At 56.2% G+C, this 69390-nt stretch overlaps 2 protein-coding genes across 4 annotated transcripts in view; both read left to right on the top strand.

The window, feature by feature from the left end:
- CTNNBL1 (catenin beta like 1) overlaps positions 1 to 1081 on the top strand; it is a 161999-nt gene extending 160918 nt beyond the window's left edge. The window contains exon 16 of the mRNA XM_040447091.1: positions 883 to 1081. Coding sequence (XP_040303025.1) covers positions 883 to 971 — 89 coding nt within the window. The 3' untranslated portion in view covers positions 972 to 1081. The remainder of the gene's footprint in view (positions 1 to 882) is intronic.
- A 24428-nt stretch (positions 1082 to 25509) lies between these two features.
- On the top strand, positions 25510 to 63214 carry VSTM2L (V-set and transmembrane domain containing 2 like). Of its 3 annotated transcripts, none has more exons than XM_040447089.1 (5): positions 25510 to 25889; positions 34778 to 34876; positions 50154 to 50323; positions 51649 to 51699; positions 61346 to 61796. In XM_040447089.1, the coding sequence occupies exons 1-5, from the start codon at positions 25769 to 25771 to the stop codon at positions 61484 to 61486; spliced, it is 582 nt and encodes a 193-aa protein (XP_040303023.1). In that variant the 5' UTR covers positions 25510 to 25768; the 3' UTR covers positions 61487 to 61796. The 3 variants fall into 3 exon arrangements, with proteins under 3 accessions (XP_040303023.1, XP_040303021.1, XP_040303022.1); XM_040447087.1 differs by lacking the exon at positions 61346 to 61796 and adding an exon at positions 61803 to 63214 and having other exon boundaries at positions 25521 to 25889; XM_040447088.1 differs by lacking the exons at positions 34778 to 34876; positions 61346 to 61796 and adding an exon at positions 61803 to 63214 and having other exon boundaries at positions 25527 to 25889.
- Positions 63215 to 69390: the final 6176 nt, after the last annotated feature.

Genomic DNA, 69390 nt, shown 5'->3' with positions numbered 1-69390 from the left:
CAGCCACCATCAAATCACATCTCCCCTTCTGCCCTTGTGCCCTTCAGGGCATCTCCCACACAGCAGCTGGAGTGAGCCGTCACTCCTTTGCTTACAGCCCTCCCACAGCCCTGGTCACGGGGGGGGAAGGCCGGAGTCCTTGCAGCGGCCCCCAAGGCCCTGTGGCCTGTGCCTGCCCCTTCCTGTCCCCGCTGCCGAGCTCCGGCCACAGGGACCGCCACACTCACTCCCCACCGGGCCGGGTGAGCTCCCCGCTCGGAGCCTCTTTGCCGCTCGCTCCCAGACGTGCCCACGTGAATTTGTTTCAGGTCTCCGATCAAATCTCCGTGAGGCCTTCTGACAGCCACCCTGTGTCGCTTACTTGTGGGCTGTTTCCCCCACTAGAGAGCAGAGATCTTCGTGTATTTTGATCATTACTTTATCCCCATTGCCTCAAATCGTGGTTCTGAGACTTGTGTGCGTTATCATTACCTGGACGGCTTGTTCAGACGGACTCTGCTGGGGCTACCAAGTAGGTCTCGGTTGGCCCCCAGATCTGCGTTTCTGACAAGTTCCTCCGTGGTGCTGCCGCTGGTCAGGGCCCACGCTCTGACAAACGCTGGCCACGCAGGCATCTGCTGCCTGTGCACTGAGTGACCACGTGAGTGAGTAAAGGGTGTGGCCGGGGAGGACTGGGAGTCGGCAAAGGTGACTTGGGTTCACTCATCACCTCGAACGCAAGACCGATGAGTTTGCCCAAGGTGCCCCTGTGGCGGCCGTTAGAGGCATTAGAACAGCACGTGCCTCGGCAGGAGCCGGGATCTAGGGAGGGGTGCGGAGGGGCCCAGCCACGACGGAGCGCACCCCTCGGATCCGTGCCTAACGCCGCCTTTGTCTCCCCAGAGTACGCGGAGAACATCGGGGACGGCCGGAGCCCGGAGTTCCGGGAGAACGAGCAAAAGCGCATCCTGGGCTTGCTGGAGAACTTCTAGAGACCCCTCGGCCCCATGGGGGGCAGCATGGACTCTCTCTGGGCCTCCCTCCCAGAAAGTTTTTACACAGCTCAATGTGACTTTTGGACGAATTAAAGCTAGTTTTGGTAGCCCTGACTGGCATTTTTTGTAGCAGAGCGGTATGCCGGTGCCGTTCACCCGGCACTTTCCAGCAGCCGTCATGGGACACAGCTGAGGAAGGTCAGTGGTTGGCCTCACTCTGCCAGTGAGGGGACTGAGGCTCGGAGAGCAGATCAGGGATAAAGCGGGTCAGCATAAAGCGACTGCGTGGCCGCCGTGAGGCCGCCAGCCTGAAGCTGGGAAGCTGGGGGCGGGGGAGGTGCGTGGACCGGGGACCGCTGTGGGGCTGCCGACCCTGACACGAAGAGTGACGGGTAATGCCAGGCACGTGGCTCATGCAGAAGCGCCCGTGGGGAGGCTTCCGGGGCACAGTGGGGCCAGCCTCGGGGAGCGCAGCCCCTGCAGCAGCATTTGGAAGCCCGGCCGCACGCCAGCACCACCGGTTGGGAGGGGAGCCTGAACAAATGTCCTCGTCCCGCCCCGCCCCCCCCCCCAGCCCAAAACGAGGGAATCGGAATCTCGGGTGTGGCCCAAATGCCGGTGTGGTTTTAAGCTCCCGGGCCGTTCGGCGCATCGGACTGAGCACCGCTTCCGGAGAGCAAACAGGCCTCGGGTCCGCCGGCGGCTGTGGCAGCTCGGATGCCCGACTCCGCCTGCCTCCGTCCGCTCAGTAGGGGCGGCTCTGCCCATCTGGCGCCGGGAGGATGAACGAAGCCGTCTAAGCGATGCTGGCTCCTTTTGTTCTTCCTCACACGGCTGGGGCTTCAGAATCGCCATTTCACCCGTTTCTCGGGGGTTGTGAGAAAACCGGCCTCCTCTGCGGAAGTCAGCGGTCCGTCAGCGTGTTTTAGTCTGTCACACAGAGTAGAGTCCTCACGAGGGAGGAGGAGGAGGAGGAGGGGGAACAACCAGCTCAGAAAAGCAGTATTTCGCTAAACCGAAGGGTCCGGCCCAGGGCGGCACACCCTGCCGGGGCCTGTGGCCAGCACTGACGGCCAGGCGGCCCGGCTCTGGCTTCTCACCGAACCCCAAGAGCAGGGCTCCAGGCCGCCACCACCATCTGGCCAGAGCGGGCATATGCCAGGGGAAACGCGGCCGCCCTTGCAGGCGGCCGCCTGAGAGGGCTCCGAACAAGACAGCACCGGGCAGGCGGTAGAGCGTCGACGAGACGACCCCGCCAGCCTGGCAGGGTGACACGCGGCGCGCGTCCGTCCTTACCGTGAGGCGGGTGTCCCACCTGAGAGGTGGCGGGCGGCGACCGCAGGTCCTAGCGCAGAACCGGCCTCGCCCTACAGGCTCCTGTCGGGTTTAGGCGTCTGGGTTCTTTTCATTTCCTTTCTCTCTAACGGTGGCGGCTACCGTGAATCGGACACCTGCTGTGTGCCACTTGCTGCGCATCCCCAGTTTACCGAAGCCGAGACGCGGTCCCAGAGAGGGTGAGGAGCGTGTGCAGGACCCTGTGGCCAGTGAGCAGCAGCACCTACGTTCAGAGCAGGGTCTGCCTGAGCCCACAGTCCATGCCCTCCCCGCCACCAGGCTCTGTCTGGGAGACCACCACGATCACTGACAGACGGCACTCTTCATCCCGCTGGCGGCATGCGGTGGGATGGATTCGGAGAATAGAGCACGTCCGGGTATAAACTACAGAATCATGGGCTTTCTGAGCTAAGGATGGTACTTCAGGGAGCATTAGTCCTTCAGCTTTCCTTTGTTTCTCAAATTGTGTTTGTTCTCAGCCAGGTATTGCTCGTACGTGGTACAGAAGTTCCAAATCTAACGAAAAGCTTTGCAGGGAAGAGTCTCCTCTCCCATCTCACGACCCCTGGGCCTCCCTTTCCCAGGGGGCAGCCGCGGTTACCTGGTCGTCCATCCAGAGCAGTTCTGTCCAGCGGTTTCCAGCCGCCTTCTCCCGAAGCTCCAGGTTTCCCCCAAGCACATCAGCCGCCAGCATAGAAGGGGGTGGAACCTGGGGGGCTCAGTCAGTTAAGCGTCCGACTTCGGCTCGGATCGTGATCTCGTGGTTCGTGGGTTCCAGCCCTGCATCGGTCTCTGTGCCGACAGCTCAGAGCCTGGAGCGTGCCTCGGATTCTTTCTCCCTCTCCCTGCCCCTCCCCCTCTCGCATTCTCTCTCTCTCTCTCTCTCTCTCTCTCCTTCTCTCTCAAAACTAAGCAAACATTAAAAAAATTTTTTTTAAGAAGAAGGGAGGGTGCGTATGGTTCTGGGCCACTCACACTGCTTCACCTACGGTCGCTCCTCTCCCCCTTGCTTCCTATATGGGGGGGTGCCTCCTGAGGTCTTGTTAGACAAGTCCCTCTGCTAACAGCAAGTTTGAACTCCTGCTTTCACCTTACAAATGGGGACATGGTCCCCCTCCATCAGTCTGGTGACAGGAGGGCTTGTGGGGAACAAGAGGTATATAACCCCTTAGGATTCAGAAGCGGTTATAGTTCAGAGGTGCAGGGGTCAAGGAGACGGGATGAGGAACCCTCTTGACCCTCTACTTTCTGATTTTAAGAACCCACCACCCAAGGCTAAGTAAGAAAAGCTTTGAATGAAAACAAGGTGAAGATCCTCATCACTGACCTTGCCAACCCATTGGCTCCTGGGGTGTGGTCCTACCTCTTCCCTCTGCTGAGGCTGAGACCCTGTCTGCCTCACCAAGCAGCCCTACCCCTCCGGAAGGACTTCTCGGGCTTCCAGTAAAGGCCACCCTGGCCCTGCGGTTCTGAACTTGATTCTGTGTCTGCCGGCTGTGGGGGCTTCCAAGCTCTTCCCTTCAGACCAGGCTCCCCATGGCCATCCTTGCACCCATAGCTGAGTGGCACCAGCTCCTCGCGTCCCAGCAGGACAAAACGCCCTTTCCTATCGAAACATGGCAATAAGGTAGCCCTTAAGCAAAATTAGCCAGAATTTCTTCACGACGGAAGTGAGGATTTCACATACCTCTTCCTTCACAGCTTGCTGCTCTCTTTTAGTGGTTAGCACGCCTGAATTCAGTGGCAGCAAGATGGGTCCTGTGTAATTTAAAGAGATTTGCATGCAGGCCGCATTCCTCCTTTATCTGCGGGGGGAAGTGCTTTGTCAGGGAAGCTGGGAGCCACCCTTCAGTCACCCCCACAGCAGCGCCGGTGCCCAGGTGGCATCTTCTGTCATTACCAAGAGCATCAATGTAGTGTCAACAGGGAGACGGGACTCACTTTCCTCAAGGCAAAAACTTCTTGATTAGATTTCCTTACCCAACAGTAGAGGTAAGAGCAGAGCCACATTTTTCAATCTGCCTTCCTCCTTGGTACTCACGCAAAGTGGTTGGTGCCTCAGCGGTGGGCCTTCGGTATAAACTTCAGAAGGTCCGTAAGGGTATCCGGGGTGTGAATCAGCCAGCTGCACCCCCTGGCCCCCAGCGCCCCTCCCCGGAGGCCACCCCCTGCTAAATAGCTAGAATATCCTTTCGGGGACGTGTTTTCAAGTGAGTGAACGTACTTAATACAGAGGGTAGCATAGCCTGTTCTCTGCCCTGCACCTTGCTTTTCGCTCTGCAGCCACCAAAAGCACACAGCACCCCCCCGCCCCCCGCCACCCTCGTGGCCCTGCCGAATTTAACCACGTGCACGGACGTTTAGGTGTCTCCGATCTTTGGCTAAGACAGTGCTGCAGTGGACATCCTTGCAGAGAACGTGGTTCCGCACGTGTGTGCCTTTAAGTTCCCAAGCAGAGGGGCACCTGGGTGGCGCAGTCGGTTGAGCGTCCGACTTCAGCTAGGTCACGATCTCGCGGTCCGTGAGTTCGAGCCCCGCGTCGGGCTCTGGGCTGATGGCTCAGAGCCTGGAGCCTGTTTCCGATTCTGTGTCTCCCTCTCTCTCTGCCCCTCCCCCGTTCATGCTCTGTCTCTCTGTGTCCCAAAAAATAAATAAATGTTGAAAAAAAAATTTTTAAATTCCCAAGCAGAATTGCTAAGTCAGAATGTGCATTTTCCACCGTGATGCGTATCGCCACGCCGCCCGCCCTCCGTGGCCCGCGTGTGCGCGTGCCGCCCCGCACCCTCCCCCACACAGCGTCAGCCCTCGTGTCTCTGCCCCTCCGACGGCAACGGTGTTTGTTGTCTTCATCTGCCTTTCTCTTCCGAGTGAAGTCATTTAGTGTTTCAGAAGAATGGATTTATCGCGTGTGTGCCGTGTATCGGCTAATACTCATCCGGCTCTTTCTATGAGCTCAGTACTTCGCTCGAATTAGCTCATCCAACCCTCAGTTCCTCAGGGGCGGGGTACTTTTATCATCAGCCTCATTTCACAGACCCGGAATGACAGGGTCAGTGGCTCACAAAGTGACAGAGCTGGGCCGGGAACGTAAGCAAGCTGGTTCCGAGGCCCACGCTCCTGACCCCAGAGCTGCACGGTGTCCCAACCGACTGGCAGAGAAGGGGCTCAAGCGGGGCTGGGGAGGTGGCTGCGGGTGGCTGGGAAGCCGCCCTGTCCACGCAGAATGCACCGGAAGCAGAAGCCTTCAGCGCGGCTGTGCAGGAAGCCCCAGAGAAGCCGCCCATTGACAGTCTCCTGACTGAAGACCCATCTCGCTCTCCCTCTCGCTCTCCCTCTCTCTCTCTCTCTCTTCCTCTCCATAGAGAGGGTGCTCGCCCTGCTCCCTGAGCCCCTCACGCCCACATCGGAACAGGTGCTGCAGTGCTCGCCTGCGTGGGGGCCCCGGCGCAGGTCTGCTGGCTGGGGATGGGCAGCCGTGTGAACGTGGCCCTGGCTGCTCTACCGTGGGAAGAGGGAAGTCCAAGAAACTTCTGGAAGGTTAGGCTTTCTCTCTGCAGTAATGGGGAGGAGGAGCCGCCTTTAAGCAGCTTGTATAGTGAGGGTCCTTGCTCACCTTCCCCATCTACCCGCCTCCACCTGTCCACTGAGCTTGAACCCCTCCCTCTCCACCCCCCCAACCCGTGTTAGGTGTCACTGCCTCCTTCCAGTTATCTCCCAGGGCATGTCTGCTGCGCACCTGCTCTGTGCCGGGCCCCGTGCGGGGCGTGGGGGGCACACACCCCAGGCTGAAAGTCAGTGTTAACTCCCCACGGTCGCCCAACAGGGCGTCACAAAGGAAGCAGTGGTGAGCTTCAAAAGACATGAGGGACAGAGCGGGGCCCCAAACATGGCAGGAGGGATCAGGAAAGACCAGACACTGCACCATTATCTGTACCTTGAGTGGCATCCACCGGGGTCTGAGGATGGCCGTGAGTCTCAAAACACAAGAGGTAGAAAGTCATTCGAGGCAGAGGGAAGTGCACAGGCAAAGGGGCGGGGGCCAGATAAAACACGGGAACTTTGGGGATGCCCCGACGACCCTGGGGTCAGCAGGGCACAGGTTCAGTGAGCTCCTGGCTGTGGCAGAACCCAGCTGAGCCACATGCGTGTTGCTTCCTTGTGCTTTCTGGGAGCTTGGGCTCCTGTCCGGTCACACAGCTTGTTCCTCGACTTCCTCCAGGCTCTCCCAGTCCTCAGATGCTGGGGAAACCGGCCCTGACTCCTGCAGCAAGATCCGGCCTCGCAAGTTTGTTCCAGGGGGTACCCAGGCCCCAGATACGGTGGTAGTAGCTGCTCAATAAGACAGGCCACCGGGTCTAAGGCAGCGGGAAGGCCGTGGGAGGCCTCCGGAGACGCTTTGCCGACAAGCGGCTTTGCTCTGAAGCTCCAGGGAACAGATGGGAAAAGCCACCAGAGGTGGGTCTGCGGAAGCCAGGGCCAAGGTCTGGCCACAGCCGAGGAAGGCTCTAGCCTGGCTCCGGCTCCTGGAAATGCTCGGGAACAGAAGGGCAGGACGTTGAGCCCCCTGGTGCAGCCTCCATGAGACAAGAGCCTGGCCCCTCCCCCTCTTGGAGTCTCGGCTCTCCTTCATTCCAGGACTGAATGAGAGGGTCTCTGAGACGTCAGCCTGTGGAAATCCACAGCGGCAGCCAGCTCAGGGTACCCAGGTGATCATTCGCCACTCCCCCCCCACCCCATCATTGACTAAACACCCACCATAATCTATGTAGGGAACAAGACAGACATAGTCCCCGGCCTCAAGGAGCTTCCATCCTCGTGGGACAGACCAGAAGACACTAAACACGTAAACAAATGCACAGGCTGAGTACTGGGTGTTATGAAAGAGCAAACACCACGCACAGACTAGCAATGGGGACCACTGGGTGGTCTGAGAAGTCCTCTTTGATGAAGTGCTTTTGAGCTAAGCTCTGAACGCCATCAAGGAGCCCGGTGGCCCGAGCGAGCTGGAAAGAGGGTCTAAGCAGAGGCACGGATGCAAAGGTTTTGAGGCAGAGGGAGCACCATCATTCTCCAGAGAATAGCCAGAAGAGGCCATGGTGGCTGGACCCAGGGGTGAGGCAGGGGCTGCCGGGGGAGAGGGCCAGAGAGGTGGGCAGGGGCCCGATCTTGCAGGGCCCTGAGGACCGCGGAGCAGTTTTGGCAAAGAAGGAATGTGATCTGATTTTGAAAAGATCCCTTTGCTTGGTGGAGGGCTCGCGGACAACAACAGCGTGTCAGCAGGGACCCCAGGAGGAGGCTGGTGCAGGCACCCAGGGAGGCGGTGCCGGTGCCGTGGACCAGGAGGAAGTGGTCTGTTAGAGACGAGATCTGGGACACACTGAGGTAGAGCAATGGGTCACCGTGCAGAGAGGGGCCCCTGCCCCAGGAGCCTTTGCCCAGCACCGAGAGCTGGGACCAACTTCACGCCCCAACCAGAGTCGGGTGGGGCCGGCAGAGAGAGCTGCTCAGTATATAAATATCTTTAATGAATAAATAGAAGTGCTTTTAGGGCTGGCGGAGTCGTATCATTTCCACCTGCCGTAAAATTTCATTAGAAAGCAGGCGCTGCAGGGGGAGAGGAATGGCTGCAATAAACCTGCCCGCCCACCCCCGGGCCCTGCCTCCACTCGGGGCCCGCTCAGCCCCACTCCCTGGAGAACCCAGACCCAGGCCTTGCTGGGGCCCCGGAGAAGTCTGGTCCCTTCCTGCCCCAGCCCCACAGCGAGAACAGCCAAGCAGCAGCCGTGGGCTGGACCATGTGGCCACTGGAAACCGGGGGCCTCGCTCCCCTTGGGAATCAGACACACAATTCCCGCCCCTGCCTTCAGCCCCTCCCCCAGGCTACCGGGGCTTCGCCCCCTGCCCACTGATACAAATCAGATGGGCTTCAGAGGAGGCGGGAATCAACAGTTGCTGACATCCAGGAACAGCAGAGCCGGGGGCGGGGGCGAGGAGGCAGGGAGCGGACCTTGGGTCAGATAGTTTTACAAATGAGAAAACAGAGGCCCTGAGAATGTAGGTGACTGTCCTAAGGTCACGCGGGATCAGCAGATCCAGCCCTCCCGAACCACCGTAGTGTCGGCAACATTATTTAGCACCAACTGAATGCCTGGCTCTGTACCGATCGCTTGGTGGGCACCATTTCACGGACTCCCCGCTACATTCCTGTGATGTGGAGACCAGCACCGTACCATTTTGCAGATGAGAAGACTGAGGCCCAGAGAGCCGTGGGATCAAGGTCACCCCCTCAGTTAGTGCCAGCCAGATGAGAGTCTGTCTCCACCCTACCACGGCAGCCTTTTTCTGCTTTATTCAAGGGTCCTGGGTCTGGGATTGTTTTTCTTGAGACCTTCCAAAGAGGGAGGAGGTGGAAATTTGCCTGAGTGCCTACTATGCCCCAGGGAGTCTCTGAACTGAAGGCCGCTGCCCCCAGCATCTTGCTGCGTCCCTGTAGCATCTTCCAACGTTGCCATGCTCACCTCTAGTTTACAAACAAGAAAAGGACGCACAGAGAGGTCAAAGAAGTTGTCCAAGGTCACACAGCTGTGTCATGATTGCCTGCTATTCTCTCAAACAACTGGGGATCCTCAGGGCCCTCCCTTGGCCCCACTGCCACCCTCCCCCAGCAGATGGTTCGAGGCCAGGAAGCCTGGCCAAATGGACAGGCATAGCTGGCACCCTGCCTGAGCCCGCGGTTATCAGTTAAGCTCATTAAGTGGCCGTGACAGGACACGGCCTGGGCCAGCTGCCTTCCCTCCTCACCTCACTCCAGCCCTCTTGGAAGCAAGGCCCGAGGACAGCTTCCTGCTTTTACCAGCTGCAAGCAGACGTCTCTCTGTCACTGAGCAAGATTGAAAGATGCGCAAGCAAAGCTTCACCAGGCTGGCCCGTGGACCAGTGAGCAGCGGGCATGGGTGCTGGAGACAGGCTTCCCGGGTTCAAACCCAGCCCTGCTCCTCCCCAGCTGTGTGAACCGGGTGAGTCACTACACCTCTCTGAGCCTCGTTTTCCTCATCTATAAAATGGGGAGATGGTGCTCTACGACACTACTCGCCGTCTAGACCTGCGACAAGCTGATTCGTAGAAAGTACTTGGCCAACCATTAAGTGCCGACCAGTGGTCAAACCATCATCGCTGACATCCTTATGTTTCCGTACTTCTCATCCTTTTCTTACTAGACCGTAGGCCGATTTGTCTTTATTTATACCTTCCAGAATGAATGAGCAAACCCAGGACGGCGTCAGTCCTTCCGTCAGCACACGCCCGCACCAAGGTCCTTTAAGAGCAAAGAGTGAGCAGTGTGCCCGCATACAACAGGTGCTCGCTAAGGGACTGGGGTGTGGAACCAAAGTGCCCCGGGGTGGACCTGATCAACTGTGCAGCCACTGCTTACGGCCTCGCTGATGCTCCCTCGCCCCAGGCCTCTGTCCGTGTGTTCCTGCCCTGTGACCTGCCTCACTCTCCGCTCTGAGGATTCTAGCCCGGGCCCAGACGCCTCCCTCCCCGGGGGCAGGAGCACAGGTCCTGTTCTCAGGGGCTCCCAGCCTCCTGGGAGAGGCAGAGGCAGATACACCCCTCGTCGACCAGAGCATGACAAGAGAGGTCCTGAGAGCCCCACGCACCCTGCCCTCAGCCGTGAGCCCCCCCTTCCTCGCGCAGCCCCTCTCTGCACTCTCTAGGCCCCCCGTGAGGCTTCCTCTCCAGACCTGCCCTGTGAGCGGCCTGACGGTAGGGGGCTGCTTTTCCCCCATTTCTGCACTGAGTGCCTAGCACGGGGGCCGACACCCAGTGGGGAGCCCCTGCAACATTTCCTCAGCAAATCTCTTCTGAGCACCTGCCACGTGCCCGGGCCCCACGCGCGGCTGTGGGGATAGAGAACGAGCAAGGCTCCTTGTCCTGCAAACCAGCAGGGCGGCTCCAGACGGCACTGGGAGCCATGCAGAAAATAAAAGAGAGGGACTGGAAGGAAGGGTAGCTACTCTGGTCTGGATGGCCAGGGAAGACCTTTCTGAGGAGGTAATGCTGGAGTTGAGACAGGATGGACAAGCAGAGCAGCTGCCGATGGAATGGGAATAGGATTCTAGGCAGAAGGAATAGCGAGTGCAAAGGCCCTGGGGCAGGAGTGTGATTTACATATTTAAGGAACAGCCAGGTGCCTTGTGAGTGGGGAGAAGGAGGAGATGAGTTGGCTGAGGTGGGCAGGGGGCAGGCTGTTCTAGGCCTTGTTAGCCACAGTGAGGAATTTGGACTTTCTTCCACACACAGTGGGAAGCCATTGGAGGGTTTTAAGCAGAGGAGGGAACCGATCACAGGGAGTGTGCATGGAATATAATGACTGAGTCAAGGAGGGAGGGAAGGGATGGGGGGAGACGCCACCACGGATGCAGCACGATGTGCTGTCCTTATTCTCAAGTCCCTTCTGGACCACTGGAGGGGCCGACACCTAGCCCGGGCCCATGGTGGTCAGAGCAACAGACACAAAAGTGAGTCAGGGTGGGGAGCGGTGGTTCTGGGAGCATCTGAACTGAGTTATGTCTTGGGAGTCCCTGCGGCTTCCGGGAGGAGGCGGCCACGGCCCAGGGATGAACAGACAAGCGGAACTTCACCAGGTAAGAAGATGGGAGGGACTCCCAGGAGAGGCGACCAGAGGGGCAGAGGCAGGAAAGAGCCCGGCTCTGAGCTGGGGACCGTACAGACCCAAATCCAATCGTCACTACAACCCTGTGAAGGCCAGGCTGCCATCCCCATTTTATAGATGAGAAAACCAAGGCTTGGAAACCGGAAGAGGCTGGATGGTCACACAACTATCCTGGGTAAGAGCAGAGTCTTGACCTCGAAGCCCAAGAGTGGTCAGCAAAACGTATCCCAACATTCTTGTGGGTGCTGGGAGTCCACATGGCAGACAGGAGAGAGGATACTGTCAAAGACACACACACAGACACACGTACACACACACACACACACAGGGCATTGCTGAGCAGTTCCTTCTTCCTGGGGTATCACGGAGGACATCATGGAGGAGGTGGCATTTAACTCAACCATGAAGGGTGGTGAGCTTTTGAGGGGCGGAGAGTTGGTCAGGGGAGGAGGTTGCAGAGGGAGGAGGCTGGCAAAGGCCCGGAGGGAGGAAGCACACTGAGCAAGTGCTGGGTGAGTAGGCAGGGGAGGAAGGAGAGAAGGCAGTAGAAAAAGGGGGCCGGGAGATGGGCAGGAGTCAGAGTGGGAATGCTCAAATGCCAAGGCCAAGCGTTTGTACTCTGTTTGGAAGGCCCAGAGGGGTCCCGGAAGGACTCTGAACCTTTAAGAGGCAGGTCGCACGGACGAGTCTGAAAGCCCCTCCTGTTTCGTGTGTGAAGGATGGAAGGGGGTAGGTCAGGAGGCTGCAAGGTCAGGAGAGGGGGCTGGTGCTGTGGTCCAGGCAAGCCTTGGTGGTGGCTTCAAGCAGGGCTCTGGCCTCGAGGGCGGGGAGGAGAGGGCATATTTGAATGCTATTATGGAGTCAGAGGGGGTTGGACTCGGTTGGGGAGGGGATTGCCTCCCCGGGAGGGTCAGTTAGCTTGGTCACCTTGCCTGGCCAGAGACCAAAGGCATTCCTTCATCCGTTGGTCCACCTCTGTGAGCACCTGTCCACCCACCCACCACTCATCCCTCCTCCCATCCAGCCCGCATCAGTGTCCTCCTTGGGCCGGTCCCTCTCTGTGTTTGGGTCTAGGGGATGGGAACGCCCGCCCTGGTCCCTGACTCTCTGGAGCACTTAGCGGTCTAACGTCCACTGTGACAAGAGGCCGTCCCAACCCAGCATGCGGCACACGTGTAATCAGGGAGACAAAGCGCAGCGGAGGGGGTGGGGGGACCAGAGGGAGGATGGGGACTCAGCACAGCCCAGCCCCACCTCCGGACGGTGAGTTGGCAATGTCCTCGTCCCAAATAAAGGACGGCACATTATTAGCGCTATTAATTATCATTAATCTAATTAAATGGCAATTACAATTAAGAACACAGTGATAAAAATGCCACCTTGGATTGAAATGCATCCATGAATGATCTTCCACGAGCTCCGCCCACTCCCCACTGCAGGTGACCGGCCGGCCGACCCTCGGGATTCAGAGGGTTCGCAAAGTCCCACTCCCCTTGTTGTACAAATGGGAAAACTGAGGCCCGGGAAGGGGACATGACGGGCGCTGGGTCACCCCCCCCAAGTCTGTGGCAAAGGCAAATTCAAGCCAAGGAGCCCAATGCCAGCCCGCCTCCCAACTCACCCCATCCCTAACAGCCTTTTTTTTTTCCCTAGGAAAAACAGCTGTCAGAGGCAGCCATCCTGTTACCGATTAAACAAGGCAAATTCTATCGGAACAGAATCAGAGACACCCCTGGACACCTAATTACACAGTCTGGAACGAGAAACACGGGCAGGGAAATAGGAATATGAACAAACAGTGCGGCAGGCAGCAGCGTGCCCTCCCCTTCGCCAGACGCTGTCATCTCCCCGAGGCCTCCAGACAGGAGGACAGGACGCATCTCCTGACTCTTGAGGAAGGTCCGTGCTCCTAGGATGGGGCTCCCCAGCTGTAGTGAGCCAGGCAGAGCCCCCCGCCCCCACGCGTGGCGGCCAGCCAGGGCTCCATGACAAAAGGACGTGCGGGCTGGAGCCCGTGGAGAACAGGTGTCATTCCAGGTCACCAGCCTGGCCAGGCGGCAGTTGGGGCAGTGAGATGGGGCAGGGCTGGGCTGGAGCCACACTGGGCTCCGCTTCCCCGCTGGAGGGCTGTCCCAGCAGGTCTTGTCCAGGGGCAGTGCTAGGCGCGGGGCCTGGGCCTGGCCGTCCCCCTACCGTGAGAACCTGCGATTTTAGATTCAGCAGGATGGTGAGCAGGTGAGCACAGGGTACCTCTCTGATTCGATCTCCAGGTCCCCCACGTCGACGGGCACCAGGGGAGACACGAGTGACCGGCTGAATTCAGCATTCGTTCCGCCGTGTTCACTGAGCATCCCCCCACCCGGCGTTAACTCTGGGCTCGCGGAGACAGGCGTGAACAGAACAGAGATCGCTGTTCTCGAGGAACTCGTGCGTGGGGGGCCCCAGACACGGAGCAAGGCAGACCAATTAGAGGAAGAGAACTAAATGGCATCGCTTCAGACGGAAATAAGTGAGGTGACGAAAACAAACAAGGGGATGGAAGAAAGAGCAAATTAGAGAGTGGGGTGGGGGGCTTCTTGACCTAAGATGGTTCTCCCTGGAAGGCCTCTTTCGGGGATGTTCGCGCTGAGACTTGAACAGTGAGCAGGGGCCAGCCAAGGGCAGAGCTGGAGGAACATTCCAGGTGAGTGCAAGCCGGCGGAACCAATGGCTGAGTATGTGGGCGAGGGAGTGGGAGCAGAAGGGGGTGGGCTGTGTGGAGACCAGCCCGGAGCTGGCAGCTGTCCCCTTGCTCTCCGCTGCAGGGGGCTGTGACCTGAGGGCTCACAGGCTCCTCTGAGTCCCTCCATACCACACCATGCACTCAGTGTGGGGCGTCCTTCCCGCCTGCCTGCCGACCCCTCCCCGCCCCCCAGCCCCGCCCACACCACCCCCACGAGGGACCTCTTCTAAGGTGACTTTGCTCATTATTTATTGCTAGTATTATTGGTGTGCCATTAATAATCATCACCCCTCACCTTCCTCCCGGCTTTAGTCTTTCCACCGCTGGTTTCCGCCCTCAGCATTGGCCAAGGAGCCAAAAACAAGTCCCTGGGCTTTCCGAGTTCCAGGTGGTCCATCTCTGAATGGAGAACGTGACACCGACCCCGTGACTCGGGGCTCTGCCTCTTCGAGGCCTTGGAATCTGATTCCGGCCTCCATGCCTTGCGACCTGGAATAAGCACTGCCTGCCCTGAGCCTCCTTTTCCACCCCCGGCGGGGACAGGGACAGTACCTCGTATCCCTCCACCGTGTTGCTTCCCACGCACTGGCCGCTGACTTCACACAGGCAGCCGTGCACAGCGGAGTCAGTGCAATGACCTCGACCACCCGCTTCACAGGCACAGAAACTGGGCCTAGGAGGGGTCATGTGGCTTGGCCAAGGCCACGCGGCCAGTAAGTGGTGCAGCGGGATTTAAACTCAGGGCCCAGCTGAGGTTAGACAGGAGTGGGGTTTCAACCCGAATTTGCTGCTTCCGGTGGCTGTGTTTGTGGTTATGTAAGAACATGTCTTTATTTTAGAAAATGCACCACTGAAACCTTCGCAGGTGCTGGCTTATCACATACTTGCAACTTTCCCGTAAGTTGAAGATGAGTTCAAGTTTTTAAAGATGTAAAACGTCCCAACTGTTGAAAGGAAAACCAAACAAACAAAGCCTGTGATCCTTCCGCTGGCTCAGTGTAACTGATGGGGACGCTTTTTGTATTCACTGCCGCCTGCAGGGAGGGTGATGTTATTTTACCCCTGACTTTGCAAACGGAAACAGAAGCACAGAGTTGTCTAGTCATTCTCGGGGGGGCCACACAGCAAGTGGCAGTGTGCCTGCCCACCTAGTGGGGTGGGAAGACCAGAGACAAGGAAACATGCAGGAGGCTGGGTGGCCTGGCAGAAAGGGGTGCTAGATGGCAGGGCACTGGGCCAAGTGGCACCCCCTCACCCCTGCCCTTTAAAGTCCTCAGCCCTCACTGGAAGGGGAGGGGAGGGGAGGGGAGCCCGGCTCCCACCCCCGGGGTCAAGGGCTGATTGATCTTCCACGGTCCCCGGAGCCAGTGCCCACGTCCGCACCTCGAGCTGCTGCGTGTTTTCTTGTCTCTGATTGTAAACAGATTTGACTAAAGAGGTAAATTAGAAGTTAATTAGAGGGAACATGATTGATGAGGCAGTTTGCCGTGATTGGGAGGCGTGGAAAGGAGGGGGCTCCCTGCACGGAGGTGAGGGAGGAGGGGTGCAGGAGGAAACAGTCACCGGCCCATGGATGTTGGGCGGGGTGGGGCACCCAGCAAGGTGAGGGGCTTGCTCAAGGCTGCCCTTTCTCTTAGGCTCCGGGGTCAAGGCCAGGACGCCCCGGGCACGAGGGTCCGGGTGAGTACCCCACAGCACCCTGCCACTGGGGACCAAGCGCTTGTTGGACTCTGGGGATGAAGCAGCCAACCTGCCCTGTGTTTGGCCAGAACTTCTACCCTGGCTCACAGGCCGGGCTGGGCAAGGTGCTGGTGCTTGTCAGACACGGACGTGGCTCCAGGCCCTGCGCATCCTCTCAAAACCTTGCTCTTCCTCCGTTTGCTAGATTAAGCACCCTGAGAGATTCAGAGAGCTGAAGCAACTTGCCCGAGGTCCCACAGCTAATAAGAACGGAGCTGAGACTGACCTCCGGAGCCTGTGCCTTTCTGAATTCCAGGCTGGGTGCCCAGTCATGGGTCCAGCTGCCCAGGCGGCTCCTCCCGATGGCACCCCTGCTTACACGCCTCCAGCGGTGGGGAGCTCACTTTCTCCCAAGGCAGCCTGCCGGCGGCAGGACAGCTCTGGCTGGGGGAACGTTTGTCCTTGCGTGGACCTAGTCTAACTACTTCCAGGGCTCTGCCCCCTGCCTCCCTCCTTCACATCCCCACACAGAGACCCCCGGAGCAGGGGAGGGGAGCCTTCGAGGCCTCGCGCCATGCCCTCATTCTCCTGGGGAAACTGAGGCCCAGAGGGGGACCGAAACACCAGTGACACAGGGACCTGATGTCACGGCAGGGCCCGCACTCCCCCATGTCTGAAATACAGCCATCAAGCCCCGTCGGTACCCACATCCTCTACTCCCCAGGCCACTACAGATCTTCATCCATCCACCCACTATTTCCCTCCCTTCTTCATTCAGCGAGATTTCTGTGGCCCTACTATGTGCCGGTCTTAGAGGATGTGGAAACGAGGAAGATCCGACTATTCCCCGGGAGGTGCTCACCGCCCAATCACTGTGGCTGCAAAGGAGAGGGCGAGGGGCTGGGAGAGCCCTGAGGGGGAGAGTCGGCCCCTCCAGGAACTGGCACGGAGCAGAGCTCTGGAAGAGATGCCAGCAGGTTCCAGGCGGAGGGAAGTGTGGTGAGAGGGGGCGTGGTGCACTCCAGAAACCACCAGAAGGCCAAATGGCTGGAAGCGAGAGTGAGGGGGAGCTAGTGGGAGGCGAGGTCACATGAGGAAGCTGTTTGGATTTTATTCTAAGCAGTTGAAACCATCTAGGGCTCTGTGTGGGGGAGGATGATGGGATTTGCATTTGGAAAAGCGCTCCTTTCTGGTGGGGTGTGGGTGGGCACAGGGGACACAGGAGGCTGGTGAGAGATGGGCGCCCACCCGCGAGCATGGAGAGCTTGGATGGTGGGAGATGTTCGGTGGGCAGGGCTTAGGGACGGATTCGATCTCTGGGCGCAGGATGGGTGGGGGCTGGGGGGTGGGGCACGCCTGAGACAGGGAAGCCTAGAGCAGGGCAAGACTTGAGGGGACGAGCCGAACTTCGGGGGGAGGCAGGTTGGGTGTGAGGGGCCGCTCAAGAGGAGGTGTGGTGTGGACAGGGCGACGCCTGGGTCAGGGCTGGTGAGGGCCACAACCAGATGTGTCAGTCCTCCCGATGCTGACCGTGTGCAGTCTGCAGGCCCGTCCCATCCCGATGCGCCCTTCCCTGGTCAGCGGGTCAGCGTCCCTCCTAAAAGAGGCGGAGGAGTCTGGGGCAGGGACACGGGACACTGGAGCTGGAGAGAGCAGAACAGGGCAAACCATCCTCCCTTGTTCTAGACTATGTGCCCCTGTTCATGCTACCAGTGGGCACACGGCCTGGCCAATGGCCTCGGCCCTACTGTTGTCAGTGGAGCTGGAAGCCTCAAGGCCCACCCTGACTCTCAGCTTCCCTCACGCCTCCGACTTCTCCAGACCTGAATCGGAGTCCACCTGGGGAACATCCACTGAATCAGACCAGTCACCCAGGAAGTTGAGCCATAGCCAGAGGGTGGCAAATGATTCACTTCTGCCATTCCTGAGCCTGTGCCTGCCATGCGTCAGTGTGTGGTGGGTGTTTAACTCGTACAACAACGCTTTGGGATAAACTCGGTTTTTATTCCCATTTTACAGATGAGGACACAGAGGCTCAGAGTGGGAAGGGCTCCGGGTCACACAACCCAGAGGAGGTAGAGTCGGGATCCAAACCCAGACCACAGCATGCACTCAGGGCAGTCAGCCAGCTGCCTCTTTGACGATCAGCCGGGCCTTCCCACCTCGTGAGGTGGAGTAGGGTTGGGAGAGAGCCCCTGCTCAGAGGCAGTGGGGCCTCGCACACCCCACCCAGTTGGGGGGGGGAACAGGAGCACCGGAGGAAGCAATGACGACTCTAGAAACTACCTGGCTAGCTCCTGGCTTTCAGACTCCAGGGACCAGGGAGGCAGGAGCAGGGAGATGCTGAGGCCAAGGCTGAGCTGGGGCCCAAAGGTCACACACCTGACCTTTGGCCAGAGGTGGCCTCCTTGGGGGCATAAGCCTTCCAGCTCCACCCCCGTCAACGCTGGGGCTTCTGGTTCCTCTGGATGAGAGGGCCCAGTGGGACACAGGGTGAAGGGCTATGATGGAAGGGGTGCGGCCCCATGACCCAGGCCTATGGATGCCTGTCCCTGGGATGTGTGGCCTCCGGAGTCTGTCCTTCCCTGGGCCCCAGTTTTCCTACCTGTACCATGAGCTAGTGCAGTAAGATGGGATCCATAGATTATCCTAGAGGGAGTGAAGACAATTGATGGCTAACATTTACTGAGCCTCTCCTGTGCGCCAGGGGCTGAACAAGGATCTCTCACGCATCTCTGACTTAGTTTTGTGAAACCCAGTAAGACAGGGATCGTAATCTCCACGTTAGAGGTGAGGAAACTGAAGCTCGGAATCGTTGAGTAGGTTTCCGAGGACCACACAGCAGGGATGGGGTGGGACCAGGTTCAAGCCCGCCTCCGTCCGGCTTCAAGCGAGGACAGCGATCCCTCTGCGCCGCACGGTCATGTGCGCGTGCGTGAACATGGGTGCCCAGCCAGGGCCAGACCTGCCGGAGTTTGGGGCAGGCCATAGTGGGGGAAAGGCATGGACAGAAGCGTGGGGAGAAAACATGCACGCAGCCCTGGAAACTCTCTTCCCTCCGAAGGGGCCTGCCATTCTTAGTCTGGTTTCTCGTGAGGGGTGGGAGAGCTTCAGCCCCAGGGTCATGGGCTTTGCTCCTGGAAGGCTGCTTTCCTTTGGGGGCTGGGGAGGCTCCGAAAGCCCCCAGATGCTGTGCTGCCTTCAGGATCACAGCTGGAGATGTTGCCGGATTGGAGAGGAATTTATCCCCTCCTTGAGCTGCCGTGGCAGGATGTACTGGCCTCGGCGAGTGTTGAAACACAACTAGCCAGCATCTCCATCCAGATTCTGCCCATAGATCATGAATACAAGAGACCCAGGGTGCCCGCTGGGGCTTCTACTCCAGCAGGGACCCCTGGGAAGACCCCTCTGCTCTGACCCAGGCCCAGCAGTCTGGGTCAAGTTGGTCATGTCTTGTGCTCACCTCCGTCCTTGCGTGAAATTTCACCATTCGAGTGTCATTCCTTTGGTGTAATGTTACAGTTCTGGTTTTAAAAAGAATCTGCTTCCGTGAGAACATTAGCCGGGGTCTCTGAAGATCTGTGTTGGAAACCTCGTCACCCAAATTGAGAGGTGCCGTGTACAAAATACACACCAGATTCTGATGCCTTGGTACGAAACAGGAATGGAAAATATCACACGAACCATGTTTTATGTTGATTACGTGTTGAAGTGACGGTATTTTTAGTATGTACGTGTTATTGAACTGATTTCACCTGTTTCTCTTTACCTGTGTGTGTGTGTGTGGCTACTAGAAAATTTAAAAATACACATGCAGCTTGCACTTGATTTCTATTGGAGAGGGTTGGTCTAGCTAATTAGTCACAGCCACGGAATATTTAGACGGGAGTTAACCATGCCATTAAAGTCATTTCAGGATTTTCAGAAACACTGCTACAAGCAGAGTCTTGAATTGGCAGAGTCTTGAATTGACTCTGCTGTCCTGTTGTGTTTAATAAGCACCCAGTTTGCAGGGTGAAGGGCCCGAGGAACCCCGCCTCTCTGATGCAATTAATTGCCTTTGATGGAGATTATCACTAGGCTCCTTGCTGGGACAACATAGATGCACACCACGTGTACATCTTACGGGCCTTGGTAGAGCACAGTTTACAGGCTTGGGTTAAAATTTGAGGTTAAAATGCAAGGGTTCTTTGGAACTCAGAGAGGTGCCCTTAGGCAATGACGTGAAGGAAAAGACCCCTCCTGGAGTCAGGGAACCTGGGTCCTTGGCCCGGCTCTGCCATTTCCTCCCTGTGAGATCTTAGGCTTGTCACCACCCCTCTCCGGGCCTCAGTCCCCCTGTCCATATAATGGGAGCAATGCCGGTTGATCCTTAGGACCCTTCTCCATTAGAAAACGGTGTTATTTTAAATCTGGGTTTTAGAGGATGTGTTCACGCTACGCGGCTCACCCAGGCTGGAATCCAGAAGAAAAACCTCCGAGGGGCCCCGTGGGTCTTCATGAGGCTGCTCAGCCTGGCAGCGCCCGGGGCTGGCTGGCTGGCTGACCTGCCCCTGAAGGTTCTGGATCTGTGCAGCTGGGAACCTGGGTCTGCATCAGGGGTGGGGCACGTGGACAGAGGCATCAGAACCTGGCGGTTCACACGACAGGGATGTGGCCTGACTGTAGAGGCCACTCCTGGCTCCTGCTTTGCTTGTGGGGGAGTGGATTAAAGCATCGTCTGAAGAGAGGAGCACCCCAGACCTGGGTGGGAGTCGCCATTTGGCTCCCTGTGCGGCCCACCGGCTGAGAGCTGGGACAGGTGGCTTCCTCGGCCCACGAGGCTGGCTGGGCCCAATTCAAGGGACAGGAGAGGAAGAGCCCCTGTCCTTTCACCCTGCCGGAGTCCTCACTGTGGCCCACTGGGTGCCTGCATGAGACATACCGGGGTGCTTTGTGGGGGAGCAGATTCCCAGACACCTGTTCTGGGAACAGGTGGGGTGGGGCCTGGGCCTCTGCAGGCACAACCATACTCCTCAGAGATGTTAGTCCGCTAACGTCTCATAACTTTGTGTCTAGCTGGGCACTGGGATCACCTGGGGAATTTTTCAAAAGCCTAATACCTAGGCCTCACCCCCAGACCGATTGTGTCAGAATCTCTGGGGTGAGGCCTCAGCATTAATATTTTTCAGTGCTCCCCAAGTCATCCCTGCTGTGTATTCAAGGGGTACCCCAGCCCCAAATCAGTTCTAAGAGCCTCAAGATGGATGTTTAGGGAAAGGGGGCGGGGCGGGGCCCCCCAACTTGTGAGGCTCAGAGAGGGGAAGTAACTTGCCCAAGGTCACACAGCAAGGTGATGGAAAAGCCAATCCTGGAACAGGCCTCTTTCCTGAGCCTGGGCCAGGGCCCATTTCTCCCCTGAGGCTCCATCCCCTTTTATAAACCAGAGCCCAGGCAGGCAGTGCTCACAGAATTTCGCTTTGATAATATTGGAACCCGGTACAGTCAGGGCCACCACAGTGAGGGGCGGGAGCTTGTGATGGCGATTAGCAGAGCCGTAAGTCTTTCGCTTTATCCAAATCTTGGGCAGTAATTTAGGAAATTTAATTAAAGGGGGAGAAATGGGGACACCTGAAGCTCCTTGCCTCCTGTTATAATGAGTGAAATACACCCGGCTGTAAAAGGAAATGCTGTCTGAGACGCAGCTCCGATGTTTTATTGCCAAGTTTTATTCGCCGATGTAAACGTAATCGCTGGAAACCGGAGCTCCATTAACGCACATATTTTCACACATCCGGGGCCCCACCTGCACCCCCCTCTTCCTCTAGGTTTGTTCACCCACCTCCTAGGGTCAGCCCTGGGACTTTCTGGGCATGTCTATGCCAAGTCTGGATTTCCCCGCCGGTTTCATACCCTCCCATGGCAGATAAGAGTTTAATAGAATTCCATTGCTCCTCTGAGCTCAGTAATGCATTCTGGAAATTAGGCGACTACATACTGAAACCATTGTTCCCCCTTATAAATGGGCTCCCTCAAAGCCGGTGACCGTGGGGTCTCTGATAAGCTCTCATGAAGCCGTGCTCCACATGTTATTGGTGTGTTAAAAGGCGCAACTCCGGGCTCACCATTGCTCATTGTTAGGGGCTGATACATTTAAGTAGTTTCTCCATGAATCAGGCAGCTTAGGTATTTCCCCCCTCTTGGCATTGATAGATGAGAGAAAGGAAGCCATTTAGACGGCGCTATATAGGGCCCTGGCCCACACGGTGAATGATTTCCAATGCCTGGTTTAATTTATTTTTAAATGAAATTTGTTATTGATTCTGGATTAAAAGGACAAATCTTACGGCTGTTACCACTGACAGAGCCATGGTGCACAAGTGACACCTCTCAAAGGGGAGGGAGGGTGGCCTCCCTGAGTCAAAGGGAGGGTGGGGACTCTCCAGGGAGCTCGGGTCAGAGGCAGGAGGCCGTGCGAGATGTCTCGCTTCGGGGGGGGGGGGGCCCTAAGAAGATCGTCTTGCCCACCTGCAAGACCTGACGTGATGCTCACCTTCCGAGTCTCACTTGGGTGATGGGAATAGCAGTGATATTTGCCTCCTGGCATCCACGTGACCGCTGGATGCTTGTTTAATTGCCTCCAGGGATGGGACGTTTACTCCCTCCTAGAGCATTCCCTGAGTGCTCCCACCCTAGTGAATTCCTAGAGACTATTTTCTGGCATAATCTTCAGTTACCTCCTGCCTCCACCAGGCTTTTAGCGTCCACAGTGCCCGTGCCCACAGCTGACACTGGATCCATGAAGCAGGAAAGACAATATTACACAGGGGAGGAATACGGGCTGGGGATTCTTCCCGTCACATCCAGCTCTGGCCCCGCCTCCCTGTGCAACCTTGTGCCTGTCACTTCACGTCTCTGAGCTTCCGTTTGCTTATCTCCAGAAGAAGGAAGGTGATCATGCTGGCCTCAGGGTTTGTTGCATAAATTGTACGACATCGCGGATGGGAATGTGATTTGTAAAGAGCAATTTAGGTGCTGCAGGAAGTACAAATAGGACAGTATCATGGGAGAGCCCTGAGCTGGGAGACAGAGGACCTGGCTCTGGTTCTGTCATGGTTGGCTGTGTGACCCTGAAGGAGTCACTTACCCTCTCTGGGTCTTAGTTTCCTGAGTTGCAAAGAGGGTGGTTTAACTAGATGTGCCTCGTTATTGTGCCTAAGAGCATGGGCTCTAGAATCAAATATATCATGTCTCTACAACTGCCTTGCTGGGTGACATTGGACAAGACACTTAACCTCTCTGAGCATCTATTTTTTGTCTGTAAATAATATCAATAGATGATAATAATAGTAGCCAACATGTATTACGTATTTACTACGTTCCAGGCACTGTTCTAAGGGCTTTGTAGTGTTTTTCATTTAGCCCTCACAATAATCTTGCGATGGTGGTATTATAATCTTTATTTTACAGATGAGGAAGTTCAGGCACAGAAAGGCTAAGTAACGTGTCTAAGGTCACATAGCAAGTGGCAGGATTCAAAGCTACTATCCGTACTTACAACCACACTATTCGACGCTATGGGGCCTGGTTGTTCTGAAGATTAAGTGGGATGATTAAAGTTCTTAGCACAGTTCTGGGTACACAGTGATGGACCAACAGTGGCTTGGGGACTGACAAAAGTCTTTCCTTCCTGACTTCCTTCCCTTTCCTTCCTGAGTCCTGTGGGGGACTCAGACTGGAACTTGGTCAATGGGGTACTCTGCTAGAAAGAGGGGAAGGCAGGCGGGAGGAGGGGGAAGCACCGGGAAGGGAAAGGACGTAACCAAGTTCAGGCACGTTTAGGGAGAGAACATGGTGGAAATGGTACTTGGACAGAGGGCATGTGCAGGAGGGGAGGCTGGGACCTTGAATGCAAACAAGACAAGTTGGGATTTCTGTAAGAAATAAGGCCATTGGAAGAATTTTGGACAGAACCTTTCACAGCATAAGCCTTTTCAAACTCATACAATCCCCGGAGGTCTGCTCTTGAAGGAGATTTAGAGGTCACTGTGTTTAACCCTTGTTCCAGACTAGGAGGAGAAATGTTTCCTGAAGGTCAGGCAGTGGGTTAGTGGCAGAACAGCAGAGTGCCATTGTCCCACCCTGACCTCCTTCCTTTGCAGCCCCCAAGTGGAATCTCTTGTTTTCTCTCTTCTAATCTGCTCACTCCCTGACCCTTTGCCTGTGACCCGCTGCCTGCAATCTGTGGGTTAAGAGGAGAAAGCCCTGGGTGTGAGCCCCAGTTCTACCACCACATTGTCTTGGAGAGGCCTCAGGCTGGAACTGAAAGAGTCTGGGTTTCAGTCTTGGTGCTGCTGTGCGATCTCAAAGATTCTGTTTCTTCATCTTTATAAGAGGGGCAATGGAGTCCATTTCTTTGGAAGTGAGACTCGAGTTAATGAATGAGAAGACGCTTTTGTAGAGTCCAAGATGCCTGGCCATCCCAGATAGCCTAAGTACCATCTCTGTGTGGGAAGGAAGTGAAAAGAAGTGAGTTAATCAGACAAAACCAACCCCTTCCACTAGTGAATGTGGGCGGAAAGGAATTGGGACGAGGGCGGGGATCTGTCCGCGGTGCTGAAGGCAGCGTCCTGCGGGGGCTGTCAAGCTGGGCTGAAACACAGCATTTGTAATTGGGGGCTTCGGGGGACTGTCCATAATTTTGAATGAACTGGATTCTTGCTAGCGACCACAGGCCCCATCCAGCGTGCTGCCCGCCATAATACTGGAAAGAGGGATGCGAGGGCAGAGTAAAGATGGGTGGGGAGCTGTCACTCGGGCTCTAATCTCATTCTCAAACTTGGGGCTCTGTCCACAATTCTGGACTCATCTGTAGTCTGTGGAAAGGGGAGTGGGCTTTCTGCAGTGCTCACTCCCATTCGGCGGAGCGGGAGAGGAAACCGGAAGGTCCGTCCCCGGTGTTGAATCCTCGAATCTGAGAGCCCGCCCAGCTAGGTCCTTGGGGCCAAAAAAGATGGGGGTCGGGGTTGACGCTGTCCCACTCCGTGGTGCTGAAACTGCGGCGGACAGGACCATGTCGGGAACGAGGCTTGGGGAAGGACAAGGGGTGAGAGCAGGAAGGAACCCTGCCCTGGGATCAGAGACCCTTGCCTCAGACTCTCCGTGGGACCTCGGAGAAGCTATGTCTCTGATTTAATGTGCTTCTTCTTCCTTTAAATGAGGCCACCTGTCTGCCCTCGTGTCTGTACTGAAGGTCTATCCCAACAGCCCCAGTATACCCGTCAGGGACGGAACCGGAGGATCTCCTTGGATTCCTGGTCTTGGGAATGGGAGTGGCTTTGTTACCTGCCCGCCCCTCCAACATTCCATCTAGGCCCATCGGTCCGAGGAAGGGAGACTTACAGTCCAGAAGGGGGCGATCCAATCCACCGCGTAGGGCCCAGCATCTTGGAGCTAGGAGCTCCAGCAACTGGCTCGCATCACTCCCATTAGGCAGGCAGGAAAACTGAGACACAGAGAGTAACAATAGTAACAACTATTCAGATCCTACCATGAGGACGGCATTATGCTAAGAGCTTTTACGTTCACGACTTTTCATGAATCCTCACCACGACCCCTGGAGGTAGCTACTATTCCCATTTCTCGGATGAAACCTTTGAGGCTCAGACAGGGATAGGCATCCGGACATGATCACGCAGGGAGCTAAAAAGCTGCGGCAGGGCTATCACGAGGTCCCCTGTGCCTCAGCCCAGATTCCTGCCCTACCTCACCCTCACCTCCACCCTCACCGCCACCGACCCCCTGACCCTGGCACCGCCCTGCTAGCAAAGTTGGGAGTCCCTCGGAGCGCGCTGAGTCTGGCGGCAGGTGGATGGGTTTTTCTCCTCATCCCGCTGGATAGTATTTCAGGTTTTGAAGCCAGTTGTGTTATGCTTTGCGGGAACTGGGTCCCTGGGGTGGTTGCCTCCACCCCATCCCGCCGCCCGTCTGCACTCTCGGGTGGGGGGACGTTGCGGGTACCGCTTTAAAAATCCCAGCCTGGGCAAAACTTTGATGATAAATCAAGCGGCAGATCCCTCCGCCGCCGCCTCCTCTGGGCGGGCGGGAGGGAGTGGGAGGGAGGGGGTGCGGCGGCGCCGGCGCCGAGCGGAGTGGCCTTCCGCGGAAGGGAAGAGTCCCGCAGTCGGAGGCGGCCGGCTGGGCGTGCGCTCGCTACCCGCACCCGGGGCTGGACCGGAGCCGGGCGAGGGCTGGGGCCGGGGCCCGGCCAGCTTCGGCGAGCGAGAGGCAGCGGCCGGAGCTGGGCAGCCAGGCCGCATCCGGCAGGGAACGGCGGGCGCGGGGTCTGCGGTCTCCTGAGCCCCGATGTGAGGCGGCGGCGCCCCGGCCCGAGCGCGCACCATGGGGGCCCCGCTCGCCGCGGCGCTGGGCGCCCTCCACTACCTGGCACTTTTCCTGCAACTCGGAGGCGCCACGCGGCCCGCCGGCCACGCGCCCTGGGATAACCACGTCTCCGGCCACGGTGAGTTCGGTCCCCGCCCCCGTGGACTTCCCCACCAAACCCCACCCCGGGCTGCGCCGCTCCAACTTGCCCGTCCCCGGGCTGGAACCCGCGTCGGCCCCGGCGGGAGTCCCGTGGCGCCCCCTGCCGGGTCCACGGACCCGCCCTGGCACCCCGGCCGCCCCTGCAGAGGAAGGGGCACCCCGCGTGCAACCCGGATCGATCCCGCTGTAGCCGAGAGCCCCCTCCTCCCCAGCACGCTCGCGCCGATACACACACCTCCAGGACCACACGTATTCACAGCCAGGGGCACACTCACTGTTCCCACACTCACAACTCCTGCCCTCACGCATCTCCAGCCGCCTGCTCGGATCCCCCTCCTCACTCATCACCACTCACACTTATGCCCGCTGCACACACACACCGGCACCACGGTTGGGGGACTCACACCCTGCCAGCTGGCACCCAGGCGCACGCACTCTGCACAACTCTTGCCTGCCCTTCTGCCTGCACACACACACACACACACACACACACACACACGCGCGCGCGCACACACACACACACACTTGTGAACACACTTTGCTCGCCCACTCCTCTCTGCCCATCTGCCTTTCCCTTTTGTAGGTTTAACCCTGTAGCTGCCCTCATCCCCTCTTACTCCTCATCTGCCCCTTGGATCACTGGAAAAGGTCCTGGGGACAGAAGACCCCGCGTCTTGAGAACTGGTAGACCCGAGCTGCAGCTGCCCCTGCAGGGTCGGGGTCGGAGGCTTGCTGGGAGCCCCTCAAACACACTGGAATAGTTGGGATTGCTGCTTCCAGCCACAGGCGTGGACGGGGAAGAGGGATGCTGGGTGCTTCTGTCTTGTCTCTGGGGGTGGGTGGAAAGCCCCCCGCCATCCTTCTGTAGGGTACCCCCCCATCCTCAGCCTCGGCCCTGAGGATTGAAAGGTGGGAAATCAACTCAGCCACCGCGGGAGCTGGGGAGCAAGCAAGCAACCCCACACTGGTTGCCTGAGTCTGGGAAGCTCCTTTTAGCCCCAAAGGCGCCCAAGTTGGCAGTGGAGTTGTAACATCTGAGGCTGGTAGCTGGGGGGGTTCCCCTGCCCCTGTGAGCCAGGCTCCGGAATGGGGACCGGAGCATAAATGAAAATGGAGACGCTTCTTCCATCCATCCCTTCCCAGTCCAGTGGGGGCGGCTGCAGCACCAGTGCTGGGCACTGTATGCCCAGGGCTGGTGGGGAGGTCTGCACAAAGAGCAGAGAACTGTGTGATTTATTCCGAAGGAAGGAGTGAGGCGGGGGGAGTAGGTAATCAGAGGAGGCTTTGCTGGGGCCTGATGCATGAGTGGGATTGTTCCCAGGGGCACGGGCGCTTCCAAAGCCCTTCTCAGGGTCTCTGCTTTTGGGGAACCATGATTCCCTGCACCTTCTGCCTTACCACGTTTGATAGAACTGCTCTGTGTATCATCTGCGCACCCTTCACGTCCTCCATCGAATTTCTACTGACCTGGCCGGAGCGCTGGTAAATAGGGGAAGGATTATGTTGATCCTCAGTTTACAGATGGGGAAACCAAGGCTCAGAGAGGTGAAGGGACTTGCCCAAGGTCACACAGTGAGTGAGCGGTTGAGCTGGGACTGGCCACAGGGTCTGTCGGGCAAAGACAGAGCTTTTTCCAGGACATTCATCTCCCCATCAGATCCCCTCCCATTTAAAGGAAACTGGGAATCCCTCCTTCCGCTCCCCTCCTCGCGATGCTCAGTTCCTTGGCACAGTTAGAACTTATACTAGGAGGTTTTCCAAGGAAGGGTTTTCCTGCATTTGCAGTCCCGAGAGATACGAGGACTGGGGCTCTGAGGTTTATGGTCATCCTGTCCCTGGAGCATCAGACCTCAAGGATTTGGGTGCTACTCTGTCATTCCTGAGGTCCTGAGGGTCTGCCCTTTGTGTGGTAGTCTCTTCCTGCCCCCTGGTGCCGGGCGTGCTCAGGGGCACAACTCTGCCATGCCAGCTGGAATGTCACCTCTGAACCCTGGACAGGTCCCGCTAAGGCCCAGAGGAGGGGCTAGACAGAAAGGACACAGCACTGACTGCTGGGGGCCCTGGCTTCTCTCACTGACCGCCCTGTGCAGTTCTGGGCAAGTGGGTCAGCCCCCTGTGGGGCTCCTTCTGTCCCTCAAGAAACAAGGAAGCCAGGCTGCTCTGCAGGGGCCAGACTGCCTTCTCCCAACATTGCCAGGTTCAAAGTCACCAAGTAGTGGATGCCGAGGAGCCCCCATGGCGGCCCCTCTGCCGGGCCAAGTGCCCGCCACCACAGGAAGGGTTTGGAGCCACTCACTTAATCACAAAAAGAAACTGTTATTAATGATAGTGAGACGCGGCGAATAAGTGGGTCATGTCTAATAAGCCATTTGTGTTCAGGAGGAGAATACCAATTTGATAAAAGCTGTGTGTGCTGAAAAAGCCCAGAAATTGCTGTTTAGCAGATTGGAGCCTGATCGTTTCATTATTCCTGGGCTCCGCATGTCCTCGGCTGATTTAGGAAATGTGGCCGGGTTAGGGAGGGGTCTCGGTGCCTGCAGGTGGGGATGGGAGGCTGGAAGTGGGGGGCTCCTCCGGAGGAGACCACGGACCCCAACCACTTGGCGGTTGCTCCCCTCTCCAGCTCAGTCCGAGCCCAGCCCAGCCACCAGGCTGACGCCTTCCCCCCCCCCCACCACCACCACCCGGGACTTGTCACAGGGAGAGCCCGTGGTCAGGTGGGTCCACAAGGACATCTGTCTCGCTTCCCATCTCCCTGCTACCTGCACTCAGCCCACTTCGCAGAGGGCCTTTTAAAGGCATGAGGATCGAATGGGGAGTGAATGGAGCATGCCTCTTAGGGAGGCACAAGGGACTGAGAGGCTGGGAGGGTGGTGGCCAGTATTCGCCCCTAGTAGGTATTCTGTTAATGGCAACTATTTTGAATTTTCCTTATCAGAAAGGGTTAGCTCATTGCCATAAGCACAGCAGAGGTGGCGGGTGGGGGTGGGGAGCGAGGAGCTAGCATTTATGAGCTGCCTACTATGTGCTGTAGGTGCTACCAAACCCCTTGCCAGTGTTCACTCACCAAGGTTGACACTATTCATGCAAGGCTGGGGTTGGAGAGAGGAGAATACTGAGGTTCAGAGAGGGCCAGTGACTCGCCCAAGGTCACTGAGCCTGTATGGGGAGCGGAAGAGCTGTGCCTGCCTCCTCCGGGACGGCCTTGAGGCAGGCTCGGCCAGTCACGTGACAGGACTTCTTCCTTCTGCACGGCCTTAGCTGAGCCTTCCAGCTCCCCAGAGAACTGGCAAAGCAGTGGGTTCCAGCAAGAGGAACCAGCCGCTTAGACAGGTGACGGGTAGGGTCTTGCTGAGGCCACATGCAAGTTTAGAAAAAGACAGCTGGGCTGGACTCTTTCTCCAGTCCTTGTCCCAGGTCTGGGCCAGGGCAGGGGTCCTGAAGACGGGACCTCTGTGTGCATCCTGCAGAGACCTCCTGCCTTGGAATCACCGGGGCGTTTGTTAAAATGCAGATCCCAGGGTCCCCCAGACCCATTGGCCAAAATGATTGTTGATGAGACCCTGGAATCTGCATTTTAATAAGCTCCCCCGATGATTCCTGCGCAGCTGGAGTTTGGGAGCCACTGCCTAAAGTATTCACCCACGTGGAGGGACAGGATATTGTCTTGTCCAGGGGCTGCTTGGTTGATTTGGTTTTGCAAGAGAGGGAGAGGGCCACGCTGGAGCAGGCATGTGGACCCTGAGAGGAGACCCAGGAAGCCTGATACTGAAGCAAACATCCATTCTGCCACCCCGCCCTGCCACACACACACACACACACACACACACACACACGCACGCACACACACACCTAGGCCAGCACCTTCAATTATTAATACACCCCAATGCAGACACAGATCCTGGCCCGGCGCTTTGTCCATTGAGTGATTCACCCTCCTGAGGTTCTCTCTGTTGCCAGGAGGGAGCAGCGGGGTGCTGAGGGAGGGGCGGGGGCCACCGGGCCGTTTGGCAAACAGCCTGTGCACTGGAAAACGACTCTGGCATTATCTCATTCCTTACTGAACTGTTGGTATCTCCCCATCAATAAGCTGGCTAGTTTGGTGGCTGGGAGACGGAGAAAATTGAGTGCTGTCTTCCGAAGGTTATGATGTTAAAAATGTGTTCGCATTGTCTCGGGTGTTGGTGATTATTCTATCAATTACGCCCGTAAACACTCGGCCTTGGGCTGAGGGTTCCCGGCCTCCTGTGGGGAATCGGCCCTCACAAGCGGTTTTCCCCGAGTCCTTCACACCAATTGGTTTTGACACCTTGCCTATCAGCCGCTCCGGCGGCCTTTTCCCGAAGCAACGGGAGCCGCGGGCGGCCAGCAGGACAGGAATTCGGCTCATCTCCACGGTGACACGGTGACAGCAGAAGTGTTGGGGGAAGTCTCCTTGTGATAAACGAGTGGGCAGGGACAGGGGTGAGGGACAGTGGTCAGCCGCCAGGACCGGAGACGGAGGGGAGGAACAAAGCCGTGGGCAAGGGTGCGTTTGCCCAAACTGCCTGGGAGGTTAGGGTTTGGCTTGGGGGTCACCTTATCCAACGCTGTGCAAATGAAGTGAGAAATATACAGAAGGAAATGTTTACTGAGTGTCATGCCAGCGCCTTGCATGGCATTGTTCCATCTGATCCCCACAAGCACCCTAAGAAGAAGGGACCTTTTCTCTGGCCCAATGTATTTTTGAGGAAACTGAGGCCCAGTGAGGTTAACAGCCTCGCCTGAGGTCACACACCCAGCAAGTGCTGGAGCCTGGATTTGAACCCCGGAGTGTGACTCCAGACCCCCGTGCTCACAATGCTGTTGAGTCCCAGAGGCGAAGAGTTTTTGCAGACGTCCAAGGTCTGAAATCTTAAGACTTTGGTGTATTCCAAGCTGATGTAGTTTTAAACATTCAGTTGATTTTAATTTCGTAAGGAATCCGTGTCTTTAGAAGAAAAGTCACAAAGCCGGAGCCCCTCCTCATCCTTACAGACCACGGCAAGGGCATCCCGGGCTGGGCAAGGCTGATGCTGCCTTGCCGTGGACGGACCCAGGCCCCGCCCCTTGGGTACATAGGAGAGGATGCAACCCTGAGGGTCATGCGGTGCCAGGGTGTGTCCTCCTCTCCCCCGCCCTGGCGAGGTGAGACTCTTCTATCAGAAAAAGGGCCGGTGATCTCACTGGGGGAAGAAATCCACCCCTCCACCAGCTGGTGACCCTGAGGTCCCTCTGGCACCTGCCGCTGGGGGAAGGGAGGCGGAGACGGGGAGCCAGAGGGGCTATCGCCCCTTCAGGTCCCCGTCCCCACCACGGGGCCCCCTCCCCGTCCTGGAAGCCAGCAGAGGAGTCTCTGGGACTCAGCTCCCTCACCCCCAGCTGAAACCTCTCTTCAAGGACCCTCCGCAGCCTTTGGGTCCTACCTGAGAGATGGTTTTAGACAGCACCCGGACACAACCTCTTACATTTTAATCGTTCGCATTTATTTTAATGTGGATTGGAAAAATAAAACCGGCACATCAAAACTGTGATTTCACGGATATGATCGCTTAGGACGAGGCTAACGGGCATATGAAAAAACAGTGGGTTAGTTTATAGGAAACCAGTCAGACAGGCCAGTGAAGGTGGTCCACAGGCAGATCTGTGTGTAGGAATGACTGCACTTGGGGGTTGTTGGCCCGCGGGCTGCCTCCTCCCACCTCCTACTCGGGGCTCTCATTGGGAACCTCTGGCCTGACAGAGGCCGCTGCCGGGTATTGGAGGCTTGACCATTCACTTAGTCCCTCATTCATTCAACAAAGATCAGCCGAGCACCTGCCATGCACCAGGCTCCTTTAGCCACTGGGGACGTAGCAGTGAAGGAGACAGATAAGGTTCTAGCTCAGACAACTAAACCTATAAAACATACATAGAAGTATAAATTGTGATAGGAGTTGAGAAGCAGCGATGATGTTCAGCCCAGAAAAGGCACTCCCTCCCGGGGCAGTGAGGGGACCCCATAGTGAGCTCCCTGTCACAGAAGATATGCAAGCTGGGCCCAACCATTTATTAGCTGGGGGCGTTTTGGAGGGAATCCCTGCTTTATTTCCCAAAGGAGCACAGACTGGTGAAGTCGGCAGAGAAGTCAGAACACAGTGGGTGGTTAATGACGGTCTGTCACACAGGGAGCTAGAGATGGGCCCAGGTGGGCGGGGCTGAGGATGCCCGGGGCCCCACACAGGGGACGCGGCAGGGGTGAGGGCCTTTGCTGGCTCCTGTGTTGAGAGGTGCGGGCAGTGGCTCCTTTGTGACTTCATTAAAGTTAAAGTGCCAGAGTTCGGGGGTGGGAGAAATAGACCCCGAGCTTTTAGCCAACCCTCCCGCTAACTCGGCCTTGCTGGGTAGCTTGGCAGGTCCCTGCCCTTCTCTGGGCCTCGGCACCCCCAACGATGGCAAGTTTACCTAAACTCTAAGCCTCTGGAGTCCTTCCAGGCCCTCTCCTTTGTCCTCCAGGCAGCAGGTGAGGCTGGAGTCCACGGCGGTGAGGAACTCCGTCTAGCACGTGATGCTTCGTCTCAGTGGCCTTTGGGGGTCTGGGAACCAAGACGCCAGGCAGCGTTCATCCAGTTTTTTCCTCTGTGCCGATCATCTCCCTTACCTCCTCCTTTAAGCCTCACACGCCCCATGGGGAGGGTGCTCCCATGTTACGGACTAGGACACAGAGGCCTAGGGGGTGATGTGACCTGCCTGAGGCCACACAGCTGTTGAATGGCAAAGCCAGGCTTGAGCCCAGCTTATGGGGCTGCAGCGCTGGGGTTCTGCCCTGCTCATCTGTCCTGCTCCTGGCTGCCAAGCCCGGTGGGCGTGTGGACACTTGCTTTGTTCCGGAGCGGCACCCTGGCTTCGTCAGATTCTCTCCGGGATGCCAAAATGCTGGAAAGGCCAGGGTCTGGCTGAACAAGCTCGATCTGAGAGCCTAGGCTCCTGGATCTGAGTCCAGCACTGTCAGTGGGGGTGGTGGGACCCTGGGTGCACCTGCCTGGCTGTTCCGCAGGGAGGGGGCTGCTGGCTTTGTCTGAGCGTGTGTCTAGAATGCGTGCATTTGGGTGTTTGATCATGTGCGGTTGAGATGTGGCTGGGCGGGAAGGAGCCGGGTGGTCCCTCTAGCGTCCCAGCCTAGGGGGGCCAGGCTGTGCCCTCTGTGCCATAGCCTTGGCTTCTGAATCAGCCTCCCCGGCCCCTCCAAGCTGATGCCCTTGGGACGTGAGGCATAGAAGCTCTGGGAGCATCTGGAAGGTTAGAGCCGGAGCTGGGGCCGGGGGGGGGGGGCCTTGCTCAGAGCTATCAATTAGGGGGCTGGCAGTGGCCATCTGTGGCAAGTGCTCTGCCTGCCCCTCTCTCTGGATCTCTCTCTCTGGGTTGGACTCTCTCCCTCTGTCCTTCAGTCTCTCTCCATCTTTCTTTGTCCCTTTCCCTGTGTCTGCTGCATCCATCACCCTCCCTCTTCCCATCTCCCCACCTCACCCTGTCTGTCTTCACATGCACACACGTGCATGCACGCACACGCACCCACACGCACACACTCCTCTCTCCAGGTCACATCTAGGATCACACACGCGTGTATTCTGGGTAGCATGATGATACCCACACAGAGCGGGCACCTGAGAAATGTCAGTTGAATGACTGAAGTGAATGAATGAATGGTGATGTTACAAGGGGATGAAATGAAATGGTGATGTTACAAGGGACACTGGAGCTTGTCTAGACTAGTGGTTCCTAATTTTCTTGGAGGTCACAATCCTCTTGAGCATCTGATGAAAAATGGATCACTTCCTTAGAAAAATGCCACACCATTTTTGGTTAGTTCCGGGGGGTTCGTTGAGGCCCCCAAAGCTCACCTGTGGTCCCAGGGGAAGCAGCCTTCATTTCACTGGGGAGGAAACTGAGGCCCAGAAAGGAGCCAGGGCCAGCCCCAGGATGCAGGGCAAGCCCTCAGCAGAGCCGGGAGTGGGTCCTCCTCCTCCCCCGCAGCTCTCCCATGTGACCTGGGGGGGGGGTTGGGGGGGGGGGGGGCTCTGGAACAAGCTTGTCACTTTCCCCAGCAAGTTCTGGGTGAGTGTCTCCAGGGGGTGGGCGCGGGGGAGAGGTAACGGAGGACAGCCAGCCAGAGACGAGAGCCCTGGAAATGGTTCAGGTGGGTGAGCCATCCGGAGGGGCGGCGGGGGGGGGGGGGGGGGGGTCTCTGAAGGTTTCCCACCAGAGTGGTCCCCATGTCCTGGGGCAGTCAGGAAGACTTCCTGGGGGAGGTGGGCTCCTTGAATCCAGGGCTGAGGGCTGGGTTGAGGGGATTCCAGAGGCCAGGGGAGCCTCCCCTGACGGCCTGGGTCTGGCAGGGGCTTCAGTGGGAGAGTTGTGCATGTGTACTGGGCAAAGCAGGCTGCGGAGCTTGGTGTTGACCCCCACCAGCTGGAGGTTTTCGAGTGGGGAGGGTGGGGGTCTGGCGTCGGGGTAGGACCGGCCATGTGCCTGAAGTGGGGGCTCAAACAGGACTTGGAGGCTGGAGGGGGAGAGGCTGTTTCCTGGACTAGGCCCGAACTCGCAGGCTCGTAGGATGCCGGGGCCGCAGCGTCCAGGGGGCGACAGAAACGTGGGCTCGGTGGGAGATGGGAACTGGGTGTGCACGCGTGCGCGTGTGTGCGCGCGTGTGTATGAGTGTGTGCGCGCACACTGGCTTCCTTTCTAATACTTGAGCACCCCAGGCTCCTCAGCACCTTCCCCCCAGTGATTTCATCTGCCTGGCAGGCTGCCCCCCTGCCCCCCCCACCCTCCGGCTCCCTCCACCGTGCTTCGTGTACCTCCTCACAGGGGCGCGTGACCTGTCAGAGCCTCACCGTGGTCATCCCAGCGGGCACCCCAGGCACCCGTCCACACGCCATCTTGCAGAAGAGGAAACGGGCTTAAGAGGTGGGTGGGCTGGGGGCCCACACCTAGTTCAATGCAAGGGAGCAGAGCCCCACCTTTCTCCCCCCCAGCCTGGTGTGATAAGGTTGTAGGGGATGGTACGTGCCCGGGCTTTGGGGTCAGATGCTCTTGGGCTCAAGTCCCGGCCCCCTACTCAAGCTCTCTGAGCCTCACTGGCCAACTTGGGGCTGGGGGTCTTGACTGAAGCCCCTCTTCTCCCAACCCTCAGGTTTGGTTCCTGGCTGAGGGCAGGGAAGGTGAGAGCAGACGGCAGCGTGTCTGTTTTGCTTTGTGAGGTTTTAAAAAAATTATTTCCGGCCTCAGAGGCGGCAGCAATTATGGCCGGCTCACTGGGGAGCCGTTTGCCGCCTGTCATTGGCCCCAGGAAAGGGTCCCTAATGGAGGCCCGGCGGCCGGAGTGCATGGTAGTGAAAATAACGCTCCAAACAACCCTGCACTAATGGTCTCCTGGCAGGCAGACGAGAGGGAGGGGGCGGGCAGGCTGGCTGACAGCTGACGGAAGGCCTCTGGGGCAGGGGGCCCTGAGCCTCACCGGCTGGTCTCCTCATGTCCCCCAAACCCCAGCAGTGGTCCCCGAACTCCAGTTAGGCGCTGGGAGTCCTGAGCCTGGCTCTGCTGCTCTCTGTTGAATCTCCTCCCGGGCAGAGGAAAAACACTCAGTGCAAAAGCCCTGGGGTGGGGCAGAACCCCGTCAGCTAGGGATTCTCTGGTTCTAGAACAGTCCTTGCGTTTCAGAAGGCCAGGCCAGTCTAGTCTTCTAGGGGAGGAAAAGGGAGGTGGGAGTCTTGGGGCAAGAGGAGCCGGAGCAAGGCCACCCTGTGAGAGGCGGTGTGAATAGCGGCCCGATCATCACCAACCTGATAAAGCTCCATGGAGCCCACTAGGTGCCGGATATTTACGGGATGTGTGGATCCTGTTGAGTGCCCATGATACCCATTTTACAGATGAGGAGACTGAAGCTCAGGGCTTTGCCCGCCACAAGGAAGCAGAGTTGGGGTTCACATCTGGGTCAGCCTGACTCCAGAGCTCGCGCGGTTTCTGCTGCTCTGCTAGACTTCCCAAACACAGTTGGGCAGGGGCGGGAGGGGCAGGGGCAAGCACTAGGTCCCAAGGGGGGCCGCGTTGGACCACACCTCCTGGGGAGGCGGCGTGGCCGCCAGAGTCTGCCTCAGTTTCTCCCCTGCTTTCGGTCCCTGCACCTGGCGTTCAAGTGCCCTCTCCCCTTCTCTGTTCTTCACGCTCCCCGCCCCCACCCATCTCTCACTTGTCTTTCTCCCTCTCACTGGACTCGAGGGGCGCTCCTTTCTGGGCTCGGGGGCAGCCGCTCATCCCTGTGGCTGGGGCGGCCTCCCTCTGCTTCCTCCATTCACCCCCTCTCTGCCCCTGGCAGGCAGCAAGGAAAGCACACGCCCGGGCTTTGGGGTCAGACTCTTAGGCAGACTCTTAGGTCAAGTCCTGACTCCCCCCCCCCCTCAAGCTCTGCAAGCCTGAGGAGCCATCTGTGCAACGGGCTCACCCCACTGGCCTTGCAGGCTGTCCAGGCGAGGGGGGTGGGAGGAAATGGCATCTGCACAAACGTCAGGATGTCTGTTTGCCATCTCGTGTCCCTGCCCCCGCATCCTGGTTCCTGTCCTGTCGCTGGCTCCCTGCACATCCCGCCCCCCCCCCCGCCCCCGCTTGCCTCCCTCCCTCCCAAACCCCCGGGGCCCAGATGTGTGGGAAGAGGAGGCGGGAATTCCGCTGGGGAAACCTGCTTGACTCCCACAATCCTGCAAGTGCCAGAATATTTTCACTCTCCTTAAATCTCCCTAGATTTGTAATTCTACTGCTGTCTCCCTCAATCCGCGCCGCTGGCCTTGGGAGGCACCCTGCCCCCCCCCCACCCCCCGCCGCGGGCACCGGCACTGCCCGCCCAGCCGGGTCAGGGCTGCCTGGCGGGGGAGGGGGGGGGGCAAGTCCTCCCTCTGTCCGTGCCTCAGTTTCTTCACCCATAAGAAGAGGAGAGTGACGGTGGCCACTTCCCAGGTTGTCTTGGGGATTCGGTGAGACATTTTACGTTATTAAAGAAGCATCTCTATAAAAAGGAATGAAATCTGATATATGCTGCAATGTAGAGGAACCTCGAAAACATTATGCTGAGTGAAAAAAAGCCGGTCCCCGAAGACTGTATGTGGTGTTATCGCATTGGTATGAAACATCCAGAACAGGGGAGTCCAGAGACAGAACATAGAGCGGTGACCGCCTGGGGTCACGGGGACGGCTCGTGACTGCCTCCTGGGTGCGGGGTTTCCCTTCAGGGGGATGAAAACGTCTGCGGACTAGATGCAGGGGGTGGTTGTGCAACGCCGTGAATGCGCTCAGTACCACCGACTTGTTTATTTTAAAGTGGTTAATTCTGTGACCTGAATTTTGCTCCGATGACAAACTAAACACAAAGGAAACGCCCCTGGAGCCCATACTCTGCCAGATCGTCCACTGACAACAGCCTTACGACATAGGTGTTATCACCCCCATTTTACAGATGAGCAAACCGAGGCCCAGCATCACCAGGCACTTAGCGCATAGTAAGGGCTCAAAATGGTAGCTGGTTGCACTTTTATTTAGGGCAGCCCTCCTTCCCCATCAGCGGGGCTGGGCAGGGACCCCACCTGAGCGAATGGCCTTGTGTGTGTATAAAACTCAGCAGTTGAGTGGCTGCCACCGGGGAACAGCGGGCATTGAGGCCCTACTGTGTCCCCCACACGGACATGTCACCTGCATCAGTCCTCGAAATAAGCCTTGAAGAAGTGACACAAGTGAGGGGTGCCTGGGTGGCTCAGTCGGTTAAGCGTCCGACTTCAGCTCAGGTCACGATCTTGCGGTCCGCGAGTTCGAGCCTCGCGTCGGGCTCTGGGCTGAAGGCTGAGAGCCTGGAGCCTGCTTCCGATTCTGTGTCTCCCTCTCTCTCTGCCCCTCCCCCGTTCATGCTCTGTCTCTGTCTCAAAAATAAATAAAACGTTAAAAAAAATTTTTTTAAATAAATAAATAAATAAATAAAAAAAAATGACACATGTGGGAACAAGCACTCAGGCCAGTGGGGTAACTTAGAGCCACATGGTGTTATCCTCACGCGTAAATCCTGGGCGTCCCTGGGGGCCCCCCGCCCCAGTCCCTCTGCTTCCTCCTGGTCCGCTCCCCGCTTTTGCCAACAGGTCAACAATCCCCTGCGCGGGGCAAGGCCTAAGGCTGCAGAGACAAAGGAGGCCTCTGACTGGATCGGACAGAGGCCCCTTGACTAGGGGATCAGCCCCACGCGGCGGAGTAAACAGCTCCCCACCAGGGCACCGTTTCTTTGATGGTCTATTTCATTCAAAATTCATGGGTTCTGTATTCTGATCCATAATATATTCATGTTTGCTTTCATACAAAAATAATGTTCTTTCCCCATTTGGGGGGAGGGCAGTCAATGCCTCGGGAGGTGGCTTCCCTGGTTGCAGCAGCAGGGACCGTGAGGGCATCCACCGTTCGTTTCTTTGTTCGCTCACTCTGCAAGCGGGCCCTCGGGCCTCCTCGGGCCCGAAGCGGGTGTTAGTCCTCACCGCGTGCAAGACGCAGGGCACCTGGCGCTGAATCACCCAGGAAGCTGCCCCGTCAGCCGGACTGGCGGGCTCGGTAGGGTTGTGACAGGCGAGTGGCAGAGAGGCTCCAGGTCCGGGGGCCTCTGCAAGCCGGGGCCTGGAGGTGGGGCCGAGGGACGAAAGGCGGGAGGTCAGTGGCCGAGGACGCCAGGGCCCCTGACAGTGGTGGGGGTGGCTGCCCGCTGTGTCCGGCCCTCAGCAGGCCCTGCGTCCCGAGCCCTTCTGATCGAGAAGAGTCTCTGCTTGGTGCTGCTCTGAATTTAATGCGTGACCCTCGCTGGTCTCCCCTGTTAATGCAAGAAAATGGAGACTGAGGCCCGGAGCCTTCAGCAAGCCGCTGCCTTCCCTGGCTGGAATTTACAGATGCTGTTTGGTTCTCATAGTGTTTATTTTTACAGTTACCCTCTATTTATGGCAAGTGATGCTGATTTTCCGTTTATGGCGGTAATAAAAGTCTCCTTTTAAGCTGAATTTATTTAAGTAAAAAGGGAAAGATGCTTTGAAAATAAATATTAAGTAAATAATGGTGCAGGTGCGTCAGGGATCCTGCAGAAATGGTGAAGGTAGTCCCCAAGAGGTCAGACTCGTGAGACTCTCCCTCGGGTGCGCCCTTTCCTGTTCGGAGCTCCTCCTAACTGTGCCAACTCCAACCAGCCTTCAAGTCCAAGTGTGCCCCACCACCTAGAAGCCACCCCTGAATCCAGGCAGACGTGGGCCTGCCTTTATCTTCCCTCACACCGTTACCTGCATCCCAAGTTTCTGCATACAGTTGTGCTCTGCGTATCTCTGGGCTGGGGCGGGGAGGGGCCACGATTCATGGCTATGTGAATGGTGCACACCCTGAACAACGGTACATGGCGATGCAGGCTCAGTCCCAGCTGTTGTTCACACAGTAGTCACCTGTCTGTGTGTCTGCCCTTCCTGTGGACTGTGGGCCGCGTCTTGGGAAGCCTGGCACACGTAGGGGTCTATGAAGGTTGATCTCTTTCATCCCGTTTGCGGGGAGGCCTTGAGCTCACCGCATGCCCGGGTCGCCATCTTCCCGCCAAGGCACACTGCGGTTCACTAAGCTTTTGTACAAAATGCTTTCTTCCGCTTCTTGAGAAGGGGAGAGCTTGCCCACTCCAAGATGAAACGACCCGGATCCCTCAGCCTGCCAGAGAACCCTCGAGTTCCTCCCTTGAGCCCATCCCCGAGCAGATGCTCTGCACCCACCCCCAGGGAGGAGAAGACTGGGTGTCGCCTGCTGGGCTCCTTCTACGCAGCCAGCCCTCTCAGACCCTGGGGGCCTTTCCATCCAGTTTATCTGGGTTTTCCTCTTATGGACGTGTCACATCTCCTGGTTTCGGGAGCAAGGTGAGATTCACAGATGAGCTGGGGCTCCGTTAAACACTCCCTCCGCAGCCTTTCCCCTGTTCGGCCTCCCAGCTGGGAGTTAAGGTGGCCATGGGCCTTCCTGACCCCGTGCCACACCCCTTGCAGTCCTGGCCACCAGCTGAGCTGGGCACAGAGCAGGCTGTCTGGAAACGACCCCCAAGGACAGAAGGGGAAAGGAGCCGAGTGACGGACGACCCAGGTTCTGGTTGGCAAATTCTGCAGGCAGCCTTGGGACTGAAGTCTGGCTTTGTTCCCTCATGCGGTGTGACCTCAGGCCCTGACACTCCCTCTCTGAATCTTCATACCTCCCTCTGTGAAACGGGGCTGACAGTAAATAGTAGCAGCTCATCAAGTCCTTGGGAGGATGAAGTAGGCTTCTGTGTACAGGCGGCACCTACAGGGGGTGCCTGATGGCCCCCAGGTTCTCTGAGCTTTGTTTCTTAAGTTGCTGGAAAAGGCTCAGGTATGGAGGGAGGTAAGTGGTGGGGGGAGTTCCAGGGGCCCTCACGTGGACACCCCAACTTCCTATCTTCGTCACTGTCGTACCAGCACCAGCAGAGGACAGGGGGAGAGTTTGGACTTGGCTCCTAAAAGCCTGAGTCTGAATCCCAGCTCCTCAAAGTCCCTGAGCTGCTGGAAAGAGCCGATGATCCCTGACCGGCAGGGCCGCTCCGAGGGATGATGTGGGGTCAGACACATCAGCTTTCTGGTGGGTTGTGGGCCTCCAGTCGGAAAGATGATCCCATGTTTGATCCCAGGCTTGTGGTGCTGGTCCCCGGGGCCGCAAGGGTGCAGAGGGCCCCCCGAGAAGCAGCCACAGCCCTTTCTGGCATTGCCGGCCTTGATTTGTTGTCCCGTCTCATTCTCGGTCGCACTTCCTATCCCAACTTTATGGGCCCTCTCAGGGAGCCTCCAGCCCGCCTGTCGGTTTGGCAGGACCCGCGTGGGCCAAGCCGGGCTTGGGCGGCCGGTGGTCGTGAGGGCCAGAAGGAGGGAGGGTGGGGGGGGGCCTGGCCTACTGGGGCCCGGCTAGGACCTCCCGGGTTGCCGTGTCCACGTTATCCATTTGTCTGTCCCTATCCCTGCTCTTGTGGGCCCGGTCCCCCCCCCCAGAAACTCCATCCTGGCACATAGTAAGTGCCCAGTAAACAAAAGATGTCTGTCTCCTTTGTTTTGTTTTGCTTCTTTCCTTACAGTTTCAAACTTAAGTTCTCTGGGTTTCTGTCTGACCTTTCTACCTTCATTCATTCATTCATTCATTCACTCGCCCTTTCAGCACATGCTTAACAGCACCTCCTCCCTGCTGGGCAGTGCAGGGGCCCTGTGCTGGGGGAGCTCCCAGGCTGGGGGAGACACAGACGCCTTAGTATCTGTCACATGACATGCTCCGGTGGGGGCAAGGACAGGACTCAGAGACCATCAGGGGCCCCGAAGAGGACTTCCGCTCCAGCCTGGGCAGGGAGGGCATCTCCAGGCACAGGGCCACCTGTGAGCTGGGATTCCGGCCCAGGGGGGACACATGGAAGTGACAGGGAAAGGCAGGAGGGGCCACGGCCGGGGTTCAGCAGAGCCACTGCTGCGGACTTCGGATGCCCAGCCCGAGAAGCTGCCTCCGACCCTGAGTGTCCCATTGGGCACCCCGAGTGTGAGGGTTTCCTGGAGCTCCCGGGTGGCCCTGAGCCAGGGGGATGGGATCCTTTCTCTGCCTTCTGGCAGAGCCACCGTATATGTCTTGCGCGACAGCAGCCAGCGTTCCCTGAACACCTACCGTGTGTCTGGTGTCATTGCGGCTGCCAGGATCCCACAGGAAACAAAACAGGCTCCAGTCTCCAGCCTTTGAAGGGCTTACACTCAGGTTGGGAGAGGGGCAGCGAATGAGACGCGGAAGAGACCGGCACGTTAGTGTAATGGTTAGGAGAAAGCGCGAAGTCGCGGAAAGGGGACAGACAGGGTGGGGAAGACGCAGGAGGTGACACGGAAGCAAAGGTTTGAACGAGGTGGGGGGGGGGTCCCGTGCGTGGGGGTGGGGAGCATTCTGGGCACAAGTCCAGGGAAATCCTCGTTGTGTGAAAACCGCTGCGGCAGGCCAGAAGCCACGGGAGGACTTTAAAAAAAACCGTGATAAAATTTATACAACATCGGATTTACCCATTTTGGCCATTTTTTACGTGTACGGTTCAGGGGTGACAAATACGTCCCGATTTTTGGGCAGCAATCCCCGCCATCCATCTCCAGAACATTCTCATCTTCTCCAGCTGAAACTCTGCTCCCGTAAAACGCTAAGCACCGCCTCCCCCCCCCCCATTCTCCTCTCCCCCAGCCCGCCTCCCCTCTGCTTTCTGTCTCTAGTTTGACCGCTCTAGGTGCCTCATATAAGTGGAATCATGCATTGCTCGTTCTTTGGCTCCTGGCTTATTTCGCTCAGCGAAATCATGTCCTCAAGGGTCATCCGTGTTGGAGCCCGTGTCAGAATTTCCTTCTCTTTAAGGCTGAATAATATTCCGTTGTATGGAGAGACGACATTTTGTGTACCCATTCATCACTGGAGGATTTCGAGCAGGCCCTGACACAGCAGGACGTAGCACGAGATGGGCTGAGCGGGGACCCTCGGGGCCACAGTGGTTCTCTCCGTTCTGCTCTCCTTGCCTCCCTCTAGCTCCATTTCTGCCTTGGTTCCCCTGACAAGGAGCAGATCCTTTTACTGGTCCTCAAGGGACTCTCATTCTGGCAGAGACTGATGGGTGGCCTGCGGTCCGGTCCCTGTAGGCTTCCTGGAGGAGGCAGCCTCAAACCAGGGATCTGCAGATTAAAAGGGCAAGGAGGGGGGCGCCTGGGTGGCGCAGTCGGTTAAGCGTCCGACTTCGGCTCAGGTCATGATCTCACAGTTTGGTTCGTGAGTTCGAGCCCCGCGTCGGACTCTGTGCTGACTGCTCAGAGCCTGGAGCCTGTTTCAGATTCTGCGTCTCCCTCTCTCTCGGCCCCTCCCCTGCTCATGCTCTGTCTTTCTCTGTTTCTCAATAATAAATAAATGTGAAAAAAAATTTTTTTTAATTGAAAAAGAGAACCGAGGTTCAGAGAGGTAAAGGGGCTTATCCCGGTCACACAGCTGGGTAGTAGAACGAACAGGATTCAAACCCAGGCCTGCAGGCCAAGCCCTAGATGTGTTGAACCAGGGCCTGGAAGGTTAGGAAGGAGGTCAGGCCCTGGTCTTGAAGGGCAGACAAGACCTTCCAGGTGATCCTCTGCCTTTACCAGAAACCAAACGCACTGATCCAGGCCAGGGCCACAGAGCTGTTTCCTGCAGACGATGCCCTGATAAGCGGGCTGAGGGTTAATGACTGTATTGCTCCCCCAATTAAAAGCAGAAAGGAAGAAGAGGTTGCATTCAATCAAGCCCCTTTCTCCTTCTCCTGCAGAATCCTAATTTGTGGACACCCGTTGTAATTGTCTGCCCAGCAAGCCCAGCCCTGCTCAGGCCCTGGGGCAGGAGAACACCATTGCAGCCTCTCAAAAATCTATAATTATTCCAGCCTCCCTGGGGACTGGCCATGAGGAGTTACCTGAGCAGGGAGGGAGGGCTCAGGACAGGAGGAAGTCAGAGAGGAGAAATGGATTTTCTGTCCCAAACTCAGCAGGCGTGCTAGCTGGCGAGAGGGGGTCTGGGTGCCTGGAGGGAAGGAGGTGGGGGAGAGGACTAGGAAGAGGGGCTGCAGGGGAAAGGTCGAGAAGTTATGGGCTCCGCTCTCGAGTGCTCTAGAACCGGGTTCAAATGTTCACACTTTCTCTGTGGCTTTGGGCAAGTCCTTGACCTCTCCGGGCCGCAGCTTCCCCACCTGCACGATGGGGATGACAAGCATCACACTCCCCCACGGCAGCATGGCAGGAGCACGAGCAAATGTCCGAGATGAGTATGGCACCGTGCCTGGCCCAACGCAAGTGCCCTATGTCTTAGACATTGTTACCGCATTGTTGTCACGCGGTATCCTCTCTCATGGAGTCAGATTAGGAAGCAAGAACCTTATGCCAGTTAGAGCTGCCCACCTGCAGTGGGGGTATGAGGAGCTGGGCTCCCCGTCTCTGGGAGTGTCCAAGTGGGATGCAGAAGTAGGGAACCTGGTGGCTGAACTTTTCCTGATTCATCCAAACCAAACGCTGATGGGGGCGGGTGGGCCCCTGGGTCTTAGTCACAACTGCTGGTCAGACCCAGGTTCAACACCCAGCTGTGTGTGAACCGTGGGCAAGTCCTGGCCCCTTTTTGAGCCTCACTTTCCTCATCTGTCAAATGGGGGTGAGCAGAGGAGAGAGTATTAGAGATAGTGCCTGCCTAGTGCTAGGCATGAGTAGATGCTTAAAAATCATATGGATTCTTTTTAAAAAACAACAAAGCTCCCTGGATTTCTTTCTCTCTTCCTTGCCTTGGCCCACACCATTCCTTTCCCTGCCCTGCCCCCCACCCCCCGGCCTCTGCTTGTCAGGATCCACCCATCTTCCGGCCTGGCTGCCACGTGCCTCCTCCCCCAAGTGGAAGTGACCCCTCCCCTTCCCAATGCCCAGGGCACCTTCTCCCTCAGATTGTCTGAGCTGGTGGGGTTCTCAGACCCCAGGACTGACCCCCGTGGCACAAAGGAGCAAACCGAGGCTCGGAGAAGGGGAGAGATGTTCCCCAGGTCCCACAGCCAGTCTGTTGGCAGAAACAGGCTCAGTTCTCCATCCCTGGTTCCAGTTCTGCATTCCGGGCACCCACCTGCACGTTGCTTCTCCTTCAGGGGCTCCTTGGGGCAGGTCTGGGGACAGACCTTCGTGTTGCTGCCCGTGACCAGGGAGACTCAGATTATGCCCTCAAATGCTCAGAACCTTGGTTTCCCCACTTGTCTTGCAGACACATTGCCCCCTTCACCACTGAGGTTGGAGCCAAACCTGAAGACAGGTCCTGGAAGGGACTGAGGGGTCGGAGAGACCCTGGAACCAGCGTCACTATGGGGGAGGAGGTGGTGGCTACACCCACAGATGACTCACCTGGTTCTAGGAGTTCTGGGAGCCAGATTTCTATCCACCCTTCCACCCAAAGCCCATCCCCACTCCTGGCTCAGGACCACCTGCCCCACCTGTGGATGTGGAGGGTGGGGGGTGGGTAGGGAGCATAACACCTCCTCTGGGAAGATTGCCCTGATTGCCTCAGGCTGGCTGAAATGCCTCCCCAGCCTGTCCCGCAGAACCCATTTTAGACTACTTTTTTTTTTAAGTTTAATTATTTTTTTTTTTTTTTTGAGAGAGAGAGAGAACAAGCAGGGGAGGGGCAGAGAGAGAGGGAGAGAGAGAATCCCAAGCAGGCTCCGCACTGTCAGTTTAAAGCCCAACGTGGGGCTCTGCCTCATGAGTCGTGAGATCATGACCTGAGCCGAAATCAAAAGTCAGATGCTTAATGGACTGAGCCACCCAGGTGCCCCTAGACTGTTACTTTTTAAGAAAGACCTCTGCAACCAAAGAGAATTTCCATACTCTGGGAAGAACATGGCCTTGGAAATCAGGCCTGGGTTCCAATCCAGGTTCCACTGGGTGGCCACCTGCCAGGACATCCCACACATGTGACAGCTGAGCACCGGGAATGTGGCTCGTCTAAATTGAGATGTATTGTAATCGTGTAAAGTACATGCTGGGTTGCCAAGACTTAGCACAAGAAGGAATGTAAAAGATTAATAATTTCTATGACATGTTGAAATAACTTTTTTGCTATCTTGGGTTAAATAAAATACATGATTAAAATTAATTTCATCTGCTCAAAAAAAAAAATTTTTTTTTAACTTTTCAAATGTGGCTCCTAGAAAATTAAAAATTCTGTACCTGTCTCAGCACCAGGGCATGCGCTGTTTCCGCTGGACAGCGCCCTCTAGAGGACCATTACTGGGATGGGGCGGGGACTGGTGGCCGCGCGGCGGGGTCTTCCCCCAAGACTGGGGGTGAGGGGGCCTGGTCAAGGACTCAGGGCCTGACCTTCCTGTTCCCTGGCTGCTGTGTAACCCCACGCCAGACACCACTCTCTCTGAGCCTTGCTTCCTGGATCAGTACAAAGAGCTGGTGGGCTGGGATTGGGCTTTCAGTCAGTCTGGGGCGGGGTGGGCGGGGCCTGCGGGCAGGGGAGGCTGAGCGAGTGTGGATGGAGGTCTGCCCCCGCCCCATGGAGTCCCCGCCCAAGGAGAGCCCATCTCCGCCCTTCCTGCCAATGAGACCCCCACGAACCATCTCTCCTCCGTCGACCAGACATGCTTCCTGCGCTCACTCACGTCTAGGCGGAGGAGAAGCGTGGTGGCGGAGTCCCACAGGCCGGGGTTCAGGGCTGGCTCTGCCCTTCCTAGTCTGTGATCCTAGCAGCTGTGTTTCCCCATGTGCAGGAGGGAAAGGGGCCAGTACATCTGCTTCCTGTGGCTCAGCAGTGGCACCTGCAGGAGGTCACAGCTGTGTCCTCTCACTGTCTCTTAGGCAGCCGGATCCCACTGCTGGCTGCTTTGGATCCACCCCTCCTCCTTCCCAGCTTGCAAAGAATACTGGGTGTGGGTCAAGGCAAACTCCAGCTGTCCCAGGACAAGGGGCCAGGGGCTCCCCGAGGTTACCTCTCAGCCCCTCCTCACAGCTCAGGGCCACGATGGCCCCCTTCAGTCCTGCTTGAACTGGCAGGTTGTCATCAGGGGAGGTGAGGAGGGCTGGGCCTGGCCCAGGATTCTCAGGATGGGGACCGCTTGGCTCTGGACCCTGCTCCGCCATTACCCGGTCTTTCATTCACTCAAGAAGTATGTACTGAGGGGCACCTGAGTGGCTCAGTCAGGCATCTGACTTCAGCTCAGGTCATGATCTCGTGGTTCATGGGTTCGAGCCCTACATCAGGCTCTGTGCAGACAGCTCAGAGCCTGGAGCCTGCCTTGGATTCTGTGTGTGTGTGTGTCTCTCTCTCTGCCCCTCCCCCCATCCAAAAAATAAATAAACATTTTTAATATTTTTTTAACGTTTATTTATTTTTGAGACAGAGAGAGACAAAGCATGAACGGGGGAGGGAGAGAGAGAGGGAGACACAGAATCTGAAGCAGGCTCCAGGCTCTGAGCTGTCAGCACAGAGCCCGACGCGGGGCTCGAACTCACGGACCGCGAAATCATGACCTGAGCCGAAGTCGGCCGCTTAACCGACTGAGCCACCCAGGCGCCCCTAAATAAGCATTTTTTTTTAAGTATTTATTGAGCACCTACTATGTGCCAGGCACTGTTCTAGGAGCTGGGACTCCATATATCCGTGGATGAGACAGGCACAGTGCTCACCGCCAGGGAAAGCAGACAATAAACATAAAATAAGTTTATTAGCTGGGCTGTCCAATACAGTAGCCATTACCTACAAGTGGCTATTTACGTTTAAATTTAAATGAGTTAAAATGAAATAAAATGTAAAATTCAGTTCCTCGTTCGCACTAGCCACATTTCAAGTGCTGGTGGTTTCTGGGTTAGCTCAGCCATAGCACATTTTCTTCACTGCGGAAAGTCTGTCAGAAGGCACCGATCATGTGTTGGAAGGAGGAGTGATTTGAAGCACCGGGTTGGGGCGGGAGACGCAATTTAAATGAGGTGGTCAGGGTTGAGGAGAGCAGAGTCCTGGAGCAGAGGAGCTTGGGAGCTCTGTGGGAGTCTACAGGCAGAGGGAATACCAAATGCAAAGGTCCTGAGGTAGGATCTCAACTGGAATGTTCAGAGAACAGCAAGGAGGCCATTGTGCCAGGAACAGAATGAGCAGGGGCCAAGCAGAAGCTGGCACCCGAGGGGACGGGCCCAAACACGGAAGGCCTGGTCTTTCACGGTAAAGGCTGCGGCTCTTGCCCTCAGTGAGGAGACACCGTGGAAAAGTTTTGAGGAAAGAACGAACCGGGATTGGTTTGTGTTTTTCCAAGATAACCGTGGCTGACAAGTTGAAAATAATTGTCGGGGAGGATGGGGTGGCCACAGGGGCCGAGCCTGGTTTTGTCTCCTGCCCAGTGGGAATAAGGACAGTCCCACTGCACGTGAAGACACCTCACACCTCACTGGGCACGTGCACAGTAATTGAAATACTCATTCTTTTTTTTTAATATATATATTTTTTAAGTTTATTTAAAAAAAATTTTTTTTAATGTTTTTTTTTTTTTTAATTTTTTTTCAACATTTTTAATTTATTTTTGGGACAGAGAGAGACAGAGCATGAACGGGGGAGGGGCAGAGACAGAGGGAGACACAGAATCGGAAACAGGCTCCAGGCTCTGAGCCATCAGCCCAGAGCCTGACGCGGGGCTCGAACTCACGAACCGCGAGATCGTGACCTGGCTGAAGTCGGACGCTTAACTGACTGCGCCACCCAGGCGCCCCTATGTTTATTTATTTTTGAGAGAGCACAAGCAGGGGAGGGGCAGAGAAAGAGAGGGAGACACAGAATCTGAAGTGGGGCTCCAGGCTCTGAGCTGACAGCGCAGAGCCTCCCGCGGGGCTCGAACCCACGAACTGTGAGCTCAAGACCTGAGACAAAATCAAGAGTCAGACGCTTAACCGAGTGAGCCACCCAGTCGCCTCCCCGAACACTCATTCTTATTAAACAGGCTTTGTTTATAGAACAGCGGCCAGTCCCTCCCAAACTTCACAGAATGTGGGAAACCTCCAGGAAGCCTCTCATAAACCTTTGACCTTGGGGATCAGGGACCTTGAAGACTTTATCTGAGCCCAGGTCCTGGAGTCGAGCTCCACATGGACACCCTGTGTGGAGGGCAGACAAGGCAGGGGCTTCCTGGCGGAGGTGTTTGTCAGTCCTGATGCTCCCAAAGCCCTTGGCATCTTGGGGAGGGGCAGGAGGCATGTGACCCCGAGCAGGACCCCCACCTCCCTGCCCAGGGCGCCCTCTTCCTCCTGCCCCAAGCCGCACAGGGAAGGGGACATACAGGAGGGACCACTGGGTGGTGGCACATCGCCTCCAGGGAGGGGCGTACCTGGCAGGCTGCAGCAGCCAGGTGGGCACCAGGTGGGAGGACTGACGGACACACATTCCCCGGGTGACCTGCTTGTTGCCAGGCGTCTTTCCAGGGCGAGATGATCTCTCCTGAGAAGAGGAAAGAATTCTAATTACATCTCAGGACAATATTCGTTTGGAGAGAGGAGAGACAGAACATATGGTGGGGAGGGGCACGGGCCACATTAAATGGGCATTTGTTTTCTCTTTTACCTCGCGGCGTGGTGGGGGTGGCGGGGGGGGGGGGCAGGGCTCCTGCTGGGTCAGGAGCGCTGCCTGCCCTGGGATTTTTACGGGGAGCTGGGCCTTGGGAGGGACAGGAGGCAGGTGCGGCTCTCACCGCACCCTGGGGGCCGTCAGAGGATGCAAAATGTCCAACCCATTCAGGACGCGCAGAGCGCCCGCTAGGTGCTGGGAGCTGCGTAACCGGTGGGGGTTCCACATCCCTGTTGTCCAGGAGCTCGTCACGCAGTGCCTGCCGTGGACACATATGTGACTGTGACCGCGTGGGCAGGAGGTTGGGGTGAGGTGGGATCCTACCCCGGGTGGTCAAGGAAGGCCGCTCTGAAGGGACCAAGTTTGAGCTTTGAGCGACTTGAAGGAGCCAGTTGGGCAGAGAGACCAAGGATAGAGCATTCCAGGCATTGGGTACAGTCAGGGCAAAAGTGAGGGGAGAGTGAGGCACGCTCAGAGGACAGAGAGGAGACCGAGGGGGTGGGGGAGCGAGCCCTAAACCCCACCCTGGTGGGTTCTATCTTAGTGCGGTGGGGAGCCAGGTGGGTTCTAAGCAGGGGTTTGGCTACGTCTGACTTGGTTTTACAAGCCCGTGGTGCTGGGGTTGCGAATAACCCGGGAGGGAGACTGGCGGGGGTGACTAGAAAACTCTGGAAGAATTAACAAAAACGGCAGCTTCCTCCCAGGCCTCCTTGCTCATGTCTTCTAACCCGGCCCTTCTCTGATCCCTCACCTGGGTGGGCGTCCCGTGACCTCCACGGACTCCGGGATAGAGACCCAGCCGGTGTGGGGCATTTGGGGCCCTGGACCGGCCCCTTCATCCCCGCGTCCTGCCAGCTGCTGTTGCACACCCCTTGCCCAGCCTCAGTGAGCTCCTCCAGGGGCCCCACGTGAAGCCAGGCCGTTCGCGCTCGCCGCCCGTCTGCTCCCAGTCTTGCCACCTCTCCCTGACCCACCAGCCCTGTGCTCGCTGGCCCCGCTCTTTCCAGAGCCCCAGCCACCCCTCCCCACTTTCTCCACACAGCCCTGTTCACAGAGACGCCGCACGACATGACTGCACGGACGGGCGAGGACGTGGAGATGGCCTGCTCCTTCCGCGGCAGTGGCTCCCCCTCCTACTCGCTGGAGATCCAGTGGTGGTACGTGCGGAGCCACAGGGACTGGACCGACAAGCAGGCGTGGGCCTCAAACCAGGTACCGCCCCTGGGGTGACACCTGAGCTAGGCTGGGCGAACCCTGGCCCCGGGGGGTAGAGCAGGAGGCACACCGAGGCTGAGCACGGGGGAAGGCCGCCGCAAGAAGGCCCCTCCAAAGAGCAGGGCCCCTCCCTTAAGTGTACAGGCGGGGAAACTGAGGCCAGAGGTTACAGGGCAAGGCGGGCAACCCGGTCCCCGCGCACGCACTCACCGGAGCAGACGCTGTGGGTGCCCTTGCACGCACCTGCCACCAGCCCGCCAACTCTGCCTGAGAGCTTTCTCTGGGCGACAGAGCCTGCTGGCCAGCGAGGCAGTCCAGCGATGACTGACGGAGCCGGAGGACGCGTCCCCCAGCAACCTGGCCTGCAGCTGGGGTAACTGCAGAGCCCTGCGTTCTGTCCCTGAGGTGCCCAGCAAGAGTGGGTTCCGGCTGCCCGCAGGGGTGCCGGGGGCACACTACTGACTTCCTCCCCTTTGTGGTCTCACCCACCCACTCCCCTACCGATCCAGGTTCCCTGGGATCCCCTCCCAGGTGGGCTTACTGCCCTTGAATCTTTGTCTCAAGGTCTGCTTCTGGGGGAACCCAACCTAAGACGCTTCCATTCTTACGGCTGGGTCAAGGCAAATAACATACAAGCACGTGCCTATCTGCCCACCCATTCGACATACGAACACGTAAATGTTTACGGACCTGCATGTGCACACACGGGCGTGCGCGCACATTCTCGCGTGTTCGTGAAACAGCCTCTAACATGTTCACAAATACGTATTGAACTCTGTGTCAACTCTTCAACACTTCCAGCCTGCCTCACAGGGCTCAGAGGTCTCGGTGCAGGGGTGGGGTGGGGGTGGGGGTGGGGGTCAGAGGAAGCTCCTGGCCACAGATTTGCAGGTATTTGCGATTGGAAGCATCTGGGGTCAGCCTGCAGGGAATAGTATGTGGGCAGGACTCTGACAGGATCTGCCACAAACACATGACCCGGGGTGTGATACACCTGAAAATGCAAACACATCCACAGACAGAGACACAAGTGGAGAGACAGATATTCCAACAGACCATACCAGGCAGGCTGACCCACCCCTCAGATCCCCAAATCCCCACATATCTAAATGCACAGCACGGTTTAACAGACCCCCTCTTTATCTTCCTTGGCTCTGACTCACCCCCACCCCGAGGCAGCACAGAGCTGAGGGATGCCCGCTCCAGAGCCTAGAGTGTCACTTGTCCTGTAGGTACAATCTTAGCTATTGTCCCCTGCTCCTGCCCCATGATGCTAATGCCTTGTCTCTGCTCTCTCCGCCCCTCCCGCTCCCTCCCCACAGCTAAAAGCATCTCAGCAGGAAGACACAGGGAAGGACGCCACCAAAATAAGTGTGAGTTTTGGTAATGACTTCTTGCAAGGGCTCTAATGGAGGACACAGCTGTAATTTAAAAAAAAAGAAAGAAAGAAAGAAAGGGTCCAGTTCAGCTGGGAGCTTGGGCTTGAAGATGGAGGAGAAGAAAAAAAAAGAAAGGGGGAAAAAATGGCCTCGTTCTGTTTTTTAAAAGACGCAGATCTTTCAAGTTCATTGACTGACAGGCACAAAAAATGACAGGGGGAGACAAGATGCATTCTCTCCTGTCGGGGCCAAGGCTGGGTGCATCCTGGATACTTTGTGTCTGTCTCAGCAGCATTTTTTATTTGGGGAACCAACAGGGTCTAATGAGACTAAGCTGGCTTTTTTCAGCCCATCATGACTGTCTGTGATGGCATGTCATGGTCACTTGGGTCAGCCTGGTTCCCAGGGGTGAGGTGGGGCAGGGGGAACGATAGCCGAAAGATTTCAAGACTGGCCGTGCCTTCTTATGCATGGACTCATTTTATCAGTGCTACAACTCCGTAGGGAATGGCCGAGCATTTGCCCATTTTCCAGGTAGGATAACTGAGGCTTAGAGGGGTCAAAGATTTGCTGGTGGTCATGACGTGGTTGAGCTGCCTGTCTTCGGGGCTTGAACTCCTTGTCTCCAGACTCTGCTGGGGCCTCATCTGGGGACCCAGGGGCCTCAGGGAGTGACAGTTTTTGTGGAGAAGGGACATCCCCAGCCAGGCCTGGAAGAGGCACGCAGGACTGAGAAAGGAAGGGAAAGAGAAAAGCATGCTGAGGATGGGGACAGGCCTAGGGACATGTGTGACCATGGGGCCCGGCTGGATTGGTACATGGGGCACCAGGTCAGCCTGGCAGGAGACTAGTAAATCCACTAGAAACATTAGAAATGTAGGTGCCCACAAGGGTATAGTGTGTATGTGGGCGGGGGGGGGGGGCGAGTGACCTCCAAATTCACTCTTTTCTATTGATTCTAACACCACTTTTCAAGAGTTTGTGGGGGAGCTCAGTATCCCAAGGTCAATGAGACACAGATGTGCTGAGGAGCCTTGTCCCACAGCAGAAGTCGCAGTGTAAAGAGTGGGCACCAGCAGGCATGGGGGGTGCCATGCTGGACATTGAAGATGGCAGAACAGAGGCAGGGAGGCTAGGGAGGAGGGCCCCGCAGCCACTCTGACAAGAGGTGGGCATGTGAGAGAACAAGGGCCTTTAAAGCAACATTTGCGCGGTCTGCCCAGGGCCCTTCACAGCTGGGGTCTGGAAATTCAAGCCGCTTCCAGGTTAGGACAGCTCTAGCTCCCCCCTCCACCCGTGCCCCCCACCCTCTCCACAGGCAATGCCCCATTTCTTGCCCAGACACCCACCAGTGAAGCCTGGGCAGGTGGAGACCTGTGTATATGTTAATATACCTGCAACTCTTTCTGTTGTGATTTTGGGGTTTAAGGAGTGTCTCAGGCAAAGGGAAGAATAATCTAATTGACTTAGAGGATTAGAATTCGTAGCGGCTAGGCCCCACGTGAGGGGAATGCGAAGCTGCTAATTAGTTAAATAAAATAAATGCGCTCAGCGTGATTGTGCAATCACTCCCCACCCCCAGCCCCTGTGATTCCTGTTCCAGCTGGGGCTCCGGGGGTCTGGTTAGGAACCTCACAGAGAGGCATAGACTACCTCCTCGTACAGACAGCGTCTCACACACGACAGTTCCTAAATACACAGGCACGGAGTTAGCCTACACCTGTGAACAGATGCACATCCTGGTTTCCCGCAGTCCAGAAGGCTCAGACTTGTCTCCATGGCCTTCAAGGCTCCGCTCGACTCACTCTTCTCACCCTCTGTGCTGTCTCATCTTGCTTGACCTGGCTCCCCTTCCTCCCAACTCTGGTTGCTTTTCTGCCTTCCCGTTTCCTCCCACCTCCTGGCTTTTGCATGGGCCGGTTCCTCTGCCCAGAAAACTCCTCTCTCTTCCTTCGGAGCTCAGCTCAGGATGCCTCCCTTGACCCTGTGGCTCAGCTGGCACCCCTTTTCCCTTCTGGCCACATTTCCATCTGCAATCACCCATGTGTGTATTTGTTTCATAGCTGTCCCCCCAACACCTGGGGCTGGGACTGTGCCTGCCTGATGAACTTGTTACATTCCCAGAGCCTAGTACAGCGCCTGGTACATAGTAGGTGCCCAATAAATAACTGAATGGTATATACAAACACACACCCAGGCCAACGGTGGTATAAACCCAGACACAGATTTTGGTGCACGGACAGGCCAGTATGATGTGCATCCCTGCCTGTACCTGTACCTGTACATGTACAGGTGACATGAAGGCACAGAGTGGCTCCTGTGGGGCCACGGGGCCTAGAACCCAGGCCCTGTATCTGGACCAGCCAAATGAGCCAGGCAGGAACTCGGCCCGGTAGCCCCATGCCTTCTAAAAGTCCTGATTGTGATGGGCAGTTCCTGATTTTTTAAAAAGTTAATTGGTTTTTGTTTTTTATTTTTTTTTTTTAAGTTTATTTATTTTTGAGAGAAAGAGAGAACACAAGCTGGGGAGGGGCAGAGAGAGAGCGGGAGACACAGAATCCGAAGCAGGCTCCAGGCTCCGAGCTGTCAGCACGGAGCCCGACGCGGGGCTCGAACTCACAAACTGGGAGGTCATGACCTGAGCCGAAGTCAGACACTCAACCAACTGGGGCAGCTCCTGATTTTTAACTTTGGGGACCTAATTTGAAAAACACTGTGGGAGCTAAATAGCATCACGCGCTGGCTGGGCAGCGTGGGCACCGTGGGGTCTCAGGCTCTGGGGCAGGAAGTGGCATCAGCTTCCAGGGGCCTGGTGCCGGAGGGCTCGGTGACCTGTTGGGGCTGCCATGGTAACCCCGGGAAGGTTCAGGATCGACTGTGCTGAGGACGCAGTGGGGCCCACACCTGGCATCCCTGAGCCCAAACACTTTGTATAGTATGAAGTCCTAGAGATTGGCTGTGTGAATGAGTGTGGTTTGCTAGATTAAAAACCGCCCATGAATTTGTGGTCATAAGACCCCTATTCCCAGCATGCAGGGGGGTGGCTGGAGCATGAAAGGGGGCCCAGTTCCTGTGCAGGAGACAGGTGAGGTGACGAAAGAGCTGAGAATCTTGGAGGGAGGCCAGTTATGTAGGAGGACAGGCCTCTGTGAGACAACAGTAATAATAATAAAGCAGCTAACATTTAGAGAGTGCCTGCCATATGCCAGGAACCATGATGAGCGCTTTGCTTCCCATCAATGATCTCATTTCACTTGGGACCTGGGGAAGGACCCCTGGCCTAAACACATCTCCCTTGGTAGCTTGCATATGCTGGGGGTTTTACCTTCAGGGCCTCATTTCTGTGGCTCAGGCAAATTCTTTTTCTTATTGGTGGTTTTCAAGTTCTGCAAGTTTTTCTTTTGACCTAACTCAAAGGGGACAGCCCTGAAGAGGCCTCAGGAAGCCAGTGCAGCCTGTCTCTGGGGTCTCCATGAAATCTCCATGAATCGTTGAAAGACAGTGGCCTTTGTCAGACCAAGCTGCCGGGTGGGCCAAGCCCCTGCGAAAGCCACCCAGCTGCTCCACAGGTGTGGTGCACATGTGGACACCGGGTGTTTCCGGCGGAGGGCTGGAACAGCTGGAGCAGTGCACGACGTCTGTCTCCTTCCCAAAGAATTAACAGGCCAAGTGGTGGCTCGTGGTTGACTGCGATTTTTATTTTCTGCTGTAGGCGTTTCTATCTTAAATCCCTGCAGTGATCCACAATATACATAAGGGCATTAAGTCCTGAGGTCCTCCAGGGAGGCCAGATTCACATGGAGCCAGAATCACTCCATTCATCTCAGTCATGTCCGAAACATCCGTAGAGCGGTGGGGGCCTCGAAGATGCACGGTCACACGCACCCAATCCCTGTCCTCGGGTGCTCCCGGGCCAGTGTGGGAGATGGATGTTAATCCAGTCATCACACGTGAGAAAAATAAAATTACAACTGTGACCATCAAAATGAGGACAGCTGCCTGGGAGGGGTCTGAGCCAGTAACAGAGGACTTGGCCTAGTCTGGAGGTTCTGGAGGGCTTCCTGGAGGGGGTGCTATTTGAAGTAAGCACTGAAGTATAGAGGTGTTGATGACTAGGAGCAGGGATCTTGGCTTGGTGTGTAGGTTGGAGGACTGCAGGAGGCTGGTGTGGCCAAGGCGCAGGTGGGGATGAGACCCCAAGGGGCCTGGGCAAGTACTGCCAGGAGCTATGGATGGAAGGGCCCTGAGTTGGGGACATTGTGTAAAGATCTGTCTGGCTGTCATGGAGAACAGATTAGGAGGGGCCACAGTGGCTTTGGGGAGACCTGGGAGGAGGCTGGGATGATGACCAGGTGAGAGAAGCTGGGACCCTGGCCAGTGCAAGGGGGCTGGACTCTGGAGAGAAGGGGAGGGGCCCAGTGATGTTCAGAGCGAAGATCGGTGGGATTCTGGGATTGACTGTGCCAGAGTGCAGAAGCAGCAAAGGCAGTGATGACGTGGGAGGGTCTGGCTGGAGCAGGTGAGGCCTTCTGGGGTCGAGATTCGGAGAGACCGGGTTGGATTCTGAACAAGCCAAGGGGCTGATGAAAGCTGCACGGGAGTGGCAGAGCTCAGAGCAGGCCCTGGCGTGGGGTAGGGACCATCTGATGCCCCATTCCCACCCCAGCACCTTCCCGGGGCCACCCTGTCACTCTCAGGCTCAGCCATGAGGCTGCAGGTAGGAGAGGTCTGGCACCATGGACACATATCAGCACCTTTCATTCTTCCCGGTGTGGCTCTGGAGAAAGATCCCAGCCCTGAGGGCCCAGGGGTGCCCCTGCCAGGCCCAGAAAGGCTTGGGCCATGGGTGAGCAGGGAGGAGGCTGAGCCTGGTCATGGCATGGACTCGCCTTGTCTCTTTCAGCATAATTAGGTGCTTAATTGCACTGCTAAGGCCTGTCGATGCTTGTGCTGAGGTGATTATGATTTACAGCCAGGCTGCCGTGCGGGGGTCTCCTCTCCTCCTGGCCTCTCCGGTGTCGCTGGAGGGCTGAGCCATAGGGTTTTCTGCCCAGTTTGTGAATGAGGAAATCCAACAGGCTGCTTCCTCCGCCCCCAAGAAGCTGGAGCAGGATGGTGGACCCCCTCCCATAAGATATACCTCTGAGGATGGGCCGGGCTCCCTCAAGACAAGGAAGGCTGGGGACCTAGGGAAGGAGGTAGGAAAGGGTGAAAGGTACACCTGTGGTGTACTGGTCACGGGAGGCTCACCAGAGATGTGGTTAAGGCCTGGTCTCTGTCACCAGCTGGATGGCCTTGGGCAAATCACCTTACCTCTCTGAGCCTCAGTTTCCTGACCCATGCAATGGGTATCCTGGCAGGGCCTACATCACGGGGTTATCGCGAGGCTCAAAAATGATGCATGAGGCTTTTAGCACATCGCCTCATAGTGATCAAGTGCTCTGTAAACACTGGCTGCGAGCCCTACTCTTACTGCTGTTATGGTTTTTATTATTTGCCTTCTCCAGATGGTGCTTAAAAGGGTAGACACCAGGGCCGGAGAGAGCCGTGTCTCATGTGGCACTCTTCCTGAGGTGCGGGGTTCGGTGTGGGGTCTGGGCTCTCGGTGAGCCCGTGCAGCATTGCTGGGGTCTGGCTGCTTCCCAGCTGTGACCCCAGCACCCAGCTCATAGTGCGTTCTTGCCAAATGTCCACCAAAGGCACGATGAATCCAGCCCAAGAGCCTGGGTGCTGGTGGCTTGCTGGGGTCAGACCCGGCCTCCCAGCACCCTGGCAGTGCTCCCGGACTCCCTCCTCCTCTCTGAGAGGCCTCTGTTCTGCTGGCAGAAGGGGCGACAGGGTTGGGGGGGGGGCGCAGAGCAGACTGCCTGGGGAGGGCTGGTCCAGGCCTCGCCTGGCGTGGGGGGGGGGGGGGGGGGGCCTGTGGCTGGTGCTCCCTCCCTAGGAGCGGCTGCTCCCAGTGCTTCGCATTATTACTCCATTAGCGCCTTGTAGGGTTGACAAATGAAGGATAATTAATATCCGTGAGGGAAACAGATGTTGAGGTAATTCGCTCCCCGCTGCGCATTTGCAACAGCATCTCCTAACTCGCCTGAGAGCATGGCAGGGCCACAGGGCCTCCCTGTGCCCTTGGTCAGAGGTGATGGAATCAGCAGGGCCGGTGGCCTCCAGCTGGGCCCAGCCTGGAGCTGGGCAGGGGAGGCTGGTCCTCAGCCCCACACCAAGAGGGGTGCCTGGGAGAGCCTCACCGTCTCACTACTGGGAGTCCTGCCTGTGTCCCATCTCGTGCCTCCTACTCTACCAGAAGCCCATGTTTTCCTGCTTTGTGGGGGTGACGGCCAGCCAGCCGGAAGGCTCAGAACCAGAGAAGATGGGCCAGGCTCCTTGGCTGTCCACCCAACCACCCCTCTTCTTCCCTCCTGGAGCCTGGGAAGCACCCCTGTGGCCCTGCCGGTGCTGGGTGACTCTTGATGGGCCTGTCACACCATTTGGAGGGGTAGCATGCATGCATGGAGTCAGGCCTGGGTTTAGTTCCCAGCTCTGCCCTTCGCTGACTCAGTGCCCACAGGAAGCCCCTTTTCTTTTCTGAGCCTTCATTTCACCATCTGTAAGGTGGGTATAGTCATGTGTAACGTGACCTCAAATTAGAAAGCATGAGATCTGGGTACCACTTCCCTTGAAGAAAGAAGGACCTAGCCTGAGTCCACTCATTCAACAAATGTTGGTTGTTGCTTACAGAGGACAAGGCCCTGGATGGTCACTAAGATGAACAAAATAAGTACCATCCCTGTCTTCATGGTGTTTTTAGTTTGGCCAGGGAAAGAAACCAAAATCAAGTCAACGAAGAAATGGTTCTCAAACTGTAATAACTGCTGTGAAGGAAATAAACGGGGGGTTGTGATTGAGGGCGTCTTGGAGGAGGTGCTGTTGAAAATGAACGGGGGTCAAGCAGGTGAAGAGAGGTGGGGGAACAGCATCCAGGCAGAGAGACCAGCGTGTGCAAAGGCCGTGATGTCAGAGAGACAGCTTGGCATTTGGAGGAGACGAAGGGGGCCCAGGGGCCCGAGCAGGTCAGTGGGATGAGTGTAAGCCACACGTGCGTGTGCCCAGCACAGGCCCAGGCACGTCTGCAGTGAACGCGCCCCTGCGGAGAGGGCCCTCTTTTGCGTCTTGGCCTCCTCACTGCAAGGGCGGCCGGCGGGGGCCTCCCGGCTCCACGAGCTGGGGCTTGGCAAGAACATGACAGCTGGTTTTCCGCACCCCCCCCCCCGCTGGTCCCCACCCCAGGGGAGAGGGACCAGTAGGGCTCAGGGCTGGGGCTGCAGGTCTGAAGCCCGCTCGGCTCCCGCCTGGCCTGGCGAGCCCGTAGTGATGCCAGCAGGTGGTGAGGTCAGGGAGAAGGGGCCGGGGACCGCTCTCCCCCGTTCTGTCTAGACAGGGTGGGGGCTGCACGGGGCAGGGCAGGCAAGTAAGAAGGGGACCGGGAAGGATGGGAGCCCCTCCCACCTGTCCTCTCCAGGCCCAGCTCCCCCTACCCTTTTTTTTTTTTATATATATGTTTTTTTCAACGTTTATTTATTTTTGGGACAGAGAGAGACAGAGCATGAACGGGGGAGGGGCAGAGAGAGAGGGAGACACAGAATCGGAAACAGGCTCCAGGCTCCGAGCCATCAGCCCAGAGCCCGACGCGGGGCTCGAACTCACGGACCGCGAGATCGTGACCTGGCTGAAATCGGACGCTTAACCGACTGCGCCACTCAGGCGCCCCTCCCCCTACCCTTTTTAACTTCTTATGGTGAACTGTGCATTCACAGAAAGGGGCAGTAATAGATCAGAGAGTCCGCTTGCCTTTCACCCAGCTTCCCCAGTGACAACCTTTTCTCTTCTCGTTGGCAAAAATTCTTAGTAGCTCTATATTCGCTGCGGGTTTATTCATAAGAGCCCTAATCTGGTAACTCCCCACCTGTCCATCAACTGGTGGCTGGATAAACCAATTGTGGTGTGGTCCTGTGATGGAATACTACTCAGCGATGCAAAAGGACAAACTGAGTCTTGCAACAACATGAAGCAGTCTCACTGACACTCTCTTGTGTGGAAGAAGCCACACCCGAAAAGAGTTCAAGGACAGACAAAACTAATCGATAGTGACAAAAGTCAGAGTAGGTGGGGGTGAGTATTGATGAGGAAGGACCGCAAGGGTGTGCCCTAGAGGGTTATAAGTGTCCCATGCCTCGCTCTGGGTGGTGGCCACACAGGCATACATGAGTTCAATTTCATCAAACTGTATGCACTTTACCGCATACAAGTTATATTTCAATTTTATTTTATTTTATTATTTTTTTTAACATTTACTCATTTCTTTTTTTTTTAATTTTTTAATGCTTATTTAATTTTGAGAGAGAGAGAGACAGAGCACGAGTGGGAGAGGGGCAGAGAGAGAGAAGGAGACAGAGAATCCGAAGCAGGCTCTAGGCTCTGAGCTGAAAGCTCAGATGTGGGGCTTGAACTCCTGAACTGGGAGAGCATGACCTGAGCCAAAGTCGGATGTTCAACCAACTGAGCCACCCAGGTGCCCCACATTTATTCATTTCTGAGAGACAAAGAGACAGAGCATGAGATGGGGAGAGGCAGACAGAGAAGGAGGCACAGAATCCAAAGCAGGCTCCAAGGCTCTGGGCTGTCAGCACAGAGCCCGACACGGGGCTCGAACCCATGGACCATGAGATCATGACCTGAGCTGACGTGAGACGCTTAACCGACTGAGCCACCCAGGTGCCCCATATTTCAATTTTAAAATAAAACATTTTAAACCCAGGGAGCCTGGGTGGCTCAGTCGGTTAAGCGTCCGACGTCAGCTCAGGTCATGATCTCATGGTCCATGGGTTCGAACCCCACGTCGGGCTCTGTGCTGACAGCCCAGAGCCTGGAGCCTGCTTTGGATTCTGTGTCTCTCTCTCTCTTTGCCCCTGCCCCACTCGCACTCTGTCTCTCTCAAAAATAAATAAACATTAAAAAAAAATTTAGGGGCACCTGGGTGGCTCAGTCGGTTGGGCGTCCGACTTCGGCTCAGGTCATGATCTCACGGTCTGTGAGTTCGAGCCCCGTGTCGGGCTCTGTGCTGACAGCTCAGAGCCTGGAGCCTGTTTTAGATTCTGTGTCTCCCTCTCTCTCTGACCCTCCCACGTTCATGCTCTGTCTCTGTCTCAAAAATAAATAAACATTTAAAAAAAATTTTTTTTTAATTTAAACCCAATCAAATAAGCACAGAGCCAAAGTACAAAGACAAATATTACAGATACTCTTGCTCCCCACAACTGGAGTGAAGTTAGTATCCTGATATCTATGTGATCAGCAACCTTTTTTTTTTTTTTAATGTTTTATTTATTTTTTAGAGAGAGAGTACTAGTGGGGAAAGGGCAGAGAAAGAGGGAGACAGAATCTGAAGAAGGCTCCAGGCTCCGGGCTGTCCGCACAGAGCCTGACGCGGGGCTCAAACTCGTGAACCGTGGGATCATGACCTGAGCCGAACTCTGTCTGAGCCACCCAGGCGACCCCTCCCCCTGCCCCGCCCTGCCCTGCCTTTTTTTTTTTTTTTAAAGAAGTAGAACATTTCACACTAAGCGAAGACTTCACTTTGCAGTCTATCCCAGGTTCACGGACCTCCCCTGGGCTCCAGCCCAGAGACGACCACTGCATCCCCTCCCGTCTGCTTTCACACTTGCACACACGTTGTCTCCAAAGCCAGGATGGAGTGTTTTTATGCGTTTATTTACAGAAATGACGTGGCCCTGAGGGGCTCGGCAATGAGCTCTCCCTCCCTGAAGGTCCCTGAGCCCAATTCTAGCTCAGGCTTTTTAACGGCTGTGCGGTATTCCATCAGATCAACTGACTACCGCCTACTTATTCGTTCTGTTGATGGACACTGAAGTCATTTCTACTTTTTTGCTATTTAACTCACTCTCCTGCAAGCCTCCCACTGCCCTTGTGGGAGTGTCTCTGGGGCCCCATGCTACAAGCGTGCTCCTGGTTCCAGCGCTCCCCGTCTTCCCAGCTCCCACCTGATGGCCAGGTCATGGTCTCTCTGTCCCCTTCCCCAGGTGGTCAAGGTGGTAGGCAGCAACATCTCCCACAAACTGCGTCTGTCAAGGGTGAAGCCCACGGACGAAGGCACCTACGAGTGCCGTGTCATCGACTTCAGCGACGGCAAGGCCCGGCACCACAAGGTCAAGGCCTACCTTCGGGTGCAGCCGGGGGAGAACTCGGTCCTGCACCTGCCCGAAGCCCCGCCCGCTGCGCCCGCCCCACCCCCCCCAAAGCCGGGCAAGGAGCTGCGGAAGCGTTCGTTGGATGAGGAGGCCTGCAGCCTCTAGACTGATGCCCACCTGGCCGCCCACCCACCCCGCGCCCCTACAGCTGTACAGAGTGCATGAGGAGCCGCTGGACCCCTGGGGACGGGACCGCCTGGGTCCAGCCGCCTCCCCATCCCCAAGACTGCCTGTGGCCACCACGTCGGCCCTCTGCCCACCACTCCCTTGCTCAGCATGTAAGCCCTGCCCGACCCTCCCTTTTCAGACCCCTGCGGTGACCTGGCTCAGAGAAGGTGGCCCCGGGCACTAAGGGGACGACCGCCCCGAACGCCGGGGTGGGCACCATGCCAGGGCCAGGTTGCCTCTCTGTCACCAGCTTCAGTGGAGTCCAGTGTTTTGCTTTGCTTGCTTGTTCCCCATCCTGTCCCAAGCCAGGGCCTCCCAGCTTTATTCTCCCTCCTTCCCCATCATCCCCCGCTTGAACCTGGGGGTGTGGACAGTGACCCCTCCCTGAACTTGGACTTGAATCTTCTGAGCAGAACTAGGGCCTCTCCCTTGGCGACAGAGCCCCCAGGGGAGCCTTGCTCTGAGCCCGTGGCCTGTAAACAGGGTCACTCGGGCCCTGGGAGGAGAGGGAGACACCTCACTGCCTCCTGGTGGGTCCTTCCTGTCCAGCTTCCTTATACCTAAGAAACAGCTCCCTGTCCCACCTTCTGCAGAGGTGGGGGGACCAGGAATCTGCCCGTTTATGTGGCGAGTCCAAAGGAGGGCCTTTTCCCCTCTGACCCAGTGGCCCAATGCAGAGTTTTGCACCAGCAGGACCCCTTTGAGGGTCTTCGAGGCTCTCCCAGGAGCCCCCCTCTGCCAGCTCCCAACGTCCCAGCCCCCTTCTGGGGCCCATGCCACGCCCACTCAAGGGCCTGGGGCTGTTGGGAGCCCAAAGCCCCCCAGTACCAACCTCCTCACAATTCCTAATCAGGGGGGACACCCGCCCCCTGGTGATTTGTAAATATTTCTATTGGGCCCAACACCCCCTGGGAACTGGCTCAAACCTCTGGCCACCCCTTAGTGACGGGAGTTGGGATATGGGAGAGGCCGAGGGCTCTGCCCGGGGGGTGTGTGTGGGTAACCCTGTACACATGATCCAATCCGTGACTAACCAGCCAACCTGAATAAAGCGGTTTAAAAAAAACAAAACAAACCCTCGGGAGTGTCTTTCTGGGGCATTTGTGTCTGGAGCAGTGCGGCAGGAGAGGCACAGGTGGGGACGGCTTGGCCAGCAACTTCTCGCTTCGGCTCTCTGTCCCCCAAGAGCAGAACGTGAGCTGGCTGGGGCACGAGGGGAGGGCCAAGGGAAACCAGCCTTCGTCCAGCTCCAGTCCCGTCACCAGGCACTTGAATTATTCTTAGATTTTGAGGCAATCACACATACAGAAGAGTGCATAAAACACGTTTACGCTGTTTTGTCAATAAAGACATTATAAAGCAAATGCAGGCGAGCCACCACCTACCAAACCACAGCAGTCCAGAACAGAAGCCCCCAGCCCAGCCGGTCCTGATCATACCCACTTGCCTCCCTCTTAGAGAGTAACCACCGCCCTGACTTTTAAGTTGGGCACGTTTTTCATGTTCTTTTCACAGCTTTACTGCCCTTATGTATGTCATCGTAAGCAATACAGTGGGGTCTGGTCTCTCACTTAGAACTATATGCACGGAATCATATCATTTCTGTCCTTGCATGTACTGCTCTGTGAGCGTCATTTGTGTGTTCCATGTGTCTGTAATTTGTCCATTTTTCTTACTGCATGAATATCCCACAACTGATTTATCCAGTCTACTGTTGACAAAAATTTGTGTTCCCACCTGGGTGCTCTTATCAATAACACTGCCATGGGCATTCTCACCCAGGTCTGCTGGCGTACGTGAGCATGAGATTCTCAGGTGGGTTTGCTGGGTCAGAGGTTTAGGGATCTCATTTGCTCCCATGGGCGTGGCCATCACCGTATGACAGTTGAGGAAACAGCATCAAAAGGTTAAGTAGCTTGCCCAAGGTCACCCAGTCGTTGAACTCTGCTCTTCCAGACCTGGACCCCTGCTGAACATCACCACCTCTCCTGTCATGCCCCGGGCTTGGATTCCCCTTGGCTCATGCCAGAGGAGTCCCACCTGCTGAGAATCTCTCTGCCTGAGGGTGTGTCCTTCTGGGGCTTTCGGGTGAAACCCTCACAGCCAGCTGGTCCCTCCTCTGCACCTACAGGAACCACTGGCATCACCCACACTGAGCCTGGGGCATTAGCCTGTCCCCGAGCTCCCCTGCAGCCAGACTGAGTGAGCCCTCTCTCAAGGGCAGGGATTGGGACCTAAGAGTGCTTGGTTGAGCACTGAATGTGCCCCCGGCCCTGTGCTGATCACCACAGCAGCCCCAAAGGGAAGTGTGTATCCCCAGTTTTGAGATGGAGAGAATCAAGTGTGGGAAAGGGTGGGTTGGAGGCTGGCCGGCTGGCTCACTGGATAAGGACATGAATAAGCCAGGCTATGAAGCAGGGCTGGGGGCCTGCTGCAGAATCCAGGTATCCCTGCGCTGGATGGTCTATATGGCCCGTGGTCCTGTCAGATCAGCGGCCAGCCTTTTTCAACAAATATGGTCCCTTCCAGAAATGCCAAAGTGCGAGGCAGGCCCTGACAAGCCCACGTACCTCTGGAAAGGTATGCGGGGTACAGACTTGGGCTAGAATGATAATACTCTGAGTCCCTACGCTGCACCAAACGCTGGTGAAAGGGCTTTCCATGGGAAATCCCGAGATTCTACAGGATCTCATTTTACACACACCCCCTAGGGCGTGTGCCCCATCTCCAGTCTCTCCCACCTTCAGAGGGGCCCTCACCTCCTTGGAGGGAGTTTTCTTGCTCCATTGGGAATGCAACCCAGGGGAGAGGAGTGCCTGGGTTAGAATCCTGCCTCTATCCATCCTTGCTGGACATCCTCAGGACCTCGGGCACGGCTCTTCACCTCCCCGAGCCTCAGTTTCCTCTTCTGTGAAATGGGGAAGCTCCCAGGAAGGTACAAATAGAAATCATGAGATTCCACTTTGCACACACTTTGATGACGAGAATCAAAAAGATAATAAGAAGCATTGGCGAACACTCATACTCTGCGGGCGGGATTATCAAGTCATGCGGCAGCTTGGGAAAATAGGCAGTTTCTCAGAATGTTAAACATAGAGCTACTCTGTGACCCAGCAGTGCCACTCCCGTGTATATACCCAAGAGAACTGAAAACATGTATTGTGCACAGAAACGTATGCAGGAATACTCACAGCAGCATTATGCCTAATAGCCAAAAAGTGGAAACCACCCACATACCCATCAAGTGATGAATGGATACACAGGATGTGGCATATCCAGACAATGGAATATTACTTGGCAATAAAAAGGAATCCTACACGCTCCATAATAGATGAACCTTGGAAATATTATTCTAAGTGAAAGCAGCCAGACACAAAAGGTCACATACTGGATGATTCTATTTATATGAGATGTCCAGAACAGGAATATCCACAGGGACAGAAAGCAGCCTGGTGGTTGCCAGGGCTAGGGGGAGAGGAGAGAGGGAAATGAATGCTAATGGGTAGGGGGGTTCTTTTGGGGATGACTGAAATATTCTAAAAGGGATTGTGGTGATGGATGCACAGCTCTGTGAAGATACTGAAAACCACTGAATTGTATACTTTACGTGGCTGAACTGTATGGTGTGTGAATTATATCTCAGTAAATCTGTTGAAAGAAAGGAGCTGCTCCTAAATACAGCACGGTGCCCGTGGGAGGCACCCAGGAAATTCTGACTCCCTATTAATATTGCTGTGATTCTTTTTTAAAAAAAAATTCAATGTTTATTATTTATTTTTGAGAGAGAGACAGACAGAGCATGAGTGGAGGCGGGGCAGAGACAGAGGGAGACACAGAATCCAAAGCAGGCTCCAGGCTCTGAGCTGTCAGCACAGAACCCGACAAACTGTGGTGCTCGAACCCACAAACTGTGAGATCATGACCTGAGCTGAAGTCAGATGCTTAACTGACTGAGCCACCCAGGCGCCCCAATATTGCTGTGATTCTTATGTGGAAGCCAGAGCCCCGTTGTGCTGACCTCAGAGCATCTGGTGGACAGAAGTTTCTAAAAGGGTACCTAGTTCTGTCCTCAAGTCTCAGATAAACCTCTGGACACCCGCAGCTTAGCTGCAGGCCACGTTCCCCTTTGTGTACCACCATAAGAATAATGGGGCTGGTGTGCTTCTTATAAATTCAGATGTCCAGGCCCCCTCTTGCCTCAGATCCCTGCTTACATCAATAGCTAATGCCCGTAGGTGGGTCTCATGATGGGGAGAGAGAGCAAACTCCTGGCCAGGGACTTCTTCCCATACTCTTGCTCAGCTCCCTTACTCTCGCATCTCTAGCCCCCAGCTCCCTTGGTCTCCAAGGCTCCGAATTCTGGCCCAAACCCCACCTACCCTGGCTGCCTGGTGTATGCCCCTCTCAGGGCTCCCCTGTTAATCCTGTCCAGGGCTTCCCATTCCCTGCACCCACCTTGTGCAGGGTGGGGATGGGATAACTGAAAGCAAGAACAAGGCATCTGCTCCCCATTCTTGGTCCTTCACCCCAGGATTCAGGGTGTGAGGCAGGGATGCCCCATTTTAGGAGGTGAGAGCATGTCGAAGTTTCAGCCCAGGGGCTGGCCCTCCGGGTTCAGGGCAGAACTGTGTTCTCAGTCCTGGCAAGTCCCGGCTATGTGATGAGCGACCTACAGGTCCAGGCACAGTTCCAAAATCATCCCAGCACCTGAATGAGGAACCAGGTTGGGGCAGAGGATGACGGAGGCCTGGTCCAGGGAAAGGGGAGAGGGACTCAGGAGCCCCACCAGGGACCCTGGAAATGAGTGGGGTCTGCTGCCTACCGAGGCCCACACTTTGGCCAAACCCGGGCATCTGAGTCAGGGGAGCTTGTGAGCAGCCCAGGTTTGGGGGCTCTATCCCTGGAGATTCTGACCCAGTAGTTCTAGAGTGGAGCCCAGGGAATCTATGTCCAACAGGATTCTGATGGAGGTGGCCAATGGATAGTTTGAGAAACACTGCACCATATGATCCTTTAAAGAAACAGACACACATAGAGAAAATAATAATAATACATTTCATAAAAGTGGGTGTGTATTTCACTTAACCACATGTCACAGTCCTTGCTTCTTACCAGCTCTCGTTTTTGCTGCTAACCGAAAGAGCATTCCAGCACGTGGAGGCACCACAATTACCCTAAGGGCTAAGTTATTTCTAATGATTTGCTGTTGCAGGTAATGATTCTCCAAATACGGTTCTATGAACTGCTTGCCACACTCAAGGTGTTTCAGATAGTGTGTGGGAAATCCTTAAAACATGGAAATATAGCACCAGACAGATGAATACACACTTTGAATCTGAGAGAGTCTATCCAACTGCTCTCCCCCAACAAATCTGACAATCTCAAATCATTGCGGGGGGGTAGAATTTAAGGGGACAAGGTGAACTTCGCATTTGGCACACAGAAGCTGCTCTCACTCACCAACGCGGAGGGGGGCAGGGCCTGGGAACCTGCACTGCTCACACATGCTAGCTCGTGAGCTGTTGGGATGCCTTGTGTGCACAGCGACTTGTCTGAAAAGACACCCCCCAAGCTGAGAGCTGTGGTCCCTTCTAAGGAGTAGAACAGAAGGAACATACCCCAGTGAGCTGAACATTTGTAACGGGCAAGTGTTGCGTCTGTAACTTGATATGCACATAAATATTTTTCAAAAATTAACCAGGAACCAAAAGTAAATAAAATGGAGGGAATCCTGCTATGCACGCCACGCGGTGACTGAGCTCTCCCTCCCTCCCCACTCCCACTTCTTGTGTTGCTCGATTTTGTCTTGATGTAGCTTAGGGATCCACACTGGTTTTAGGCCATTTGTCTCAGCGAAGACTTGCCCGCTCCTAGCCCCAGCGTGTGAATCTTGATTAATCTAAGCTAGGGGCTCTTTGTGTGGAGTCCACAGATCACCCCAATCAGGGGTCCGTGGATCATAGGCATGGGATTCACCAACTTTCATGGGGAAAACAACCGCTACATCTCTGTTTTTACTAAGCTCCAACTGAAGTTTAGCATTTCCTTCTCTTATGAATGTAAGCAACAAACCACAGTAGTGTGGGCAGCAACTTTGTGACTTTATCACCAAGAGAAATCACAAATATTTTCATATCACAAAAGTTATTACAGTGTCTCAGAACACTGTTCACACTCATCACTACTACAAAATTATGGTTGTTATTAGATCTGCTGCTAGAATTTGTTATTTAATGCACTAATAAAGAAGCAAGTTTATTCCTATATCACACATTTCCAAAAATATATTTTGGAAACTGTATTTCAATGTAATTGGTTTCCTTTGTAATGCTATCATTTTATTTTATGCAGTTAAAAACAGTCTTCTGAGAAGGGGTCCATAGGTTTTGCCAGACTGCCAAAGAGGTCCATGGCACAGAAGAGGTGGATAAACCCTGGTCTAAGCCAGGGCTGGCAATTCCATTATCCTGGCTGGGGACTAGCTGAAGAAGGGTCATGTGACCTGCTGTGTTACATTCACCGTGACATTTGAGGGGACATCTGCTGGAGGCAGAGTGGAGCCCCTCTTGGGAAAGGTTTCTTAAAAGGAGACACAAGGAAGTCATACTTTCTTCCTCTGCTCCCTAGTGTCTGGACATGTGAGCTGGGAATTTCTCCTACCATTGGGCAACCATGCAGAGAGCAGCTGATCCACTTGAGATGTAGAAGCAACTGGTGTGAAAAGCCTAGGTCTTTTAGGATGCAGTGGATTGAGTGAATTAGACAAGAACCTCCCTACCTCTGGATTCCTATTATCAACCAATAAATCCCTTATGGTTTAGGCCAGTTGGGTCAGTTGTCAGTTACTTGAAGACAAGAGCAGTTTCTTCAACCCACCATGTTATTTTTGTTCCCCCATGTTTTCCATGCCTTGATCCTAACCATCACTGGAGTCACATGGAGAAACAAGCCCGTTCCTTCTTCCATCTGACCCTTATTTAGATTGATCACATCTTTTCTCCTTGAGGCTGAACATCTTCAGGTCCTTCAATGGACTCAAGAGACATGTTTTTAATATGTCTGTCTGTCTAGGTCAGTAGTTCCCAAACTTTAGCATGCATCAGAATCATGTTAATGTTTGTTAACGTTAGCTTGTTAAAACGTACATTTCTAGGTCCCACTCTGAGAGTTTTCGATTCAGCAAACACTGGAGTGAGTCTCAATAATTTGCATTTCTAACAAATTCCCTCACTGTGATGATGCTGCTCGTCTT

The sequence above is a fragment of the Herpailurus yagouaroundi genome, unplaced genomic scaffold (assembly GCF_014898765.1).
Source record: "Herpailurus yagouaroundi ecotype Mexico unplaced genomic scaffold, PumYag 196, whole genome shotgun sequence".
NCBI classification, from domain to species: domain Eukaryota; kingdom Metazoa; phylum Chordata; class Mammalia; order Carnivora; family Felidae; genus Herpailurus; species Herpailurus yagouaroundi.
Note: the sequence above shows the minus strand (reverse complement) of the source record. Positions and strands in the feature narration are given on the sequence as shown.

Bases quoted from the DNA above. Each gene is read 5' to 3' on its own strand.
- VSTM2L (XM_040447087.1), top strand. From the start codon at position 25,769: ATGGGGGCCCCGCTCGCCGCGGCGCTGGGCGCCCTCCACTACCTGGCA. The intron at 25,890-34,777 runs GTGAGTTCGGTC...ACCTCCTCACAG, and splicing joins TAACCACGTCTCCGGCCACG to GGGCGCGTGACCTGTCAGAG. The intron at 51,700-61,802 runs GTGAGTTTTGGT...CCCCTTCCCCAG, and splicing joins AGGACGCCACCAAAATAAGT to GTGGTCAAGGTGGTAGGCAG.